The following is a 72,089-nucleotide window of genomic DNA, read 5'->3' on the forward strand; positions in this document are numbered from 1 at the left end:
TTTAACTAACGTATTGAGAAAATTGAGGATATGGGATGATTGCATAGGATTAATTAGACTAAGCTTATCCTGATTGTGTAAAGAGCATTAGTTCATGGCGCTCTCTCCTACATCTCGCTTTCAATCTCGCTCTCTCCTATAATCTCGCTTTCAATCTCGCTCTCTCCTACAATCTCGCTCTTCTCTTCACAATTCTACTTCACCCACTTATCTTCCTTGTCGAGGGTTGAAGTTTCGACTTATGTATATCAAGACTATACAAAATTAGTGAGATTCCCTTCTAGAGCGATATCCTCATCACAAAATTAGCGAGATTTCCATGTATGTCGAAACTTCAACCCTCCCTAAAATGTTTCTTTGTTTGTTGAAACTTCAACCCTCGACAATCCTAATTTACGTATTGTTTCCAAGTTTTTGTTTGTTTGTCGAGTTCTCAACGTTCAACCTCTACATTAATCGAATCCTCGACCCTCGACTTCTAGCCTCGAACTCCCAAAACAACAATATTTCTCTAATAAATTTCAAAACAACAATATTTCTCTAATAAGTTTGGAAAACAATAATATTAATATTAAAGATCCCTAAAAGTCATAATATTAATATTAAAGATCCCTAAAAGTCATCAAAGATATTTATGAAATATTGGATTTTAAACCCGAATTAAAAACGAAGAAGAAAGCAATAACTTGGATGGACTGGACTCTGTGGACGGGCCCAACTGATGAGAAGCCGATGTGAAGTCAGAAGAGGCCCGGCCGAATCTCAGTTGATTAGGTGGCCTTTAATGATGGTGAGAGAGAGAAAATGATGAAAAATAAGAAAAATAAAACACCATACCTCCCCTAAATATTTAAAATAAAAGTGCCTTTTTCTTTTAATTACAAAACATGCTAAGCTAATATCTCACTCACCCTTTTCTTTTTATGTAGTTATAAAAAGAGAAAAAAAAAATAAATAGATATAGCATGGATTGCATCTATCATCTATCTTTGTGTAGTTGAGACTGAATATCAATAAAATTTGTCGAATAGTTTTTTTTTTATTATTATATTAGAAAAATGAGATGCTTGACATTATGTATAGTCTATACAGACTGCACCTAATCATTACTCTTAAAAAAATATATTTGATTTAAAAATACTCATAATCATATATATAAAGTAATATTTGTAAGCATGTTAGACCTAAAATAATCTATATAAGAATTTTTTTTGTTGATGCCGAAATTTTTGTTAATAGGTAAATTTGAAATAATGTGATAGATTTATTTATTATATTTTAGTTTACAAGAAAATTTGATGTTGAACTTGATCGTAGATTAATCGATTCTTATTCTATTATTTTATTAAATTAGATTTTCAACTAAGACCAATGTTGTTGGCGTGCAAATCTCGTCATGTCACTCCTTACCACTTACCATTATCAATTTGCACCACTATAGTGTCAAGTCACATTTGGATGTCTAAATTAGTATACAAAATATTTTAGTTCAGTTACGTATACGAAATATTGCATGCTTCTTAAGGTGGTAGAATGAGACAATTTATTAAGTTCATGGTCTGACATCTGCTTGAAACATGTGCAATGCTAATAGTGTCAATAAAGGTTTGATTGTTGAGATTACGAGATTTTGATTAGTGAGTTTGGTTCAACTATTCCTTTTAGATCGATCCAAGATATAAGGTCACATCTTCCTATTTTGAAATTTTGAAATGAGTGGACTCATAGGATTTCCTTGTGCTTGGCATGCCTCAAACTTTAATTAACCAAGATTGTCGACTTTACTTTTTGATTGACCTTTTTATAGTATTGCTATTCAATTGCCAATCTCATGCGTTGTGTAAACTTTTTTTTTCTTTTAATTAATCAACTAAAATCAATGGGCTAATGTAGTGGAAATTGAATTTTTTTTTTTTTATAAAAAAAGAAGAAGTTACAACCCTTTAAATCTAAAATTTAATTAGACGAAACTAAAAGTTTAAAAGAAATTATTTATTTATATTCTAAAAATGGTTTATGCAATAAGGATGCTGCCTCAAACTTTGAGTTCAAGGGTTTCTATGTCAATGATTTTTGTTCTTGTTTCATCAAATATCAGGAACAAAGCTTTAAGAAAGCAAAATTAAAACAAAGAAGAAAGACAAAAACATTGAAATGGTGGTTTTGGGAGGAAGTTGCATACCTTATTTAGAATTAGGGGTAGATTTAGTATGGATAAGTCCCTCAATTTTATACTCTTTATATATATATATATATATAATTGGCATAATACAAAATCACTAGCTAATCCAATGATAAATCTATCATTCAGTTTCCTTTGACCAGGTGTTATGTTTACTAAATTATATAAAACTCTTCGTTAACAAAATTTCTAGATGCGTTACGGTTTAAAATAATGTATAATGATAAGCTATGAAACACAAATACATATACGATTATACGATCTGATACGATGATTCGTCAATTTCTAAAAAACTAAGATACGGATACGTTAAAGGATACGTCATTTTTTATATATATTTTTAATATATATATTTCTAAAAAAATGAGGATACTGATACGTTGAAGATACATTTTCTTTTTCTTAAAAAAATCTATGATATAGATAAATTTAACATACAAGTTAATAACAATAGCACAAAATAGAATACATACACTGAAAAACAATACAAAAAAAAACATCTAAGATATTAAAGTACAATAGTTAATAAAATGCAATAGAAAAGTGACTCATATTACAAAGAAAAAGAAGATTAGAGGGAGAAATATGAAGATAAACGAAGAACTTTTTCATTAAATTGTTGAAAATATCCAAATGGTATATATTTGGTAAACTTTGTAAGGACTCAAATGTGAAAATGAAGATTAGATGATTCTAGGATTTGATCTTTTATTTATTTTTTTCCTTTTAGTTTTGGACTCAATATTGAGCTTTTTTAAATAAGTTGTCTAGTTTTAGATTGAGAAAAATTAGATGAGTTACTTGTTTTTTTTCTTTAAAAAATGTATGCGTAGAAATAGATGCGTTAAATTACGTGTCAAATACATATATGAAAAATATATAAAAGTATCGGTATCCGATATGTGTATGATACAGATTTTTTACCTCACATGAAATATGTGTAATTCATAGATGGTAAGGAAAAAAAATGTGGAAGATGGGCTAATTAATCGATCGGTCTTGTCAAGAAAAACAAGTTTAAGTTATTGACAGTTGTGGTCCGGGTGAAACGGCCTATTTTTATTTTTTATTTTTTTAAAAAAAGCATATTGCACATTTTTTTAATTTAATTTTACGAAATTTGGTTATGGTGAAAGAGAAATATAGTGTGTAAATTAATTAATTAATTTTATTAGGTGGAGTTGTACGTTTACCCAGAAGAGAGTTGTAAATTTTATAGCCTCTGAACCTTAGCTTACATCACTCTCCAGAAATCTACTTCGGTACCTTGGGATTCTCTCTAGAATCTTGTCACTTTTTTTTTAAAAAAAAATATTTAATTTCCATAACTGAAATTTCTTGCTTTTACTCCTCTCAACCCCGAATCTTTTCTTTCCATTTCACAATCTATATCTCATACCATTCTATTTTGAATTATCAATTTTTTGTTTAACATTACACGTTAGATAAATTATTATAAAAAATATTACAAATACAGGGAAAAAAAATAATATGTTATATATTTTGAATTGCTAAATTATATTTTATTTCTTTTTAGCGTCACTACAATTAATGAAATTTTCATGATTTTTTTAGTAAGATAGTGGTGGAGAATTTCAACAGAGTTCACATTTTATTTTGAATTATACATATTTTAGTAAAATGATGCCCTTGTTATATCCAATAGTTCTTTTATTCATTTACTCCTCTCTTTTTTTTTCTCTTTGGAAAAGAATTTATTACTTCCTTTAATAGATATGCAATGTCAATGCTTTGTTAAAGTAATTAAAGTAATTAAATATATATTATTATCTTTATATATATAAAAAAGACAATTCAGTATGATATTCTGCCCTTTTTGTACTCTTAATAAGTACTAAAAAGTTATTTAATTCAGAGTTAATACAAAAAGATTTATGAAAAATCAAGGTTGACTTCTCCTTTTAGAAATTTCACTATTGTCTCTCTTTATTAAAATGTTGAATTTTTGAATTGACATTAAATTCATTACTAGAAAGAGATCACATTTATAATTAAATTGGGAAACAGGGGAGTAAGAAGTTGTCTAAATATGGTTTTTTTTTTTCCCCTTGTGTTGAAGAATATATATATATATATAAACAAATGTTAGAGAAAGGAGTAAATATTGATTTGACGGATGAAAAATATTTGAAATTGTTGGAAGAATGAATGAAGAAGGTACCATATCAAGTAATTGTAAATTTTCAATTCATCCAGTTTTAACCACAGTAAGAAGATATTATCACCGCTCCCCATATTGACATGATGTGACCATCAAACAATTAATATACCTATATCAACTCATAACCACTTTCATCTGCCAAATCAAATCATGTGTAATTATTCAATTTCTTTATATTTTTAATGCTATTATTTTAATGAAATGTTATATTTACTCTTTCCACCAAACCGACCTTTAGAAACTTAAATTTTGTATGGGAAGCAATTCATAAACATAAATTTAGATTCAATAAAAGTATGATTGTATTTTCATATTTTTAAATATTTGTTTGGTAGAAGATTTCGGAATTAAATTTCAATCTAAACAAATGTTCAAAATATATTTGATAATGTTATAGGTCATTTTCAAATCCAAATCACGAGCACAGAAAGACAGAAGAAGTATAAAAAACGGGCCAATGAACCAAGGGAGGAAGAAAAGGAGAGGCATTGAACCAAAAACCCCACCTTGTCCTTCTCGACCAAGGGCGAGGCAAGGTGGGCCATTTGGCCCAATTTGCCCAACTCGCATTAACCCAACTTGCCCCCAACCAAAGATAAGGAAAGTTGGTCATTTTTGCAATTTACCCGCTAGGGGTGTTCATGGGTTAGGTTGGGTTGGGTTGGGTTGGGTTAATCTGGTCATTTATTTAAAATTTTGTTCTAAAAAGAAGGAAAACATAAATATGTAAAAATCTAATTTAATTATTTCATAAATTGAATTAAAATTAACAACTCAATTTCAATTTATATAATGAAAATTTTCTTTTCTAAAGTGCGAATAAACTAATTTTGAGAGTTGTTGAAGAATAAAGTATTAAAAAAATATTAGAATTAAATAAAATTAAAATCAATATATGTATAAATAATTGTGTTATGGGTAATAAAAAAACATATTTTAAAGTTAATAATAAATTCGGACTGGTTCGGGTTAGTTTGGGTTATATTAGGTGAACCTATGAACCAACCCAACCCATAAAATTTTAATTTATTTGAATTGAACCCAACCTAACCCAAATGAGTTGATAATCCAACCCAAACCGCACGGGTTGAGTTGGGTTGGGTTGATCGTCTTTTTCGGGTCATCGGATTTTTGAACACCCCTATTACCCGCCTCGGCCTTGGATGTCAAGACCGAGGCGGACACTTTTCCATCCCAAAAAAGTTACCTCACGGAAGCCATGGTCCAAGTCACATTGACCGACCCGAATCAACGTTTCCTAATCCACCTTACCTTGCTTACTTTTGTTTCCTAATCCCCTTTTACCTTTCTTACTTTCTCTAGGATTAGGAATTCAAGGCCACCACACTATAAGATAGAGGGCTATAGGCACATCCAAAAGCAAGTTATTATCCCTCATCTTTAGCTTGCTCTAACCATGTGCAAAATAATGACTTAAGCATTAGAGGTTTTGTAGCAGGCACCACACTAGTATTTTCTTTTCTTGTCTTGTGGGTCGTCTTCCTTCTCTCAAATTATAAATTCATTGTCAAAGGCAAATGAAAGTCAAGAGAGTCGTCTTGCTTGAATTTTGCCATCAACATATAATATATTTATAAACCATAAAATTAATTATAGATATTCACTAAATATTTGGTTGAATATATATTATTAGTAGTTAATTTAAGAACTTGTTTATGTTAGAAATTTGGTACAATTATTATTTATTATTATATAATATCATGTAATTTATAATATACTAAATCATAAATATTTTAATTTAACAAAATGAATTGAGGTTAAAACATAAACTATTATATTTGTTAAACTTGTTAATTTTTAAAATATAATTCTGCATCTTAAAAATTCAAATTCAAAGATTGAATACATTGAAAATAAATAAAAGTGTTGTTTTCAAAATTTACCATCTTTAAATTAAGAATCTAAAACAAGTTTCGGAAAAAAATCTACATTGTTTATCAAATACATATTCACTGAACGAAATCGGTAAATAATAGCATCTAAATTGTCTATCGAATAATTTTTTTGTTAATACAATAGAAATGGGAGAATTTAAATTAGTATGGACTATGTTGATGATGTAATAAAAGTTTACGGCCTTCTACACATGAAGTTTAATAAGGAACCTATATTTTATTCATATTCAAGCTTTTTCTTATTTACAAGAATGTCTAACTTCCTTAAAAAAATTATGATAAAATTATGGTCAAATTATCATTTAGTCTTCAACAATAAATTAATTATACGTTTTATAAACTAGAAAAGAGAAATGAGTTTTAAATGAGATGCACTATTTTAGACAAAATATATTAAATCATAAATTTTTCAAATATTTACAACTTTCCCCACACGCGCGCGCGCGCACGCACAGTGCTATGTACTATTCAATATATACTATGATATATGTAATCACTCACACACACACACACACTTTTCTCTCTTTTTTTTTTTAATTTTTGTAAGAAATTTGATATATACTGCGATATATATATTAATTAATTTGATATAAATGAGAGTTTTTTTAGACTTCATGTTATTATGATATATACAAATTTTGATTTGTTGAGATTAAATGATATATATAATAAGATGTAAATGAAATTTATGATATATATTGTAATTTATGTCGAATATTAAGGCAATATGTGATTTATATACTATGATATATATCATATATATTTCACATATTGGTTTATACTTTAATTTATGGTATTTAGTCAAACTCTAATTTATATATTGTGGTATATTATATATATTGATTATGATATTTTCAAATACCTAACAAAATGTTGTAAGTATTTAAAATAACTATGAATCAATCAGATAAACTAATAAATTATACTTGAAACCAACGTAAATAGAAAATAAAATTTCATTAAATATGTTTTCTTTCATCACACTTAATAGTATTTTAGTTCAAATACTCTATTAAATCATAGAAAATATTTAAAAATTTAAATATTCACAAGAAATAAGTTTTGAAAAGAGATTGAGGATATAATAATCCCAAAAAATTAATTAAAGTGATCAAATCAAACTATTGTGTATATATCTGTAGAACGAGTACCTGGCTGAATTTAATAGTGGCCTTTAACGTTTATTAGTAATAATAATAGGTGAAAAACAAAAAAAGAGTTAGGTCAGATCAATATAATTAGCTTATTATGCACAATAATGAAACCCCTTGGGGGAAGGTAAATAGTGAATGGGATTTCACTGTACCAGGGGGTAAAAAGTAAAAGTAAAAAAAAAAAGCCATAAATTAGTGAGGCTGAAAAGTTAAATGTTGTTGGGTGATGTTTAATAATAAAAAAAATATAAAATTAAAGATGGTGAAACTTCTATTCACTTGCAAGTTGCCTTCTGCTTTCCCCCTTGCCGTTTCAGGTGATTCATTTTTATTCATAAAAATTATAAACTATTTTTTTTTTTTTTTTTAGAAAATATTCATAAAAAACCTTTTAATAAAAAGTCACCATCAATATTCTCTTATGTGTATTCATTTCAAATAAAATCCTAACAAAAAAAAAAAAAAAATGATAAGCCGAATTTATTAATCCAAACAATTGTTGCAACATGTCGGACTATATGTTTCACTTTCACTTTCATTTTCACTCTTTATCAACAACTAGATAAGCTCTCAATAAGGAGCTTCAATTTCTATTATGAGCTTTTTTTCATTGCTAAAACTTATGTATCACACTTGCCTCACATTTTTAAATGTAAATTTGTCCCTTCAAATATATATATATATATATTTAGATGTGGTGGGAAATTTGAAGAATTAGGGTAACTTCATTTTTCTATTAATAGATTAGTTACTACGATATTTCACTAATGTAATTATAGAAACTATATGACATATTAGCTAGTTATAATTATTTTTCTACTTTATATTGTCGATAGAAACGGACTATGTTTACACTTTTGATGTATAGTAAAAGAAATTAGATATCAGTTAAAAATATTATTTTGATCTCTATAATTTGAATTTTCTTCTATTTTAGTTCATAAATAAAATAAGTTGAAAAATATACAAACAACGTGGTATTTAATCATTTTTCATCTATTTCATATGATATGATCGTTTGGCAGGTGACATAAAAAAAAAGAAGACATACTGTGGTTTTATTTTTGTAGATATATCGTATATTTTTGTAACATACATCTTATCTTATTTAATTACGAGGACAACTCACTCCAAAAAAAAAAGTTACGAGGTGACAATATTATTAAAGAATAAAGGAAATGTCGGATATTATGCTCAAGTAATTTCACACCTCTAGTTGTTGATTTTTCTTTTTTTCTTTTTTTTTTTGTCGTGAAAAATGTTTTCATCTCATTTTAATAGGTCTAACCATTTATTGTTAGGGTTTCCTATTACTTTAATAGTAAGCCAAATTTTACATGTATTAAAATTCTTATTATATATATATATATTCCGAAAATGGCCCAATTGGCTTGTTATTCTTTCATTAATTATTGCACCATTACGTGGGGCTAGCATTTATTTCATTTTCATTTTTATTTTTTCAGAAAAATACACACAATGATATATCTTTTTTCTTATCATTATTTTTCTAAATGATGGATACAGAGATTTGAAGCTTTGATTTTAAAGAACGTAATAAATCTCAATTATCAATAAGTTATTGTACATTTCAATATCATACTTTTAACTTTGTGATTGAGAATATATGCATTAATTAATTAAACTATGCTCGAGATCTCATTTCGAGTCAAATTATTAAAAAAATTGTTAAATATCAATTATCTCAATACAAACATCTATACGAATTCTATGAAGTAATTTAAATAAACACAATTTTAATTACCTTATTTGTAATATGCGATCAACTTACAAGTCATCCAGATTAGTAAAGATGCTTACTTTAAAAGAAAAATATAATGAATATATGTTATTTCTATATAACGGTATTACAGGACACTTAATTTTTTTACATTTTTAATAGGAACTTAATATTATTAAGTCTTTTCATAATTATCAAAAGTATCCGATTCAATGATAATTGACATATTTCATTACTCTTCACTAAAAATAAAATCTTAAAGATAATTTATACGAGACCCTTTTTATTTATAACAGAAGAAAAACTATAAAACAATATTGTGAAGAGTATTGAAGATAAACATTTCAAAAGATAAATGAGTATTTTTTATATGAGTTTCTTTTAATTTTTCAATTCATGCATATTTGTTTCATATCAAACTTGAAACCAATTGAATTATATTTATAACAAGCTTAATTGGAGATTAAATTAGGTTCATGGATTAAATTTCAAAACATATCTGTGATAGGATAAAATCTAATATTAATAGGAAAAAGAATTAGGTTATGGCTTCGATCCGTGTGCACCAGGCCAAACTCATGGATCGCTTTCTTCCGGTTGTATTTGGGGTTTCGGACCACACAAGACAAACTGAACCACCAGTTTTCCGGTCTGAACCGAGACGAGAGAGACCGCTCATCTTCTTTCGCGCCGCCCATTTCGCCCAATATTATTATTTTTTAAAAAGGACATTTTTCTTAAAAGGTGATTTTAAAAATATAAAAATGAGGAAAATTATTTACACAAAATAACAAATTTTAATTTTATTTGATAGAGGTGGATAGAAATCTATCAATATTTATCAATGATAGAAACTAATAAAAGTTTATTATTGATACTATGTGATAAACAAAGTTTATATAGAAGTGCAAGAAAAAATCGAAATCTGGTTTTGTTTGATTTTTTAGTATAAAATTAGACATATTGGTTTGTATTTGGAGAAAACAAAAAAATAGTTGGATTTTGATTAGAAAAATTAATCAAAACCAAACCAAACCAAACCGAAGGTATATATACCCTTAAACATAAAATTTAACATTAGGTATCTATTAGTGTTTTATTTATTATGTTGCATGTATATATATGTATTTAGAAAAAAGAAAAATGATTATGAAGTGTATATGTTTTTTATTTAGAAAGTGCCTAAAAAAATGTCGAATCTCAATTTATAAAAAAATAAGTGGACCCAATTTTAATTTAAAATTATAAAAAATGACCAGAAACCCAAATTGGAAATAAAACTTTAAAATTTGAAAAAAAAAATAAAAAATCAAGAACCAAATCGATAATAAACCGAATAAAATAAAAACCAATCCATTAGTTTTGTTTTTTATTAGACATTAGTTTGGATCTCTTCTTTATAAAACCTATCGATTCGATTTGGTTCTTATCTCAAAACTGACAAAATCGAACCGATTATCCCTCCTAAATCTATCAATATTTTTTTTTTCTTATTTCTATAAATAGTTTGACATTTTCCCTTTTTTAATTTACCCCTTATTTCTATCATAAAACTCATTTTTTATTTGCATGCATACATGCATATTCTTCATTTTTATTTCTTTAAATAAATCGTATCCCCATTCTGCCCTTTATCCAAAAATAAACAAAATTTTCCACTCTGCATTATTTTTCGTATATATTCTCTAATGATTCATCATTAATTCGTACGTCCATTGTATTTAAACCACTAGTTTCATTACTTCACTCTTTTTTTTTTTTTTTTTTTTAAATTTTGTTTTTCTTTTAATTAAGCCCAACAAAATCATATAATCGAGAACGTATTAAAACATGGATGTTGGTTCAATTGCTCATTTATGCAATATCTTTACAAGTTGATAGCAAAAGAATACTATTGGAATGAACAAATCGTCTTCTTCTCCATTCTACCCTTTGGAATCTTTGGATTGAAGGAAACAAGCACATGCACCTTTCAAAACAACTCTAGTAGCATCATCCATATTTGGAAAGGCATTGCCTTAAACTAGATTATTCGTATGTATATAATTTTTTTTTTTTTGGTATGTTTCTCATATACGTAATAAAGTATCTCTTATCAACAATAATTATAATGGTTGACATTTGGGGTATGATTTCAAACAAATAATGAATAAATCATTTTCATTCTCGAGAAATTGTAATATTGTTACCATTGCTCTCAATTATTGTAATATTCACTCTATATGAGTTGTTTATGTTTCTCACCATATTATGTCTTGTAGTCTACACAATAGTTTAATTTTTCTACATACTAAATATATGGTCATGAGTCATCATCAACGATAGAATATACAGAGATTTTTTAAAATTGGAATAATAACTATACATATTAAAGATAAATAGGGGACCATTGCATTAACATTAAGGCTGATTTATTCAGAGAGAAAAAAGAAAAAAAGAAAATAATGGTGATGAATAAAACAATATAGTGTGGAGTATGTTGGAATTAGAGAAATGAATGGAATGAGGACCGTTTTTCAGGAGGTCGGGTCGTTGCGTGTCTTTACCTCTATATACTCTCAATATTCAATTTATACGTACTCTAATCATTTATGTATTCTAGTTTCAACCCTCACCATTATCAATTTTAATTTAAATTAAAAATACAAACATTTATGTATTCTGATTACAACTCTGTGGATTCGGACACATCTGTCTCCTTCCATGGGACCAAAATTAAATATTGTTCTAAAATTAAATAGTGTATCATCGATTGTTAAATATTTGAATCTCGCACTTTACTTATGGTTGGATTTTTATGCAAAATATTAGAAGATTTGGTTATTCCACATCTGAAAGTCTAAAAAAGTGATGAATTTCATGTACTATAAAATAATTTTATGCCTTTAGTTTTAATCAATACAACGAACCACTTTAATTGTGTGTGAGAGATATAATGCTTTGAGAGTGTAATTGTATTCGGTGTTGAGGAGAGAATTCTGGGTGATTGTGGAATTTTTTTTATTTGTGGTTTTTTTCTCCGGTTTAGAGTTTTTTTCATGATAATTTTTATGTTACCGGTTTTATTGTCTTATTTTAATTTATCTGCATAGTATAGGGTACGGGTGTACATAGGTTGGGTGTTCAGTTGAGAGTGTTTTTTGGACCAATTCAAAAATTCGAGTTGATTGGGTCGGCAACTCAAAAGACCCAAATAAAATCTCTAACATTATTCGAGTTTATTCTTTTCTTTTGAATTAAAAATATGTAAATTTATCTACAACATGTGACTAATAACTAAAATTTCATAAAATTCAAAGGTTAAACACCAAATATCTATGATATTTATTTGCTTTAAACAAAGACAAATATCATAACAATTTTAAAAGAAAAATATTAAAAATTCACAAATTAATCAATATAAAGTAATCAAACTTTAAACAAAGAGATATATATAGGGTTGGTTAGGTCAACCTAATTTTTTTTAAGTCAACCCACAACCCAACGAAAATGGAAAACATTCAATACAATCCAACCAAGAACCAAATAAATCAAACCTAACCCTTATATTTTGGATCGGATAGTCGGATTGTTCAAGTTATCGAATCATTTGATTACCCCCAGTACAGGGAGGGATAGTCTAGTTATTAGGAACCACTGAAAACCTCGATTATAAAAAGAAAAAAAAAACTATACTTTTTTTTTTTTTAAAGCAAAAATTGGATGATAACGTAAATTAAACTTTTAAAAAATATATCAGGAACAGGAGAGATTTTTTCTTCAGACAGATGCCAATTTTATCATGATGATTCTGGGGACTGTTAACTAGAGAAATTCCATAAAATTTTTTTGTAGTAATTAAAAAAAAAAAAAAAATAGATTTAGTGTCTGTTTAGTAAGGTTTCAATAGAGAGAATTTAATAAATAAAATTTGGATTAGGATCTAAATAGTTCATACTTCACAACCTCATTCCTCCGATTAGTTTGATTTAATGAACTATCTAGCATATGTTGATTAACCTTCGATGCCATTACAATTTTGCTAATCGGACAATTTAGTATATACAATAGCATTAATGCATTATTCATATTTTCATTTACTAAAATTAGTTTATAATATCATAATTATTGATTTATTCAAATCTCTGCTTTAGCTAAATTAGAATTAAAAGTACTTCCCAAAACTATTTTCTTTTCTTGCTTATCTTGGTTAAAACATAACCAGAACAATTCTTTAAAGACAGAGTATTTAATATGTATATAATAAAAGGACTTTAAAGAAATTAAATGTTTATGTCTCTAACATTATTGGAGTGCATTTCTCATTGTTTTTCAATACTTTATTATGGAATTTTATATTATTTTAATCAAGATATAGAAAACCATTCAAAATGAAAAAAAAAAAAAATTATGTGAATCTATTATGGAATTTATTTTAATTATGATATAGAATTTTCATTTAAAATGAATAAATATTACGTGGATTTGTTATATCACAATAAAATTAATAAATCCTGAACGTTAGATCTTAAATGATAAAATCCATACTTATACATTCTGGACTAAAATAACTAATTTCTAATGCGTAAGTTTTTTTTATTAATAATAATCATGATCAATAATCTATCTATTTATGATTAAAATATCGTCACAATAATATATAGTATGAGGTAATTGTATTAAATAACAAAACTGCTAAAAATATTTAAATAAGTAAAATGTCATTGTCTATCACTATTTATCATGGATAGAAAATGACATTTTGTTATATTTATAAATATGTTTGACTCATTTTCCTATATTTAAAAATAATTCTATATAATGATCTAAGTTCGAGAAGATTTAAAAATATTCTGTGTATACAAAAGAAAACATGTCAAAGTACTTTAAAGCTATGTATTGTTTATTGATACTGGTAATTTAAAATGACCTTGATTTCTTGATATTTACATATTTTTTAAAGGATCTTGATAATTAAAATAACTGTTTAAATCGTTTTTTTTTTTGGTTAAATAACAGAAAACATGAAATGATGTATAAGATATTGTTAAACTTCGAAAAAAATATGGGTTATTGAAATATCAAGTTAAGTTATATCGATTATATATATTAGTTAGGGTTAATATTTTAGTACTACTGGATTTAGCTATTCTTAAAACATAAACATAATTCATATAATGATTTTAACATATATATTTTTTAAGAAAATAATTATAGTTGCTGGACGTCAACTTAGTTTATAAGATATATAACTTTGAGTAAATGATTATAGGTTAGATCGAATCTAAGAAAAGTTGTAATTTTTTATAATAATAAATTGATTTAAAAGTTTTTGGTGATGTAAAGACTACAATAAATAAAATTAAATAATGTACTGTTGTAGTTTTAGAATTTTATTTAGGTTTATAAAGAGGGGGGAAAAGGAAAAAAAAGAAAAAGAAATAAATGGAGAAAAGTGAGTAGTAGTTAAAGCATATCCGAATTGAGAGGCCGTTTTCGTGGGGAAGAGAGGGAGATTGAGAAGGATTAATATAAATGAGCGGGGGGGATGCTTTTGCAATTAAGTATTTAATGTGGGTCTGGCAGCAAATTCACACTTGAATGGTGAGAGAAGTTGGGGGTAGTAAAGTAGGCAGTAATTCTTTTCACCATACTCAAATTTAAAACCCTCTCTCTTTCCTTATTCCATAAATCCTTTCTCCAGTGTCCATTAAATGCAATTTCCTCCTTTCTTAATACCCTCCCTGCAAATCTCACCAACCTTGCTTTATTCTGTCCTCACATTTCCAACCCACAATTTTTTTTTAAATCATAATAATAATAATAATATTTATTTATTTATTTATTTATTTTTCATTTCCTCTCCATTTCTCTTCTCATCTATATCCCCTCCTCTGCCCTTCTTTTCCTTATTTATTGCTATTTCATCCCTCCCTTTATTATGGCCCCAAACATCTCGTTCATTATCTCATTCCTTTTCATTTCATAAGCACATCCCCCCTATTTTCTTTTTTAAATAATTAAATTCAAGGCATTCAAAATGCATTTTTCTAAATAACCCCCACCCCCCTTTTTTATTGAATGAAAAATGTGAGAAAATCACAATTCGTACATTTCGAAGCCCCACTCACGTATAAATAATCTATGGAAATGAATAGTCACTTTATGCCCCTTTACTCTTCACGTATTGATTATTGCATCGCAACTTTTTCTTTGACGTATATAAAGGGAGAGAATTGAATATTCAATTTTAAAGTCGTAAATAAAATTACTTAATTCATTTGTAAGATCATGGAAAAAAAAAAAAGACCAACATTATTTGAAATTAGAATGAGGATATTATACATGTGTCAACTTAGTTGAGATGTACTTACATATTTTTTTTATAAATTTAAAATTATCCATACGTTTTTATAATTAAAATAATAATAAAAAAGCTTGTACATGCTTTTATACATAATAATTATTGTAGATTTGCATTCGTGGTAACTTCATTTTCATGATTTGACTTCAGTTTGCCAATATATGTTTTGATCTCATATAAGCATTGAAAATAAAAATATAAACAAAAAAAGTTGGAAGCGTATATACGTACGTATGTATATACGTACGTACGTAGGTGTAGTGGTATGTTTATATTAAAAAAATAAAAATATAGTTAAATGGTAGAATTAATGGATTGTTATGGATGCGTTTATGGGGTTGCTGGTTGCTGATAGGCATAAGCAATAGTATCAGCTTTTTGTCTGAGCATTGCACTCAGCACATACCGTACAGAAGGTTGTTTGTTTGATTACTTATAAGTTATACAACCTGGTCGAATTCCGGCTATGCTCTTTCCTATAACTAAAATTATCCAAACTTCTTTTCTTTTTCTTTTCTTTTTCTTCTTTCCCATATCTCTCTGATTCTCTCTTCCAAATTCTCAGTCTCAGAATCGTTCATTTCATTCCCCCTTGTGTATTTTTTTTTTACAATTTTATACCAACTTATAATCCCATTTCTCTTCCAAAAACAACCCTACTTTTCCCTCTTTGTTTCTTCTGTCTTCTCCCATTATGATTATCTCTTTCCCTTAACGTCCCTTCTTTGCTTCCTTTTCTGCGCCAATCCACCCAGGTATCCTCTTCTATGTCATCATATTTTAACTTCTTAACCATAAACTATTCAATGAATTCTCTCTATTAAAATATATGTGTTCCTTAAAAACTTGGTACTGTATTATTATTTTTTTTTTTTTTGTAATAATAAGGGAATTGGGTGCAGCTCGGATTGTATCAAATGTTCGTCACGTTCAAATACTTAATCACAAGTTATCATATGACAAATTTTTTCTTTAAAAAAATGTTTTTTTTTTTATTTGTTATTGAAATGATGTTTTAAGCTACACCCAAGTAAAAAATATATATTTTGATTTTTTTTTTCAATATGTAATTGCAAAAAGGTGAAAATTATTTTTGGTTGATTATGTATGGAATTTGAATATGATTTGTAATAAAGAGGCACCAGTTTCGGATACCGTTAATTAGATTATAATTTTAGTAATTTTGTTCAATGGCTTGTTTTTACTTTATTGTACACGAAAATGTTAAAATATAGGACTGTGTTCCTTAAAAACTAGGTACTGTATGAAGCACTGTTTCGTACAAAATGGGACACAAAACTTACAATGATTAATAATACATCATTAATAACAATCAAAATCAATGTTCTGTTTTCCTTTTTCTTTTCGAGTTTCTCACTGACGAAGAAGTGCGTGCATGTTTTGTTGTGTGTGTGTGTGTTTTTTTTTTCCCCTTCTTCTTCTTCTTGTTTTTAGGTGAAGCTTGGAAGAGTATTTACTGTATTATTTTCTAATAATAGAAAAGAAAATTGGCGAGTGAGTGAAGATGTTCGATCCAGATATGTTTGATACTCACCATCATATGCTCGAGGAGTTGGAAAATATGAGAGATGATGAATTTGAGACCAAATCAGGCGCAGAAATCTTAGAAGCTGCTTGTGGAACTGACCAACAACGCTCAAAAAAGAAACGTTACAATCGTCATACACAACATCAAATCCAAGAAATGGAGGCGTAAGCACCAATCATTTTCTTCTTTCCTTTAGTGTTGTCTGAACTTACCTATCTTTCTATAACTTTTCTTCATGATTGATATGACTTTAGTGTTGTCTGAACTTACCTATCTTTCCATAACTTTTCTTCATGATTGATATGAACTTTGATGTGTCAGATTTTTCAAGGAATGTCCTCACCCTGATGACAAGCAGAGAATGGAGCTGAGCCGCGAGCTGGGGTTGGAGCCATTGCAAGTGAAGTTTTGGTTTCAAAACAAACGCACCCAGATGAAGGTGAACAACAAAATCTATTTAATATTTTATTTCAAGGAATCACATCTTCTACGTTACTAAATTTTGGGTTTGGTTTCTAAATTTGAAAATATTATACATTTAGTCAAATTTTGAATTTTGTTTCAATTTGATAATAGTAGATGTGTAATATTTTAGAATAGGGATGGTTTTATATATTTGAAAAGTGATTTTAACGTTTGCTTTTGAATGGGGGAGAAGGCTCAACATGAGAGACATGAAAACGCAATTTTGAAGGCCGAAAACGAGAAGCTTCGTGCTGAGAATATTCGTTACAGAGAAGCATTTGCGCATTCAACTTGCCCTAACTGCGGTTCTTCCTCCACTGCACTCGGCGAAATGTCCTTTGACGACCAACATTTGCGCATTGAAAATTCCCGCTTGCGAGATGAGGTCACACTCTCATTTCTCTTTCTTTTTTAACATTCTTTATTTTATTTTGTTTTCCCTATTTTTTTTTATTTTTTTTTTTTATAACTTAAAATAGGTTATAGGCTATCCTGCAACAAGTAAGCTAAAAAGTAAGAATCTAAAAAACCCCCTTACCAGATTCAGATTTGGGTTAAATTTCTTTTTTTCTTTTTTTAAATTTTCTCAATGAATAACCATTTAATTTGTTCCACTTTTTTAAAAAATAAAAAATAAAAATGGATTACGTTGCGTGGGTATAGATTTCGTAGTTATTTTATGAGTGAGCCCAGACATTCATCTTTTTAATTGTGACAGCTACTTATAAGATTTTTTGGATAGATATAAGTAGCAAAAACTATACCATTACAAGCAAAACATTGATTGCAAATTTATTATTCACGAACACATACGGCCGGGTTTATTTTTTGGGCCATCCAAACTAAATTTTGTGAAGATACCAGTTCAATGCTATATTATTACGTATTTAATTCCATTCAACTTCAAATGCACCAAGGGTATTCTTGTAAATTTCCTTTCTTTCCGTACATTAATTCTTTTTTTCTTTTCTTTTTTTAAACATTGCAATATGTATATATAAGTGGGGGTGATGGGTGGCAGGTGGCAGGGATTCAATTGATTAAGACATCATATGTCCTCTACCTAGTTGTGATATTTGAACTCTCTTATCCCACCCTCACATAATACTATTACAAACTAGGAAGTATAGATACTTTTAATTGTGTCGAGAATCGTTATCCTAGATATGATATATGATTTGAAGTACCTGATTTTTTTTTTTTTTAAATTTTCAAATATGCGTATCTGCTACCAGATACGTGAATAGTATACACTGGTTTTTTTTTTTTTTTTTTTTTTTTTTTTTTTTTTTTTTTTAAATTTAAGTTCAACCACTTAAAAAACCCAACCCATTTTATAAAAGTGCATGTTTCGGAAGGATTTAAAAATAATCAAAAGTCACTTTTTTTTTTTAATTTTTAAAATCACTCGAAAACAACTACTCAAAATTAATTTAGTTTTCAAGATTACACTTTTAGATGCGATTTTCATATCATTAAAATTAGTTTTGAAGGATTAAATATGTTTCACGGTGATTTTGAAAATGACAAAAGTGATTTTAGCCATTTCAAAATCACTCCCAACCACAAAAGTCCACTTAAATCGAGCAAGCAAAAATAAAATAAATTAAAACTGATAAAAACATAAAATGTTAAAAGAAAAAGCCCGAAACGTTATTAGATCTTCATTATTCTCTTCTTTCTCATTATCAAAATCATGATTCACATCCCCTTTCATCCTCAATTTCATTCTTCAATTTTTATCATCTACTTTTTCCTACCATCTACTCTAGTCGCTCAACCACCACTCAACATTATTGGTTTTTTTTTTTCTTTTCAAATTTTCACTCCCTTCTTGAATCTATTTTAATCTAACTTAAAATATGTAATATAACAATATATAAATACCTATATACATATACAACATTTCTTCAACGTATCTATATCTTAGCTTTTTAAAAATTGACATATCGTCATATCGTATCGTATCCATATCCTATATTCTTATCTGTGTCTGTGCTTCTTAGATTACAAGGCTAGGCGATTTGACCTCCGATCTTGATAGAAGAAGTGTATACTAATTACAATTAAGCTAAACTTATTTTTGCGAAGTCCATTTCATAGATCTTTGAACAAAAAATTAAGGGAAAAAAAATACTTTTTTGATTTTGGAGTTTTGGATCTAGTTTTCTTTTGCTTTTAAGTTTCAAAATGTTATATTTTTACTTGATTTTTTATATTAATATTAATTTCTATTTGGTCTTCAGGTGTCAAAATGTTACATTTTTACTTTCGAGTTTCGAGTTTCGTTTCAATTTGATTCTTAAAGCTTCAAAATTTATACTTTTAACTTTGCTTTTTCATTAAATACTTACTTCAACTGTTGATTTTAATACCTAATAATTAATTTAAAGGAATTAAATTAAATTTCACTTATCTTTCATCACTGTTAAAATTAATTAAAAATTTCAGATTGTAATTATTTCAAATTAGTTCATTGAATTAGCAAAATGATCATTTGAAATTAGTTTATTGAATTAGCAAAATGATCATTATTTAATACTCAAAGATAAAAGCATAAAATATTAAAATACAAGGATTAATGAAAACAAAATTCAAAAGTCAAAAGATAAAAGATATAACACAAATAGAAATTAAACTGAAAACACAGTAGTAACATAAGAATCAAATAAAAAAAAAAAAAAAACAGATGGTGTGTATTTCTTCCCAAAAATTAAATAATATAATAGTTGGCTGTAACGAGTACTGTAATGGCTGTGGGTAGAGATCATAATTACAAAAATATGGGAAATAGAGATTTTTATGATTGTCTTGAATTTATAACACCATGTCTCTTTCCGTTCTTTGTCATAAATGTTTAATTAACAGTTTACTCTATTAAATATCTGTACTTAATTTTCTTTCTAAAAAAAATACATTAGATTTTTAATATTACCTGTGCACGATACTCTCAAATTTACCCTATATTTTTATTTCCATAAATGTTGATGGACCACACGTCACTAAAGAAAAAAGATGCCGATTTAACAAATAATAAATGAAGAGAGTACATATTTTAATTCAAATAATTGACAACTCAAATAAAATTGGATTATTTTTTTAAGATGTATAATAAGACAGTTAACACATGACATTTTCAAGAGATAGTTTTACTTTATTGATCACTAATGTATACATAACAAATACAACTCATGTACGAATATAACAAAATTATATTAAGATAGACATTTATTAGTATCACTAAAATCTAACTTTTTTCAAACAATTTAGATCAAAATTCTAATTAAATGGTTGGGATTTATACGCTGATTTTGAGCTGGGATTGATGATAATATATGAGACAGATCGAGCGAATGAGTGGATATGGATCGAAATGCACAAAGCCGTACTATCAACTGCCGACGAATGCTTCGACGCGATCCCTGGACTTGGGCATCACAAATTTCGGTCCACAGTCGTCGGGATTCGTGGGGGAAATGTACGGTGCAGCGGATTTTTTCCGGTCGATATCGAGACCATCAGAAGGGGAGAAGCCGGTGATCGTGGAGCTGGCGGTTTCGGGGATGGAGGAATTGAGGAGAATGGCTCAGGGCGGGGAGCCGTTGTGGGTTGCGGGTGATGGGAAGTCGTCGAGCGAAGTGGTTCTTAACGAAGCGGAGTATTTGAGCAGTTTCGGAGGTGGAATTGGGGGAAAGCCCATGGGCTTTAGAACTGAAGCTTCGAGAGTTTCGGCTATTGTTTTCATGAACCATATCAAGCTTGTCGATACTTTTATGGATGCTGTACGTTTAATTTTGTCTCTTAATAATTATTATTGTTTGTTTTCATATCGAGTACAAAGATTTTTATTAATTAATTTTTGTTTGTTTTGTAATTAGACGCAATGGTCCACGGTGTTTTGCGGCATTGTTTCGAGAGCATCCACTGTGGAAATTCTTTCGCCTGGCCTACCTGGAAACTTCAACGGGGCCTTGCACGTGGTACTCAAACTAAACCCTATTTCATTTTTTTTTTCTCAATTATTTCACTTTCCCCCCCATTTTTACTGGTTAATTTTAAAATTATTTATTCATAAATCTGATATAGAAATTAGAGTAACACGAGAATGTTTAATTTCTTTTACACAAAATTTTAGGAGATTATTGATACAAATTTCATTTTTTTTTTTCTATCGGTTAAAAGACTAACCACTAATGTTTTTTTTAATAACGTAATATCTCGTTCACATATATATATATAGGAACGATGACGCATAGTAACTATCAAAGTTTCACAATAGAAATTAATTCATTACTCATTAAATTTTAAATACTCAGGTTTTGTTCAGTAACAATTTAATTTTTTTAAAATTGTATTTCTTTTTCATAATTTCTTATTTATAATTTTCATATTTTTTATGTAGACATGTGAGATGCGCATATATATGTTTACTTTAAAAATAATCCTAAATTGTAGACAACAAAACATAAAAATCAATAAATAAAGAAAAATTGTTTTAAATGAAAAAACTGCGGTATTTACAAATAATAGCAAAATATTATAATATATATGTGATAGACTATTATTTGTGTCTATTATAACACAAATAGACATAGATAGCAATTTATTATAGATAGACGGTAAAATTTTGTTATATTTATAAGTATTTTAGTTCATTTTCTTATATTTGAAAACAACTCTAAATAAAAGGGGTATCTATATACTCAACTTAAAAAAAAAAAAAACTAAAAAACCAAAAAGATTACTTAATGAGGTGTAAAATGTTATAAAGTTTTAGAAATAAACTTAAAATGCAATAAAGATAGTGTGGCTTAGGTCCACCTCATTACTTTTTAAAAAAAGAAAAAAATTGCCCTAACTCCAAAATTAAACTTTAGGAGCTATGAAAATGAAAGATTCAAATACTATTTTGGTTCATTTTGATTTTGTAGTTTCAAAATTTTCATTTTTGTTAACCTATTTTCAACTTTGATTAATTTTTGTAGATTAAATTTTCGACCTTTTGAGAGATAGTACATGTCATTACCAATTAAACTAAACTCAGTTACAAAAATAAAAATGAACATTTTAGAAGGATACAAAATAAGCATTTTGAAATAATAGAAATCAAAATGAGTTTGCATTTAAAGAAAGGTAAAAATAAAATTGAAAGTGGTTAAAATGGATGGTTTTGTATACGAGCAGATGAGCGCTGAATTCCAAGTCCCATCGCCGCTAGTTCCGACTCGTGAAAACTACTTCGTAAGATACTGCAAACAACAAAGCGACGGGATATGGGCTGTTGCTGATGTTTCTTTAGACACCTTGCGCCCTTCTCTCATCCCTACCACCCGAAGAAAACCCTCTGGTTGCTTAATTCAAGAATTGCCCAACGGCTATTCCAAGGTATTCTTCCTTACTTCTTTAACTCCCCCTTTTTTCCCTTAACATTATCAGTTCTCTATTTAAATTCGTGGAATCATTTTTCAGATCACTTGGGTCGAACATGTTGAAGTCGACGAAACTGGCATCCCCACGATGTACAGGCCTCTCGTTAATTCCGGCCTCGCTTTCGGGGCTAAACGATGGGTCGCTACCTTAGATCGCCAATCTGAGCGTTTCGCCACTTCAATCGCCACCACCATTCCCACCGGCGATTTACGTGGTACCACTCTTTCATTCATTTCCTCTGTTTTTCTCCTTTTCCCCCCATCATTACCACTAATTTAATTTAATCCAATTTCATTCCAGTGATATCGAGTATTGAAGGCAGGAAGAGTATGCTGAAGTTAGCGGAGAGAATGGTGACCAGCTTCTGTGCCGGTGTTGGCGCGTCCAGTGTACACGCTTGGACGGCATTACCTGCTGCCGCCGGCGATGAGGTTCGTGTTGTGACGAGGAAAAGTACCGACGAACCAGGGCGACCACCCGGTGTTGTTCTGAGCGCTGCCACTTCTTTTTGGATCCCGGTTTCACCTAAGGTTGTCTTTGATTTCCTCCGGAAAGAGAAATCTCGAAGCGAGGTCCGTACATACAAACAAAAATATTCTTAAAATTATCAAGTCAACAGAGTATTGAAATATTTGCAATGTTTTTCAGTGGGATATTCTGTCGAATGGGGGATTGGTTCAGGAAATGGCGCACATAGCCAACGGCCGTCACTCCGGGAATTGTGTCTCCTTGCTTCGTGTCAATGTGAGTAAATTAATCGAAATAAGATTTGGGCAACAGAACAAATTAATGAAAATTTTAAAATTGGTTTTGCAGAGTGCGAATTCGAGCCAGAGCAATATGCTGATACTACAAGAAAGCTGCACCGACTCAACGGGATCGTACGTTATTTATGCTCCGGTAGACACCGTTGCAATGAACGTGGTGCTAAGCGGTTGCGATCCAGATTATGTGGCACTTCTACCGTCGGGATTCGCCATACTTCCAGACGGACCCGGCGGAGGATGCAACAACGGCGGCGAAATTCTGGAGCTGGGATCCGGTGGGTCGCTCATCACAGTTGCATTTCAAATCCTGGTAGATTCAGTTCCAACGGCTAGACTTTCAATCGGATCAGTGGCCACCGTCAACAGTCTGATCAAATGCACGGTGGAAAGGATCAGAGCCGCCGTGATGCGTGAAAACCCATGATTAAAAAACGCTCCCCCTTTTTCCAACTACGGTAACCATATATAATCTCAAAATTTTAAACTTAATTATTTCACATAAGTTCTCTCAATTAATAAATATTTGATCTTTGGGAAAAAAAAAAAAAACAGTAGCAGAGGAAGAGGAGAAGTCAAGAACGCACCTTGAAATATGGAAAATGAGAGAATCGAGGAGGTTCGGGCATTGACTTTACTCAAACCTTCAACTAAAATAAGAAATTTTTCTTCAACTTAAGTTCGTTGTTCGTGGTTTCTTAGATATAGGATTAAGATTAAGGAGGTTTTTCTGTAATTTTCTTTTGGTTTTCATGGTTAATACTGTTTTGAAATTGTCATTAGGTTGGTGAATAATAATATTAAGAGACACTGATTGTAAACCTTTTAGTTTTGTTAACCAACACTCCTATGTTATTATTACTATTTATATGTCGGGTCAAGCTGACTCAGTTAATTTTTGCATGTGAGAAATTTAAATTAATCTCTTGATTATTATTTAGTAGCTGACTTGTGTTTAAGGTGACTATTTTGATTCGTTAATAGAAGGAAAAAAAAAGGTACTTTACTAGTTTGAGCATTTGTGGGTCATTTAAGGCATCTTTAAAAATTAACACTAATTTATTGACATGAAGTCTAATTTAAAATATTAAATGTAGAAATTTAGCTTAAAATGTCGACTATAATTTAAGCATAGTTCAACAAAATAAGTATTTAGAAGCTCTAAGTTGTTTTTACTTAGATTTGTTGGTTGTCCATGATAAATGCTAGAAAATAAATTGACGAGAATAATAACATTAGATTTGTATGAGAATGTCATCTATCTTCATGAAAATAAATGGTTATATTTTTATTTTGTGTGATTATAACAGAAAAATGAATTTCATCTAATTATAGATATTGATTAATAACTGATCAAATATTGATTTTATATTAGTATTTACAAATTCTCATTTTATATGAACTATGTCATACTATTGAAGTATTTTTATTTGATTTAATTTAGTTAATTCTTACGTTTGTTGGTTAACAAAATAACTTACATTTTCTTTAGTTTTCGTTAATCGGTTAAAATTAATTTAAATCAATTAAGTTAATTAGTACTTGATTCAAAACGGTATCATTTAGTTAATTAGTTACGTTTGTACTTACCATTTATAGATCTAGAACTTTAAAAGGTTTTCTCAAAAGCTATTCTACGTTTTCTAAATACAACAATTGTGAGGAAGAAGAAAATCATGTCAAATATCATCAAGCTACTCATTTTTGGATTCCGGTGTTATTGTATCATGGTTGGAGTTTTTTGACTTTCACTTTTTATATTTTAAAATGTTATTTATTGATTATTTCCATTTTCTAAAAATTAATTTTTTGATTGGTCTCTTATTTAAATTTAAATGTAAATAAACTTTCTTACCTCAGTTTACTATTTTCATTATATTACTTTATTTATTGCGTTTCTTTAAATTTTTCATTTTATATTTTGCTATGTTTACCTTTAAATTTGGCATTTATAATTTAAAATTTAATACTTATTATAAATATTTGAACGTTAGATATTGATGTCCGTAGATTATATATCCCCACATATTATTTTCAAATATCTTCCTTATTGTCTTTTTTCATATATTTACCTTTTCATATCTTGTAAACTCTATAAAGAGTGATCATTAGAACCTTTGAGAGATACAATTGAATAGAGAAATTTTTACTCTCTATTTTCTTTTCTTCCTACTTTATTCTTTATTCTCTTGTTTTATAAACATTATCATGTGTTGTTGCGCTTGCAAATTGAGTTTTAAAGTATATTTGGTATTAGTTTTTTTTTTTTTTTTTAAAAAAGACTTTTAACTAGATTGATGGTAAAAAGTTTCTATTATGAGATTTTCTTTAAAAGGAAAACCTAAGCAGTAGATTGCAGGGTGATTTTGGTTTCCTAAACTTTGTTTATACTTGGATTTGATTGGAGTTATTTTAGAGTGATGAGATTTTTCAACCATTTGAACTAAAGTTTAGTCTCTATTTTTATAGTATTCACTACAAGAAATTTGAACTTTGATGTCAGTTAGAAAAAATTAAAAACAGATGTAAAATATCAATTTCTTAAAAAAATGGATCTTTATGTCCCCTGAATATATATATTTTTGAGTATGTGTAAGTGTTCAGATACAAAAATAGAGTACATTTTTTCCCTTAAAATATTGTGACTATACATTTTTGTGTGTTTCACTACACTTTTGCATATTAAATTCCTTCAATCTATGCGAACTGGCTGATGAATAATATGGTGTATTTGATATGTTCTCCATGTTTAAATATATATTAATGTGTAATATGCTATTGTTCCTGTTGTGTTGCCTTAGACCAGGAAAGATTAGTTTCCGGTAGAAAACAAAGCTATTGATCCAGTTGAGACAGCTCAACATGCTAATTCTAGCATCTTTTCATAGGTTTTTGCTGACTCTCTCCTCTGATAAAAGAGTTTACCATCTGGACCTGGAGCTTTCTAAATTCCTTTCCTAAAACTTTTGAAGAAAAAGCGAATCAGAGCCATACGAGGGAGGACAGTAAGCACTATAATATAAATGAGGTAATAGAAGTCAGACTTCTCTGTAGGCCTCATATTAATCTTAGAAAAGAGATGCTCCAGACGAATAATCACGTGTAGGCTGTATTTTCTATAGCCATATTTGATTTTGTAAATTCGTGAAAAAAAAAGTAAATCAAATCTCTTTTGATCCAACTAAATCATAGTAAATCTTTTTTGGCTTGAAATTTTCGGATTAACGAGCTTTAAATGTTAATGAGGGTATTTATTCAATCAAATATGTTCAAACATAATAAAACAGAACAGAGATTTCAATGGATTTGAGTTCAGGCTTCATGTCTTCAATTTTGGGCAGAGTTAGCGTCAAAACTCTGTCTTCATGCTCGAATACTTATCTTTCTGTACAACTCAGAGAATTACAAAATGTAAAAAGATTTTTATTTTAAAGGGTGGAAAGAAAGGAGTTGATTAGTCCCATAATGTAAAGTTGATCTGTTTGTTTGTTGCCTTAGCATAGAAAAATTGAAATTGCACTCTACATGAACATGCCCAACTATTGAATGTTTCCTCTGTTGCTGCTGCTCTCTCTCTATATTTATATATGCTAGAGATTATATTACATTGTTTCCTTTTATAGTTAATTGGTGAAATTGTAGGCAAAGTGATGGCAGTGGCATATATGCATCAAATTGAGTTTATTTCTTTTCGTAAGTTCAGTTGTTTGAAATTTCGAGAATGAATCATCCAATGAGAAGTTGGTGTTCTTGGAAGTTTTAATTTGAAGTTTTATGTGTTCTATTGCAGAGGATTTTGTTGAGAGTATTTGGACCCTGATTAGAAGCTAATATCAAATCTCTGTATTCTTGAAGGATTTTAGTTGGTTTACTGTTGACTTTATATCTTTTTGGGGGAATGGGCATTTCTTTGCTTTTAACAATCTTTTGAAATAGAGCAGTGAGTTTAATAAAGCTTGTTTTTGGTGTTTGGGGATTTCCCTTGGGTTTTTATCATTTTGGGCCTTTTTCTATTGTTGTTTTGAGTCAGGTTGAAGGTTGTGTATTAAGTTGGCATGGTAGGATTTGTTGCAATTGGTATGTGATTTTAAGGAGAAATTTGATAATGTAAGAGGTGGAATTTGGTTGAATTGTCAAAGCATTTATAAACTACATTTGAAGATTTGTTTATAAGATTATTTATAAACAATGAAATTTTTAAATGGAGCCATAAGCTTAGTTTTAGGAATTTAAAAAACCAACAATTTACATGTTCTTGCTTTAGTTTCTGATCTTTTATGTGCAAGGATGTAATGCTCTGCGGTGATGTAGCAATCATATTCATTGGATTTTTCTATTTATCATGTGAATAAAGTTTTAAGTTTTTTTTTTTGTCAGAGATATTCGAAGTAAATCTATTTTGTAACAAAGTATTTATGAAATATTATGTATTCTTTCCAAAGTTGGTTAACATGTGGTCTAATTGTTATGAAGTATTTATGTTCTTGTATTTGCAACACATTGATCCATTTGGAGTGGTTTGAGTGCTTGAATGTTGGGGAAATTTGTACGGATGACCTATTTTTTGAGTCCAAAATGTCAAATGATCCATTTTAAAAAAATAATGTCAAATGACCCTCTGTTGATATCATCGCCATACCAAATTACGTAAATTGCCCTTACCTCTTTGTCTTCTTACCTTTTTACTGAAAACCAACCAAAACTAAAAACTCCACTCAAATTTCCCAAGGCTAACGGCTTCGTATCGCTTATAAACTAAAAACTCTTTAGAATCCATCATTTCGACTTGCAAACGATTCCACTGCCACCGACAAATCGAATCTGATTTGTCAATCTTTCAATCTGTGCCTGAAAATGTCTTAAACTGATCGGTAATGGGGCTTTGTGGGTCGTTCTGGGTTTAGAAATACTGTGAACCTATGATTTTTTTTGTTTATTTTTTTGGTTTTCGATGTGTTCTGTGGTTGAAGACGAGTAGAAAGAGTTTGTGAGTGAGATAAGTGAGAGTGAAATCGACAGAGCAATACTAAATAGAGCGCCACTAGAAAGTGTGGGTCATTCTGGGGTTTAGAAATATTGTGAACCTATGATTTTTTGTTTGTTTTTTTGGTTTTCGATGTGTTCTGTGGTTGAAGACGAGTAAAAAGAGAGAATGTGAGTGAGATAAGTGAGAGTTACTAGAGAGAGCGACACCAGAGAGAGTGACACTAGAGAGAGCGATATCGGAGAGAGCGACAACAATACCGAAGAGAGCGATACCAGATAGAGCAATGCCAGCGAGATTTAAACATAACGTTTTTTACAATTTTTTTTTCTGAAGGAGTTTACTGATTGAATATTTATTTCATACAGGAGTGATTTAAGATGGCAACGCATTTCAGAATACCCGTAATCGACCGATTTCCTGGTCAAGTAACGAGCTTGGTCCACATTGCTAATGAAACAAGATTGTGAAGGAGAAGCTTACCCCAAGGTAGTTAGACATGTTCAAGAGAACAATTTTTGGGCGATTTGTAGACGTTGACATGATGTTTAACAGCCCAATTATCCATCATATGTTGCTGAGAGAAGTGAAGAGGACGAGATCTAACTTAATGTCATTCTCTGTTTGTGGAAAGGTCGTCGCTGTTTCGAAGGATGATTTTTTGTTGATGACTAGTTTATGGTGATCCCCAACACGAGTTGATCAGAATGAGCAGTCCTCGTATGAACTTACAATAAAGTTTTTTGGTAATCTAGTGACGAAAGACACCTTATATGTCCGTTTACTTGAAGAAAAATACAAGAAGTTGGAGTTTAAAAATGATGAGGATGTTGTGAAGATCACATTAGTCTACTATATTAAGGTTGCAATGATGGGAAAGAAAAAACAGAAAAATGCAGTAGACCTCAAACGTCTTAGGGACGTTCAAAACGTAGAGTACCATAACTTTCTTGATTGGGGTACCATTATTTAGGAGATGACACTGGATGCCCTAAAGACTGGATTTTGAGAGAGAGCGAGACTTTGAAAAAATAGAAAGTATGTTACAACATGAAGATTGTTATTATAGAAATACTCCAGCTTATTATTGTTTTTTGTTTACAAGATGAAAGTATGAAGTATAAAATGTTACAAGTATAAAAAAGTATGAAGTACGTTACAAGTATGACATATAGAAAACTGATCAATGGTATTTATAACAAATGAAATGTTACAAGTTAGTTATAAACTAAATTAGATGAGAGGTGTTTGTGTCACGGTTTTTGGTATTTTCAGCATGTCGCACGGTTGTGAGCGGTTCGTTACAATTTTGGCGGTTATGCCCATAACTCCCACACCGACCACATTTCATTTGTCTGCGAAATTCTCCTCTGGATGGTATTTTTCTCACTCTACGTTGCCCAACTTGTGCCACAAACTTCGGAGGAAGGATAGTCTTTTCTACATATCTAAGTGGTCTCTTTCATTCAGATATGTGGCCAAGTGGATTGTTAAGACTCTGGATGGGTATATTTCGTTCCTTAGCAGAAACAATTGCATGCGAACACGGGATACCAAGTGAGTCGATTTCCTTACACGTGCATTCCTTCGTGTGAAGATTGACAATACCGTTCAATCGATTATCTCGCACATGGACCCGATAACAATCAATAGGCTCAACCTGATATCATCTGCCCTTATCAGCCTCACTTGCCAATTGGGTTTCACAGTAGTCAGGGTGCAATGTCGTTCGAGATGCCCAATAATTCCTCCATTTGTAGAACCACGATTGGAGCATTCCTCTAATATGTTCAATCAAGCATACTATGGGCAATAGGCGATACTTTTTAGTTAACGAATTGAAATACTCTACATTGTTGGATGTCATGTTATCATATCTTCGTTCTATTTGGTAAACCCATGCCCACCTTTGAAGATTGATGTCTTCCAGATATTCCGTGACAACACCGTCTAAAAAACTATGGAGTTCGTCCCATTTTGTCTGGAACTCTGTCATGCGAAATGCCTTTGCTGAGTTCGTCCCATTTTGTTTGGAACTCTGTCATGCGAAATGCTCTTGCTACATCTCTAAATATCCCAACAACCGTGCTATCCTTAAAGTTTATAACAAGATTTTGTTCTATGTGCCATGTGCACAATCCATGAAATGTCGTGGGAAAAAATGTACGAATAGCATTGCTGATAGATACCATCCGATCAGACACAAACACCAGATTATCAGGTTCTCTGATACTACATTTCAAGTTTGTCATAAACCATTTCCATGATCGATCGCTTTCATTGTCCACTATTGCATATGCTAGTGGGTATAATTGATTGTTCCCGTCCAAAGAAACCGCAACGAACATGGTGCCTTTGTATTTTCCTTTCAAGTGTGACCCATCAACAATTATCACAGGCCGATAGTTTGCGAAACCTCTAATACAAGGCCCTAATGCCATAAACATATACTTGAAATGCACCTCATCTTCAAGTTCGATCTAAAAAACTGTACCTGAATTCTCTATTTTTAACACTTCTCCATAAGCATGTAGTATGGAGTATGAGTATTCTGGAGTATCTCTAGTAAGATCATATGCGGCTTCCCTTGCACGCCACACTTTATCATAACTTATGTTCACTCTATAATCTTTCATCATATCCTCAACAATATGACATGGTTTAGAAATACGTCCTATTCCCGTGAACTTATTTTTAATCAATTGACCAACAACCATAGCAGTTGCTTGTCTATGGTCGTGATTCAGAATTTCAATGGAACATATGTGCGAACTGTAGTACTTTGTGATCTTGAATATATCAGACCCTTCCATTTTCACTGAACGAAGGCTCCACTTATATATCTCCCCAATACATTTAACAGTGAACAGAGATTTAGTTGACTTTCTGACCCTAAATTCAAAATTTTTGTTGAAGGACAAAATAGATAATCTCATTTTCAAGTCCTTTTTGCTAAAAAATAGTTGACCAACTTCAACGTCCTCTGTCCCAGATGAAGAGGTACCAGGGACAATCAACTATGCCCTATGACTTGAAGACACATATGGTGGAACCACTAAAGCTGTTGTAGAACGACACACATCTCCATGATCGTGATCCATTTCATTCAATCCATTGGTTGCTCATTAACATCCACTGAAGGACCATAACTTTGCTTTGGATGACCACAATCCATATAATCGAATCTAAATGGTCACTCATTACCAACAACTGAAGTACCGCCCAATTCTGAATTCAATCTTGCTGCATTAGTGCGGTCATTGTTTAGTGATAATGTTAATGGTACAGTGTTGGTAGACAATGGAATATCATCCTCTTCCTGATGAAACTGATATGATTCCTCGTATTGTCTGTCCACAGTCGTATCATCATAACTCTCATTTCCAAACCCCATTCTAATATTTTCGTCCTCATTCGATTTCAGTATTACAGATAACTAAAGTCTACTAAGGTCTTCTCGAAAAAGAAGGAAGCAAACATCATCATCATTCCTTATGTAATGTGGAGAGGCTTCATATTCAAGCTTATATTTAACTTTCAGTATAAGATCGAACTCTGAAGAACTGACATTTGTAAACCTGTAAATGTGAGATTTAAGTTATTCGTACTTCAATGAAACAGGCACAATTATTCCTGTCAACTGTCTCCCAATATACGAACTTTCATTCTCATCCCAACCACCTCCATATCGAATAAGTAGACACTTTTCTATCATCCTACAAAGCAAGAGAACATTTGTCATTAAGTTGTACAAGCAATTGAAGTGTACTCTCGCTCTCTCTTAATCTCATAGTCTCTCTTAATCTCACGCTCTCTCTTAATTTCACTCTCTCTCGTAATCTCGGTCTCGCTCTTAATCTTGGTCTCTCTTAATCTTACTCTTGCTCTCTCTCTTACTCTTGCTCTTTCTCACTCTCGTTCTATCTCTCCCAATACAAAATTTCGTAATGCTACCTTTCCAGAAATAACACAGCAAAAATATTTAAACAGACTCAAAATAATGAAACACCTTTATGAAAAACCTATTCCGTTCTGAAAAAGTCTCGTCTTGGAAATCCCCATTTGAAAAATCTCTGTTCAACAAAACACCATCGAAAACCAGAGAAATAGTCACTGTTGAAATGGAGTTTAGAGTTTAAAGAAATCACCATTGTATTGTGCTTAGATGTTATTGATTTGAGGCTTCCATCGTGAAAATTGTCAAATCATTTGTACACTGACGAGCAATCACATCAAACTAGGGAATTTCAAACGAGAACGAGACTTACCTTGTGAGGCTGGTGTAAGGGCAATTTACATAATTTGGTATGGCGATGATGTCAACAGAGAGTCAATTGACATTATTTTTTAAAAATGGATCATTTGACATTTTGGACCCATAAAATGGTTCATACGTTCAAATTTCCCTTGAATGTTGTTAAGCTGAGTTATAATCTCATTGTATAAATTTGTGAAATGCTATAACTGATGATTTGTAACTATGGTTCTATTGATCCCTTGTTCTTTTAGCTCTTGCCCCTGGAAGTTCGTTAAAGAAATCTACTAAATCAAATGGTGAAGGTGACAGTGTGTATAGTTGCCGTTACAGGTTGCATCATTTGTGAGCAGCTTACCACATTATCTTCTTTTTCAATATTTCTGTTCAAACTCATCCTCACTTCCACCTTTACCAATTTTTACATAGAAAGCTGCAATAATGAAGATGGCCATGCAAGCTTCAAGGGAGTTCCTTGTGGAAATTAAGGTATTCAAGTTAATTAGGAAACTAATGAATATAGCCATACTACCATGTTATAAAGCTTTATGTCATAAGCTTTTTTTAGTCTTTTTCTTTTTCTTTTTTTTTTTTTAAACAACTTTTGGCTTATTTGTTTGATTTTATATATCTGTGAATAACTTTTGGCTCAATTACTTCGTGTAAATACACAAGCCAAGTAAATATATTTGTTTTTCTGTTAATTAAGTCTTTGCGGTAATTGTTGGCTATATTCCTGTTGTCTTATGTATGTTAGTTCCTAATGCACCAAGCACACAACAATTGAGAAGAAATAAATTCAGAAACATATTACAACTATAAGAACTTCTTACAATTGACGTGTTATGTTTTAAAGACTTACACCTTAGCTACGTTGATTGGAAAAATTTAAACTATTCTCCTCCTTTTCTATATAGAACGGGTAAATTAAAATTTGTTGAGGCTGTAGAACATTTCATGATTTAAAAAAATCTAAATGTACACTATAAAAGGCAATTATTTCTTTTCTTGTTTTAATTTATAATTACAATTTGTTTAATAGACATTGATGCTCCATCAACATTTTAAATATTGTGAACTATTTTATTTTAGGTTGGTATTGCTGTTTTAAAGTTGCAATTTAAAAGACCGGAGGGCCCATGGTGCTTGGAGAAAGTTTTGGTCACTTATTTTTTAAGGATTCCCTTAAATGTGTTTTTTTGTTGAGTTGAGGGCTCTCCATTGCGGTGAATCCTGAAGAAAGAAGAAGGTTCAACCAAGAAATAGTTGAAATTGTATGTTGTTTATGCATGATTTTTTATGGATGATTTCGTCCATCATATCAACTTATTCATAGGTTACTCAGTTAAACAACTTGTCACTTTCTTTGTTGTATATTAATTAATTTTTTGTGTTTGTTGAAAGTTGAGTTGTAAATATAAAAGATTTAGGATTTTGTTTTTTGTAAGTATAGGTAAAAAAGAAATACTATTGATTTACACTTGTGCAAGTAATATATATATATATTATTTTTTATTTTTAAGTACCAAAATGATGACAGACCTTGCCTGTCACAAAAAGAGACATTTAATGTCCGACAATCGACATTAAAGACATTGATATTAAAGAACATGTTGTTTAAGGTGTTTAATGTCGGTTGTCTTTATTGTCTTTGATGCGTCTTTAATGTCAGTTTAGAATTAAAGACAGCTGACATTAAAGATCTTTTATAACATGATCTTCGATGTCGATTTTCAAACGATATTGTACCCTTAGTTTTAAACCGACGTTAAAAGCCTAATTTTATAGTAGTGATTTGTGTTAAGCCTGCAGTTGTGTAAGTGGAGTCTTGAGTTTAGCTTGGTATATATAGAGTAGTTAAACATTATTATTAATTTATTGAAAATCCGTATAAATCATTGAACACTCAACTTCTTATTATATATATATATATATATATATATATATACTTTTTGAGTGCATATGCTGTATATTAATATATCTAATGTACGTTGGATAAGTATATATCGTCTTAAATTTTATTTGAAATATATACAAATATGCTTATGCATATTTGGTATTGTTGGCCATAAATAATTTTGAAACAAATATATATATTGAATTTAAATTTTTAGTTAAATTTGATGGATATGTCAAATATGCTAATGTATGTCTTAAATGTTTCCAATATCGTTTAGATTAAGGAATAAATCATGCTATCTTATTTTTAAATAAAATTTTTATATTTGAAAGATTTGATTGAGATATTTTCTTAATGAATTTATATTTTCTATATCTTTGAATATAATTATTGTATATGAAAACTTAAATTAAGATATTTATTTCCTTAATTGGATTGCATACTTCTTGATAAGATTTGAGTTTCTTTTAAATAAATGTAAGATTCTCTTATAATAATATTATTTTTTATTTTTTCTTTTGATAATATTATCTTTTATCTTTCAAAATGAGAATAAATATCTAAAATTATCTTTAACTTTATTTGGAAAGGTTTAAGATTTAAAATATTAAAGGTTACTTCTTAAGGTGGATTTGTTTTAAAAAAAATTGATAATTCACTTAGATTCATTAATCTATTAATTAACTTTTAACTCTATACAAGGATTGTTTTGGCTAGACTAAACTATTTAAGCTGACTGTAAGGAAACGATACCTCTACCTGTAAATTAACCTGAGAGTTGAATTAGTTAAATTTTATTTTTATGCTAATATTGAAACTTATTTGATTATTAAAATATTTAAATTATTCTCATATAAATTTTGTGAGCTTTAAAAATTTTATATATAGTGATTATATATATTTGATTAATCTCATGACAAAAATTGGAAATTATGTATAATAGTTAATCACTCTTCCTAAAGCTAATTTTGATTTACTGCACCTGTTAGTGCTCACTGTTTTTGCCTTACACTTATAGTTGTGCATATTTTAAATTAATAAACACTTATAAATTAATAAGCATATATGACTTTCATATATCAAACATGCTATGCTCTTGCATTAGCAATAGAATATATATATAATAACTACTTTATTATATATATACACTATATGTTATATCAAATATAACATATGGCCTATAAGTGTATATTGCATCAAATACAACAAAAACTATAGATTTTATTCTCTCTCAACTATACATGACATTTAATATAAATCACATTTATATTAAATCCACTTATATGAATCTCATCTATATAAATGATATTTGGATCATATTCAAATATTTAACTCCTCTCAATATAAATCATATTTATATTTAATTATATGAATCTCATTCATATAATTGGTATTTGAATCATATTCAAATTCCTCTCATATATAATGTATCAAATACATTATAATTAATTATATCATATATAGTTAATTTCCTCAATTAATTTGAACACTTCAAATTAATCCAAAGATTAAATCCCGGTTGAGCTGCAGTGGGGACCTTATGGACATGTAGATTGAAGCTTCAACAATACTCAGATAATTAATTAAACTCTTTAACTAAATTACCCAATATTCGTTAACTACCGGTCACTCCACTAAAGGCTGACAACTGCACTCTTTGCACTACAAATAAATTTCTATGTCCATTGGATATAACCAATCAATAGTACGATGACCCTTCACAAATTGTTCGTAAGTACAGCTGAGCCAAAATACTGTTTTGCCCCTATAGTTACATCTAACTCTTTAAGTACCACTGATCCCTCTAATGAACAATAAATCATAGTCCCACTATGACCAAGTCCTTCTCGGGCCAGGAGAGGGTGTGACCACTATGTTCAAGATTTGGAATCAACCCTTAAGGGAGCAATTTATCTACTTGCCCTTGCATCGAGGAAGGAGTGAATTCCATCTTGTGTAGCTGTGTTTCTAGCTCCCCAGTAAGACAAATCCCCAAAATGGTAGGCTTGTTGAGTTGGCAGTCTGACCACTCTCACCCATACAAATCAAAGGACCGTCTTCATGAGAAGGAGTTCACAACTTACTCAGGATTCAGGTCATGTCACCTATGGTCAACCAAGTGAAATGTAAGTCTTTATTATTAACGGCGTTATATAAAGAGATTAATCATTTTGTGGTTTGGTCTTATACAAACTCCTTGTATAGGATACCCCTGCTCGCATGTCTCTACATGAATGATCAGGATCAGATCATTTATAGCACTTTACAATATTTGTAACACCTATAAAGCGAGCCGTATCTGTAGTGTCAATAGGATAAGGTACCCAACCTTATCCATCTACTACAGACCGTTTAGGTTATTATTTAAACAAGATCTACTTGTATGTCTCTACATACTTGTTTAAATTACATGAAATAACCTTGGATCTTAGTTTACTAGATTGAGTATATGCTAATAAAATAACACTTATTTTATTAACAATAATATGTTTATACAAAGTTTACAAACTACGAGATTACAAGGAGATTTAGGACACCATTCTCAATAGTTTATTAGTTGGACTATAAACAATTGTTCAATAGAGGATCAATGGTGACTTAAAGAGTAAGATGTATTTACAGGGGTAAAATGGTAATTTTGACCTAGCTGTAAATACGAACGACCTTTGTAGGATCGACTTACTAATCATGGTTAAATCAAGTGGACAAAAATATATCTACAATGAGGAGAGTGCAACTATCGAGCTAAAGTGGTATGTCTTAGTAGTTAATGAATATTGGTTAATTCGGATTAAAGAATTTAACCAATTAATCTCAAATCGTTGTAACTCATGATCTGTAGGTTCATAAGATCCCTCTACTAGCTCGTAAAACATTAAACCTTGGATTAAGATATTGAGTGAATTTGAACATTCAAATTCAATTTTAGGGTTTGGATTTGAAATGTTCAAATTCAAATTTTGGGTTTTCATAATTATATTCGATATAATTAACGTTTAAATTTAATGAAATTAAATGTATTTAGAGAGTTAAATATATTTAAATAATGATTTAAATATTGATTACATGAATGAGATTCTTGTTTGAATTAGATGTTGTATTAATTTAATATTTCATATTAAATTATTATTATTCAATTAATTAAATTTGTTTAATTAATTAACTTATTTAATTAATTTCAATTCTGAGAGAAATTTAATGTTAAGAAATTGAATTTAAATTATATTTAATTTAGTTTTAATGTAAATATAATTGAAGATTGGAAATTAATTTGAAAGTAGATTTATCCAATTTCATCTTGTGATAGTGGATTTATCCAAACTTCAATACCTAGCTCACTTTACTAATGCATTTTGAAGTGTTAAAATATTGCATGATGAAGTGCTTGCACGTTTGAATTGAATAAATATTTCAATTTTCTTAATTTTGGGGGATGCATTCATAATTTTAAGAAAACTCTACAGAATTTTTTAGTTTTTGTCAAACCCTCTCCAAATCACTCTTGGTGGTCTACTGAAGATTTGAAGGTCAAATTCGTGGAGATTAGCAAGGATTTGAAGGAAATCTACAAAGGTTGTACTTCTAAAATCTTCTTTGTATAAATTTGTTTTTATAGCATGCTTATCATTCAAATTAAGTGTAATTAGAGTGCTTAATGATTCTGTTAGCTTCCGTGATTTGCATGTTTACTCTATCACTTCGTAAATGGATCAGCAACGTTGTACGCTGAAGCTACTTGCATGACGATCATGTCCCCTCGATGCATAATCTCTCGAATAAGATGATACTTTCACTCTATATGCTTCCCGCGTTGTGACTCCTAGGCTCTTGAGAATTAGTCACAACACCACTATTATCACATTAAAGTGTGATGGATTTTGACATGTCTAGAACCACTTTTAGACCAGTCAAGAATTTTCTGAGCCATACAACTTCCTTGGCAGCTTCACAAGCTGCTATATACTCAGCCTCTTTAATGGAGTCAACAATGTACCCCTGCTTGGTGCTCCTCTAAACTACAGTTCCTCCGTTAAGAGTGAACACTGATCCTGAATGGATTTCCTAGAATCTTTATTAGTCTAAAAATTAGAATTCGTGTATCCTATAAGGATCAAATCCTTAGAACCATACACGAGCATGTAGTCCCTCATTCTCTAAGATACTTGAGGATGTTCTTAATGGAAATCCAATGATCAAATCTTGAATTAGGTTAACATCTACTGACTATCCCTACTGCATAACAGAGGTCACATCGAGTACATAACATCGTATTCATCAGGCTACCAATAGCCAATGAATAGGGGATCTATCTCATTTCCTCAACCTCTTGAGGTGTGTTAGGACATTATTCCTTAGACAAAGTAACTCCATGACTGAAAGAGAGCAAACCTCTCTTGGAGTTCTGCATCGAAAACCAAGCATCTTATCAATGTTTGATGCTTGAGACAAGGCCATCGTTTTATTCTTTCAATCTCTAAAGATCTGAATGCCCAGGACAAACTGCATCTCTCCAAAATCTTTCATTTGGATTGATCTCTAGCCAATTTTTAATTTCAGTTAGTAGACCTACATTATTCCTAATGTGTAGGATATCGTCTACATACAACACAAGAAAAGCTACTGAACTGCTGATGATTCTCTTATAAACACAAGGTAGCTACTGAACTGCTGATGATTCTCTTATAAACACAAGGCTCATTAACATTCTAATCAAAGCCTTAAGATTTGATTGCAGTATCAAATCTTATATTCCAAGATCGAGAAGCTTGTTTCAATCCATAAATGGACCGATTAAACTTGCAAACTTTTTGCTCTTGATCTTGGGTTATGAATCTCTCAGGCTGCTCCATATATATGGTCTCCTCAATATTGCCATTCAGAAAAGTAGTCTTAATGTCCATTTGCCAAATCTCATAGTCATAATATGAGGTAATGGACAAGCACATTCGGATAGACTTTAACATGGCAACATGTGAGATGAAATTGAAAAAGTGTGGAAATTTTGGACCTTTAGTTATGCGTTGGGATAATTGAATAAGTGTGGAAATTGGCTAAGTGCTAGGTGAAAAGAGGTTTGATTAATTAAAAAAAAAGATAATAATAAATAAATTAATTAATAAATTTTAGGGATAAAATTAATTAAAATTTGGTTTAAATTAATTAAATATGATAAATAGGAGGAAAATGGAGGAATTACCACATTTTAGGCTTGAAGTAGGTGGCTAGATGGTTTTGATTGGTGGGAAAAAGGAGCAGCTCCAGCCAGAAATTTGGGGTCTGAAGATGATGATGGTTCTCTCAAACTACTCGTGCAAGATCTACAACTTTTAGACGAAATTGAAGCTTAATGAGTTGAGTTTAACTTAGGATTGCCGGAGAGATGTGAAGTCGGAAAATTGGAGAAATAGTGAAGATAATGAAGGTTATTCGTAAAATTGGAAAATCTGAGCAAGGCATAGTTCTAGAGAGATTTTGATATGTAGAAGAGAGGTTAAGGGTTGGAATTTTGTTAAAGGTTCCCTAGCAAATTTCTTCAAGGAAGTATTTACTAATTTTTGCTTTAAGTAGGGTTAAAATTAGCTTAAAGTGAAATAACGGTTTTCTCGAATAGGGTAGCAGACTTATTGAGCCGGCGCTGTTGAGCCAACCTTCACCTATGAAAATCTAAGGATAATCCCAAATAAATAGAAGTTCATAGCTAGCTCAGGATTAAGATCGAGTTACCTAGGTCATCTAGGTGAAATAGTCAGTCTTATACACAACGTTATAAAGTAAGTGTGACTTATTTCTTAGTCCGATCTTACGCAATCTCATTGCATAGGATGCCCCTACTCCTCATGTCATAACATGTACGAATTAGGATCACATCTTATGTAGCACTTTACAACTCTTTGTAACAACTATAGAGTAGGTCGCATCCAATAGTGTTACCAGAATAAGGTTTGGGATTGCAAAGAGTACATCAATACATTGGTTTGGGAGTTGACTAGTGGGTTCCCCTATAGTACATTCTATGCAATTTATAATATTTCTAGCTAGCATATAAAAAATGGCGAGCAGTCAATTGCATGAAAAACAACATGAAATAAAAAATAACTTGCTAGCTAATTACAAGACTTAAAGGTAGGATGGTTGAGGATGGTTTTGACATGTGGCCATGGGCTAACATTACCCTGGACGAGCATGCCCAAGACGTTCTCCCCCACTGAAACAGTTGACGTCCCTGTTGAAGGAACTTTTATTCAAGAGTACCTACGAGTGGAAGCGAATCTTTCCAATTCATTGGGAACGAATTATCACATATACATTCAAACATACTAATATGCATTCATAATGCTAAAGAGATCAAGAGATCATACCAGTTGAAGATTTCTTCTTCACAACGAGTCTAAAACCTAATCGTCTAGCTCGAACAATCACCACTCGAACAGAAGGAAACAAAGATGACACCAACACTCAGAGCCCTCAGTATTTATGGAGTGAGAATCCAAAGTATGGGCTTTGTTCGCATTTGGTAGAGGGAAGAAGGAAGAGAGACTGTAATTACATCTTCCTCTTTAAGTATCACTGATCCCTCTAATGAACAATACAACATAGTCCTACTATGTGTGAACATCTCTCGAGCCATGAAAAGGTACGTGGTGCCACATCGTTCAAGCCCCGGGATCAGCCGTTAAGAGAGCAATCTATCTACTTATCTCTGCTTTGGGGAAGGAGTGAACTCCATCTTATGAAGCTGAGTTCCCAGTTCCCAAATCAGACGAATCCCCAAACTGGTAGGTTTGAGTCGGCGTTCTGGCCACTCACACCCATGCAAATCAAAGAACCACCCTCAATGGTAGGATTTCCAACTCACTTAAGATTGAGGTCATGTACCTATGGTCATCATAGTGAATTGAAGTCTTAGTCATGAGCGGAGTTATATGACAAGACATTAAACACTTTGAGTTAGGTCTTATACAAAACTCAATGTATGGACGCCCCCGCTCACATGTTCACTACACGAATGAATTAGGATCAGACCATCTGTGACAAGTCACAAAACATTTGTAACAATTTCATAAAGCAGGCTGCGTCCGTAGTGTTACCAGGATAAGGTTTCCCTCCTATATCCATATACTACAGACTATTTTTTGGTTGTCATTTAAGACATGATCCACTTGTATGTCACTACATACATGCTTAAGTTACATAAAGACAACCAGAGATACTAAGTTTTATTGGTTTGTGGTAAAATAAAAACCAATCTAAATGTGAAAGTCAAGAAGTGAAGTAAATATCATATATTATTATACATCATAAATGTTCGAAATAAAGTTGTTTACAAAACTACAGGACAGAGGACTTTAGGATACAAACCCCAACAATCTCCCACTTATCCTAAAGCGAAGTGGGAGTAACAAGTAAACAGGTGCAAAAAAAAACTAGGGCAATAAAAAACCTAGTGCAACAAAAATCTCCCACTTGCCCTAGTCTAGCCGTGGTTAGTCCCGTAGACCCATGCTCCTGAAGGTGAAGTCTCAAACACTATAGCCGTGAGAGCCTTCGTAAATGGATCAACAACGTTTTGCTCCGAGGTGATCTTCGTGATGATCACGTTTTATCGATGCACTATCTCGCGGATCAGATGATACTTCCGCTCTATGTGTTTACCGCGGCTATGACTCATGAGATCCTTGGAGTTCGCCACAACACCACTATTGTCACAATAAAAGGCGAAGGGCCTAGACATATTTGGAACAGCTTCCAACTCTGTCAAGAACTTTATGAGCCAAACGGCCTCTTTAGCAGCTTCACAAGCCGTTACGTACTCGGCCTCCATTGTGGAGTTGGCGATGAACCCCTACTTAGTGCTCCGCCACACTACAGCTCCTCCATTAGGAGTAAATATTGACCTTGAAGTGAACTTTCGATAGTTTTTATCAGTCTGAAAGTCAGAATCCATGTATCCAGTAAGGATCAATTCTTTAGATCCATACACGAGCATGTAGTCCCCCGTTCTTTGAAGATACTTGAGGATGTTCTTAATTGCGGTCTAGTGACCCTGACCTGGATTGGATTGATACCTTTTGACTATTCCCACAACATAGTAGATGTCTGGCCTAGTGTAGAGCATCACATACATTAAACTACCAACGACATATACATATGGGACCCATTTCATGTCCTCAACCTCTTGAGGCGTCTTAGGACACATGTCCTTAGACAAAGTGACTCTAAGCTTGAATGGTAATAGACCCTTTTTGGAATTCTGCATCGAGTACTTGAGCAAGATTTTGTCAATATACAATGCCTGAGACAGCGCTAGCGCTTTGTTCTTACGATCCCAAAAGATCTGTATACCAGAACAAACTGAGGCTCTCCCAAATCTTTCATTTGGAATTGAGTCGCTAGCCAGTTCTTAAATGCAGTCAGTAGACCTATATCATTCCCAATGAGTAGTATATCGTCTACATACAATACTAAGAAAGCTACTAAACTATTGACTATTTTCTTGTAAACATAAGGTTCATCATCGTTTTGGTCAAAGCCATACGATTTGATCGCAACATCAAACCAAATATTCCAAGATCGAGATGCCTGCTTCAGCCGATATATGGATCGATTCAGTTTGCAAACTTTTTGCTCTTGATCTTGGGCAATGAATCCTTTGGGTTGCACCATGTAAATGGTCTCCTCAAAATTTCCATTCAGAAAAGTCGTCTTGACATCCATTTGCCAAATCTCATAATTATAATAAGCTGCAATAGACAGGAGGATGCAGATCGACTTTAACATGGCAACAGGCGAGAAAGTCTCCTCATAGTCGACTCCTTCCACCTGGGTATAACCCTATGCCACAAGTCGAGCCTTGAAGGTTTGCACCTTCCGATCAGTACCCCATTTGCGCTTGTAGATCCATTTATAACCTATAGGTCTTACCCCATGAGGCTAATCTACAAGATCCCATACGAAGTTGAAGTATATTGACTCCATCTGAGATTCATAGCTTTAATCCATTCATCCCTGTTAACATCCTCCATTTCCTTTTTATAGGACAACGGATCTCAACGTCGCCATCTGTCACTATAGCTAGGATTTTCGTGAAACCCAGATAGTGATCAGGCGAGTTCGTAACCCTTCCACTACGTTGAGGTTCCCTTAACTCTTGAGGTGGAACCGACCTATCAGATGAATTATCATCGACAACTCTAATTGATGAAGCAGGTCATTCAACAACTCTTGTTGAAGTTTCAGTAGTTTCTTTGGAAAGCTCACTTAACATGACTTTACTACGTGGACTGTGCTCTCTGATATGATCCTCCTCTAGGAATGTAGTGTTCGTGGTTTTCGGACTGATCATAAAAGTAACCTCCTCGTGTATATTTGTGGTAGCCTACAAAAAGGCACAAGCTCGATCGTGATTCCAACTTTTTGGGATTTACTTCAAGCACATATGCTGGGAAACCCTATAAGCAGAAGTGACGTAAACTAGCTTTATGCTCTTTACTTCAAGCACATATGCTGGGAAACCCCATAAGCGGAAGTGACGTAAACTAGCTTTACGCTCTTTCCACAACTCCAGAGGCGTTCTTCCAACACTCTCAGAAGGAACACAGTTGAGAATGTATATCACAGTCTCCACTGCGAAAGCCCAAAACGAGTCCGATAAGGAAGCGTAACTCATCATCGAACGAACCATGTCCAACAAGGTTATGTTTTTCCTTTCTACTACACCATTTTACTGAGGTGTACTTGGTGCCGAGAGTTGGGAAACGATTCCGTGTTCTAATAAATAGTTCTAGAACTCAGAATCCAAAAACTCTCCATCTCAATCTGATCGAAGTTTTTTTTATTCGTCTGTCCAAAGCATTCTCAACTTCGGCCTTAAATAATTTGAACTTTCAAAAGATTAAGACTTTTGGTTCATCAGATAGACATACCCATATCTTGAGTAATCATCAGTAAAACTGATAAAGTACTCATAGCCTCCTCGAGCTTGCATATTCATAGGACCACCAAGGTCAGAATGTACTAATTCAAGAGGCTCTTTGGCTCAATAACCTTTTTCAGTAAAAGGTCTTTTAGTCATCTTATCTTCAAGGCAAGATTTGCACATTGGTAAAGAATTTTCCTTTAACTCACTTAGAAGGCCATTCTTCACCAATGTCTCAATCCTATTGAGATCGATGTGCCCTAATCGAAGGTGCCAAATTTGGGCATTTTCTTTTGAAGAAACTCGTTGGCATTTAGATTGAGTTACAATAGATTTAAACATCTCTATATTATGGAGGAAACTTAAGACTAACGGTCTTAGCACATACAAGTTATTTTCCAGTTTAGCTGTACAAATTTCAATACCATCCTTATGAATAAACGCTTTATTTAATTTAAAAGAAAAAGTGTAATTGTATTGTAACAAACACTTTATAGAAATAAGGTTCCTTTTTAGTTCAAGAACTACAAAGACATATTTTAATATAAGAAACCTATTTTGTAAAGTTAACTGGATGCCCCTCACTGCCACAGTTGAGACGATGTTTCCGATGCCTACTCGCAACGTCATCTCACTAGCCTCCAGCTGTCGTTAGGATCTAATCCCTTGAAAAGAAGAGCATACATGATTAGTAGCACCTGAATCTACTATCCAAGCAGAATCATCATTCTCCACTAAACAAGTTTCTAATAAAAGTAAATCATATTTACCTTTATTTGCCTTGGCTGCCTTCTTTTTCTTCAGATAACGAGGACAATTCCTCTTCCAATGTTCGTCCTGGTTATAATGGAAATATTTTCCTTTTTCAACCGACGGTGGATGCTTCTTCTGGGCGACAGGTGGCGGGTGAGCAGGCGCATTACCTTTTCCTTTACCACTCATCTTCTTCTTCCCCTTTCCAGAGTGAGAAGTTCAAGGTGAAGACTATGTTCCTAAGGTCGAACCTCGATAGAACCTTTTAGAGGACGAGACAATATTTGTTTCGCCTCCCTTGTTCTCCTTACTTTTCAGCAAGGATTGGTAAGTCTGCAACTCGTTGAGGAGAGTGGTAAGGGAGTAGTCCACTTTGTTAAGGATTGCATTTCTAACAAAGTGGAGGAAGCTCTCTGGCAATGAATGCATGATAATGCTAACCTGACTGCCCTCATCGATTTTAGACCCATTCATCTCCGCCACATTAAAGTGGACCATCATATTCAACACTTGTTTACGAACTGAGGTGCCTTCCTCCATTTTGGAGCTGAAGATAAATTTCAGAGCCTCATGCTTGAGCTGTCCAGACGGCTGTCTGAACATTCCCCGCAGGGATTCCATGATCTTTGGCCAGGATATAGGCTCGGGCCTTCTCCGTTTGCCCGTCCCAACACTCGTAGTCGCCGAACATTTGAGTAGCGTCCTAAGGTGGAATTCCTCCGTAAGGAAAAACTTCAGATCTTCGATGATGAGTATCGTCGTGAGCATATGTTTCCAACTTGAATAGTTTTGGCAATTCAGTTTTTCAGCGCTAAGTAAAATGATAGTGGCTGTAGCCATTAAAAACTGTTGCTGAAAAAATGAATAACCTTTTATAAGACTTTGTAAAAACCACATTTTTTAACCAATTAGTTTTAGCAAAATAGATTCCAAGTACGCTAGGTGAAAATACTTCTATTTGCAATGATGCCCCAGCGAGGCAGGATAAACATCACCAATGGGTTGATCAGATATCCCTTCACTAGGATAAGAAATTCTCAACCATTAGGCAGAACTAATTTTTGGATCTAAACCTAATAGCCACTATTTGTTCGGCCAGAACAGTTAACCCTTAATAATCCAACGTAAGTGTAACCCCTCGTTTTCGACCCAGAGTCTCGCCCTAATGCGCCCACCGTAGGGATAAAAGCAGATTAAGACAAGAGACTAAGTAACCTTATCCTCTTACAGCAGGTCAAATAAAGAAATGCGCAAAACATCCATCCTATAGGGGGACACACCTACGGTTCCACGAGGTGATGCGTACAAACTTCATTCAATCCAACGAGAGAGACCGAGGGATATGTTGTCGCACTTCCCACTTCCAGTTACTATGAACACTCTCTAATCCACTTTGATATTAACCTAACCAAACACCATTTGTTAGGAGGACACATCAAAGGTGCCTCGAGGCCGAGGGGAGATCTCACGGTGTGGACTATGAGGGAGAAACGCGAGAGGTGAATTTATTAAGTTTGTTAAAAAACAACTTTTGTCTTTGAAATAAAAGAAACAAATCCAAGTAGTCATATTAAACTTTTTTAATGGGCTGGCCTTAACTCGCATGCATGCATCAAATTTATCCATATCACCTTTTCAGGTAGGTTCCTAGGTAGGGGTGTTCCGTTCCCATCACCTCAAATATTCCAGCCTAGACAGAACCCGCCTTAGACAAAAGGTCTATTATTGATAGATTTACTACATATTAATCTTTTACTAATTATTTTAGTTCTAATTTCATTTTATAACCATTTATAAAATAAACAATTAAAACACTCATGCCACATAACGAAGTATTTATAACGCCTATAAATATTACAATAAATAAATAAAGCATACATAAATATAACCCTTATATTACATAATGTATGAGCATGCACTTATGTAAATTAAATCATGCTTAACTAAATCATAACACTTATAAAAAAGAGAATATGCATGACCTAAGGTGGGATTTATCTATATGTGCATATCATATGACATGAAAAAATATACATCACATGTATAAAACCATGGATTAATGGATCAAGATGAACGAAAACAAAACTGGAATGAGAAAACAATCTATTTACGTAATTCAGCTGAGCAAACCGGTTCACAAACGAACTGGGTCTTGAACCATCGGGCAAAGCTCCCATTGTTTAGTAAACACCTCCTGGTAAATGATCATGTAGTGCACATTAGATGATAGCATAAATAGTCACATAGACAACAATGAGGCCGTGAAGCCGATCGTCTAGACGATCGCTTAGCACATGTAAGGTAAACGATTTACCATCCAATTACTCCGCGATCGTATAGTCAGTAACTAAGCGATAAGGCTTACTAAGCTATACGATCGTCTTGTGTGCATGTGCGTTAAACGACAACCTCATCGTCTACACAGTGATCGTCTACCTCATCGTCTACACAATACAACCAACACTTGATCGTCTTCTTCCACGAAGAACAACAACCTTTGCTCCGAAAATCATCACGAATGACTCAAGACTCAAACTAACTTTGAATTTACAAACTCGAAAGCAATTAATTATGGCAAAAAACGCAGGGGCCTTTACAATTAACTAAAGAATTCTACAAACCGAGGTTACAACCTAGGAATTTCCATTAATCCACACATCCAAAAATGAATTAACAATTAAAACAGAGAGTAGACATGTTGCACCCACCATGAATGTAAATGCAATCCTTTTGCAGGAATGAAATTGTAATATCAGAATTCGAGTGCTCTGATACCAATTGAAGGAACTCTTATTCAAGAGTACCTACGAGCGGAAGTGGATCTTTCCAATTTATTGTGACAGATTTACCACATATACATTCAAACATACTAATATGCATTCATAATGCTAAAAAGATCAAGAGATCATACCAGTTGAAGATTTCTTCTTCACAGCGAGTCTAAAACCCAACTGTCTACCTCGAACAATCACCATTTGAACAGAAGGAAACAGAGATGACACCACCACTTAGAGCCCTCAGTATTCTTGGAGTGAGAATCCAGAGTGTGAGCTTTGTTCGAATTTGGTAGAGGGAAGGAGGAAAAGAGACCGTACACAATGATCAAGCAAGTGGGAGATGAGGTAGTCTATCACATAGACAAGATGGTTGATCGTTTAGGTGAAGTATACGATCGTGTAGGAAAAAATAAGCGATCGTGTAGGAAAAAGGTGAGTGATGACAGGCATAAATGCATGTCATTATAGGGCTTTTATTTAGAATTATGAGGGCTGTTAAGTAGAAGATACGACGATTATGTTAAGAATTCATGAGTAAACGAGTTTGCATTGATTGGTATTAAGAATCTCGACTAACCCACTTTTATACGTTATTATGCATTCAATTGTTTATTTTTGTAGCAAACGCAGGAATCGATTGCATGCGGTGAATCTCGCCATTGCAGAGGTGCTGCATACGCGATCGCATACGCTCGACTCATGGATGTTGCAACCATTAACCGCAAGCTCCTATCGCATAGAGGTTGCGGCTGCAGAGTATAACCATAATAAAGGGATGACCGCAAGGGTGGTAGAATACGATGATACTTCGGAAACCAAGCATGAACGTATATCTCGGAAGTATCAAAAGGTGATGTTGACATTTCACCTACCACGCCGTTAGCAGCAGAGATTCAGAGCAGGTCCATCACACCATTAGCAGCAGAATTTCAGAGAAAGACCATTAATGCTGTCGTCCATCAAGCTCTATAAATAGAAGCCTTAGGGCCGAAATTCAAATTATCCAAGGTCACCTGCCTGAAGGGTTTCCGAGCTTTTGCCTTAGAGCAGATCCTTGGGATCCAGATGAAAGCGTGAGAAGATAGTCTTGAGAGTTCTTCATCCCTTCTACCATTCTGAGTGATGATCGGAGCCTTCGCCAGAGTTAGAGCTCGAGAGAGTCTACTCCACCGCCCATCCATGGCACCACCGGCAGCCTTGACACACATCTGATGGAAGCAAGACATTGCTTCCATCTGGCCCTCCATTTCTCTTCTATCTTTGTATTATATTACATTGTGGCTTAAGAGATCAATACATTTTATGATCAATGCATTTCTGTATTTTCCTTCGATTCCATCTCCATCTTCATTTACTTAGCATCCTCTACTTTCATTGCATCCCTAAGTAAGACTGCTAGAGTATCACATACTTAATCATGTGACATAGATATATGAAGCATGTAGCAAACCACCGAGAGGTGTGCGTTACGCGAGTGTTGTGAGAAAATCCTATTTGCTTAGTGTGAAGCTGTAGCAACACTTGTCTATAAGGGATCGCAATGCTTGTCTATGAGTAGAATCAGCAGCAACCAACTGCCCGGGAGGGTAAGTAGTTGATCGCATTAAGCAATGTAAGCGAGTGTTCACTAGAGATAGGAATAATCTTACGTCAACCATGTTTTCTGTGGTTACCTTGTCTTATGAGCGCTTCATTCATCATTTAGGCATTCTTGGGAGAATAGTCTAAAAACCAAATCTAGATTCGGGAGAGCAGATTGGATCGCATAAGTAAGAATGGGGACTTAGGAATAAGCTTCGTTTGCTACTACGGAATAAGCTCCATTTGCTACTATATAATGTATGCACCCTTTAAGTAGGATATGGTGGTATGCGGTCATCTTGCTTATGTGTGAGAGCACGTGAGCGGGAATTAATGATGGAAAATTAAGAAGTTACTCGACAACAAAAATCTCGTGGACGTGGTATGCAATGCATGTTCTTAAGATATGCGTTGATAGTCATGCGTTGGACTGGTAATGCATTAATGAATGTATGCGATAACCATGCATCCTACCACAAGTTTTCTTGCGTTCACGCCAAGTATAACGCGAACACAAGTTTCTCGGGTAATCTGAGGTCAAACATAGGGACTTGTAGCTATATGTATGCGGTGATGTGCATGCGGCAGTTTAAATACAAAAATGGAGGGGATATTGCTAAGTTAATCTTACTCCTACTCCTATCTAACAGACAACGCAATAAGAATATGCATGAAAGGTAGAGATATGACAAACCTTGACATGAAATAAATGTGTGGGAAAATAGATAAAAAGCGGAGATGATTTCATTGCAACCCTTAAGAGTGACCGCAAGGACAACCTTAGTCAACGCAAACCCTGCAATCATGCTACACACACGTGAACCTAACTTTAGGACGTATGCGGTGTATCTGCGATCTTGCCGAGAAGCCTATGCCTGCCTAGACGTCCATAACCAGCTCACTAGCTCTCACCGCATGAGCGTGGTTGCCGCATAACCCCTTATTCTACTTCCTGAATGCATGCAAATCCAATATGTAGGGTGCATACGCTGTGTGAAGCAAACAGAGTTTATCTCTTAGATCCCCATTCTTGCCTATGCATTCCAATCTGTTCTCTCGAGTCTTAGATTTGGGTTTTAGACTACTCTCCCGAGTATGCCTAAATGATGAATGATGCACTCATAGGATAAGGTAACCGCATGAGCTTGGTTGACGCAAGATTATTCCTATCTCTAGTGAACAATGCATGCATTGCTTAGTGCGTCCAACCACTTACCCTCCCGGGCAGTTGATTATTGCTGACTTTACTCATAAACAAGCAATGCGTTAGCCTATAGAATGGCATTGCAGCAGCTTCACACTAAGCAAATAAGATTACTCACACACTCACACAATGCACACCTCTTGGTGGGTTGCTACATGCTTCATATCCCTAATCCACATGACTAAGTATGCGATACCCAAGCAATCCCACTATGTGTTGCGATGAAAGTAAATATGCTAAGTAAAGAAGATGGAGATGTAGTTGAAGGAACAGAGAAATGCATTGGAAACAAATTGTATTAATTCCTTAATCACAAAATATCATACAATACAATATAAGAAAGAAAGGAAAAGGAAATGACCGACTGGAAGCAAAGACTTGCTCCCAGCGGATATGCGTCAAGGCTACCGGTGGTGCCATGGATGGGTGGAGGAACTGACTCTCTCGAGATCTAGCTCTGGTCATCACTCGGAATGAAGGAAGGAGGTGAAGAACTCTCAAACTTCTTCTCACGCGTTTGTCTTGATCGCAAGGATCCGCCCTAGGCGAACCTCAGGCGAAAAACCTTGGATCCCTTGAATTTTTGCTCATCGACTTCTATTTATAGAGTTTGGGTCGCCGACAACATTAATTGGATTGCTTTAAGTCTGACGTTCGGCGCGTTAGCCCTTTTTGAACCTCTGCTACTAACGGCGTGGTAGGTAAAATGTCAGTATCAACTTTGGATTTTCTCGAGGTAGATGCGTTGATGCGTTCATTCCACCTACATTGCGTTGATCCCATTAGAATGCGTTGTCGCGTAGCCGCAATCATTCAATGAGCGCATTCGCTTAATAACGCAACTCTACATGATGACCGCAATCATTTGACGAGCGAAACTCCCATGCGATGGATGCATACGGCTGATTACCGTAACATCCATGCATTGATTGATGCGTTTCCTTTGCGATGGAGAGTTTCTCTACATGCGGTCGTCTATGTGGTGGTCTGTTTTTTGCGTTTTCATCCATTTCCTGCATTAGCTACAAAAATAGAACATTGAGCGCATAATTAATGCAAACTAACGGGTTAGCTGAGATTCAACATGCTGATCGACGCAAGCTCACTTTTTCGTGAATTCCTAACATGATTGCTTCATATTCTGCCTAACAACCTTCATAATTCTAAGTAAAAGGCCTAAGATGACATGCATTTCTGCATGTCATCACACCCCTAAACTTAAAATCATGCTTGTCCTCACGCATGCATTATACTCAAGAAATTCTAACTCAGCTTCATGCTTTCCTATGCGATGACCAGCTTCTCAGAATATAATTTACTCACACCTCTGACCATCACCACAATGCTCTCTTCCACTTTGGCTGCTTCTTCAAAAAGATCTTTTCTAAGTTTAGATCCGACAACCTTTTGCTCAAAAGCTTTTATTCATTCACCACAATTTTGTGTTTAGCTTTTGAGAATGCGTTCGTAAAAAATACTTCAAAACTTTGCGATGACTTATTCAAATGCGGCGTTGAACCTGGTTATGCCCTTCATTTTGGCTTACCCCCACATATGTCATGCGGGATCCAATAATTCGGTTGCTTCCATATTCAACTCAACTCTTGTCTCGTTTGTTTTGGCTTGCGTCGGATAGAAGAGTTGCGCTTATGTGCTGATTCCTGGCGACTTGCCTTCGTTTTGCTTGCTACCATGTGGTTCATGAGGACATTCAACTTCGAGTAAGTGCCTTTCACAGCTTAATTCTTATCAACATGGGTTTCCCCATTGCGTTGACGGCGGAGTTATTATTCTCAAAATCTCACTTCAACTTTTTTTTTTCAAATGATCGCAATATAATGAACGTAATTCTCTGAGACCGCTGCCACCCATAAACTTAGAGGTTTGGCAGCGTTCTCACTACAAAGCTAAAAACAAAATTACAAAATGCGATAATAAATGTTTGAACAAAGGTTTGCACAAAAATAAAACTTAAGACTTTCAAAATTTGAAGAAACTAAAAAGTAAAGAATGCCTTGCATTGATTAGTTAGAAGATACGGTGAACTATACGTACCATCATAGAAACATCGCAAAACAACGCAATTTAGAAAAAGAGAATTTAAAAAAGATAAGGCATACAAGATAATAGGAAAAGACCTCAGGCGGAACAACGCTTACGATCATGTATCGGAATCTACGCGATTGAAGCCATGCATTGAACGGTGAAAGGAATTTTTCCGTTGAACTACGAACCGAGGAGACTTATTGTTGCACCTACAGGAGCAAACGCACTACAACCAAGGAAGCAGCCATATATCCAAAATAACAATAAAAATAAAATAAATAACCTATACTAAGAAAGCAAAGTAAAGATAGAATGGAAGACATCCCTGGAAAAATAAGAGTGTTGTCACCACAAGGAGTCTTCCATGCAGGAGATGGTTCTTAACTGCTTGGGTCAAGTTGCCCTGATCATTGGAACTTCGCCGCAAACACATTACTTCATGACATTTAGCTACAAGTCCCTGAGTTCGATCTCGGATCACCTGAGAAACTAGCAATCTCATTATACTTGGCGAGGGAGCAAGAAAACTTGTGATAGGAACACATGGTCATTGCATACGAGATTAACTCATAATTTCCATTCCAATATATGACCATCGATGCATGAGAACAAACGCATAACCTAAGACATGCATCATAATATGCGTTCCCAAATTTTTATCATCAGTGAGCGATTGTCTAAACGATCGTGTAGGAAAACTAAGCGATCGTCTATACGATCGTTTAGTAAATACCGAGAGCTAAATGGGAAAAAGGTAAACGATCGTTTAGTAAATAGCGCACGAAGTTGTAATCGATAAGCGACTATTTAGCAATATCGTATATGTAAGCGATCGTGCAAGAACTATCGTATAGGCATTGATTTTCTAAGTGATGATATACTTTTTAACACAATGTCCGTACATCTCATACTTAACACACCGTCAGCTATTTATATATCTCAAAATGATCTTTCAATACACTCATCCGTTATTAGAAAAGAAGAGATGTCGTCCCATTTCTTTTATAACCATCCATTGAATGTGATCTCATCATATTCATAACATATAAATTAATATTATATATTAATTATAATATTTTCCTCCACTAAATATAAATCATATTTATATCCAATTTCCTCCAAATTAATGTATCTCATATATAAAGTTATTTATATCATATTTAATTAACTCGTTCAATTATATCATATATAATCGAATCCCCTCTTGTCAATTTGAACATTTCAAACTGACCCAAAAACTGACTTTCAACTTGTATCCAAGCTACCAAGGGGACCTTATGAACCTATGGCTCGAAGCTTCAACGGTTCGTGAATAATTGACTAAAATCTTTAGTCACGATATCCACCATCTGTTAACTGCCAGACATTCCACTAAAGACCGACAGATAAGATAGGTCTTGGTATTCTGCATGACATCGTTTCTCATATTGGGCCAAACATAGCCCTTCTTCAACAATGCATAAGTTCTCTGCCAACTTGGGTGACTGACCCACAAGGTACCGTGGCACTCGTGTAACGAGTTTTTTTTTTAAATCTTCCACTCTAGGACATACAATTGATTCCCTTTTGTCAACAAAAAAATCTTCTTCAACCCAGAACTGCCTGGTCTTACCAACTTTAGCTAGAGCAATGACAACTTGGGCAGAGGAATCTTTCCAGAAGAACTCTTTGATGATGTCACGCATTGATCTGTCAACCTTGCTTGCATGAATGTGGGCTAACATACACAGGCCTGCATGCTCACCCTTCCGACTCAGAGCCTCGGCTGCTTGATTACTTGTCCCTTTCTTGTATTTGAACTTAAAATCGAATTCAGTTAGGAATTCTTACCATCGTGCTTTCTTAGAAGTCAATTTTGGCTGTTTTAAGAAGTGAAAAATGTCATTGTTATCGATCTTCAATAGAAAGGAAGACCACAATAGATAATGCCTTGAGGCCCTAAAAAATTGGACCACGACCAACATTTTGTTCTTAGAGACAATATATTTTCTCTCGGTGCTGTTCATTTTCCGACTTTCATAGGCCACAAGATGGCATTCTTGCATGAGGACACCCTCGAGGGCGTACTTTGATGCATCTGTCTCTACCTCAAATGGCTTTGTAGATAGTACATCGTTATAAAGTAAGAGTGACTTATTTCTTGGTCCTGGTCATATAGAAACTCATTGCATAGGACGCTCCTACTCACATGTCTCTACATAAACATTTTAGGATCACATCATTTGTACTATTTATAAAGTGGGCTGCATCCAATAGTGTTACCAGAATAAGGTACCAAACCTTATGTTGGATTATATGTCCTAAAACTTGCAGTTTGTAGAGTGAGAAATTTTCTATTATCAATAAAGATGTTATTCAACATTTCTTCAATAAAGTTGTTATTGAATTTGTAAATTGCACTTGTTAAGACTAAATCCAATAAACTAAGATCCATGACTATTATAAGAATACTTGAACTTTATGTGGAGACATAAAAGTGGATCAGGGTAGAGTAAATAATCAAAATCATCTATAGTATACAAAGAATGTTGTGTGCCTTATTCCGGTAACACTATTGGATGCAACTCACTATGTAGTTGTTATATTTTTTTTTTAAAGTGCTACAAATGAAGTGATGCTAATTTGTTCATGTATTGACATGAGGAGTGGGGGATTTCTATGTAATGAGTTTGTGTAAGATCGGATCAAGAAATGAGTCACTCTTACTTTATAACGTTGTTTATTGTTTAAGACTGACTATTTCGCTTAAATGACCTAGGTAACTAGATCTTAATCTTCAGCTAATTATGAACACTTGTTTATTCATGGTATCCTTAGATTTGCATAGGTGAGGGTTGACTCAACAGTGCCAACTCAATAAGCCTCCCATTTCAGGGATAAGACCGGGTAGATAGCTAGGGACATAGAGTGCAAGATGGAATTCACGCCTACTCGATTTTAAGGATATGAGGAAGGTTGTTCTCTTAAGTGCTGAATCCAAGTCTTAAATATTGAGAGAAGACAATAAACTAGGGCATTCATATACCCTTAACATTCCCCCATTTGCCCTAGATTTATAAAGCTCGTAGTCTCAGTCCTAATAGGTGATCCTCAAAGACTTTAGCCAGGAGGGCCTTCGTAAATGGACCAACATGATTATCTTCAAAGGCTATTTTCGTGACTATCACGTCTCCTCTGTGTATTATCTCTCTGATTAGATGGTATTTTTGCTCAATATGCTTTCCTCATTTGTGGCTCCTAGGTTCCTTTGAGTTAGCAATTGCTCAACTATTATCACAATATAGGGTGATCGGCAGGTGCATATTTGGAACAACTTCCAAATCAGTCAGAAACTTTTTAAGCAATACTACTTCATTGGCTGATTCACATGTAGCTATATACTCAGCTTCCATGGTGAAGTCAGTAATACAAATTTGCTTTATACTCCTCCACACTATAGCTCATCCATTCAGAGTGAATACTGACCCTGAAATTGATTTCCTTGAATTGATATCAGTTTGGAAGTCAGAATCAGTGTATCTAGTAAGGATCAGATCCTTTACACCATATACAAGCATATAGTCCCTCGTCCTTCAAAGATACTTGAGGATGTTTTTAACGGCAGTCCAATGATCATATCTAGGATTTGATTGATATCTACTGACAATTCCAACTAAATAGCATAGGTAGGGACGTGTAAACAACATGGCGTACATCAAGCTCCCGACTGTTGATGCATAAGGAATTCTTTTCATTTCCTCAACTTTTTGAGGTGTCAAGGACACTGCTCCGTAGACAAATGAATTCCATTCCTGAAAGGTAGCATATCTTTCTTGGAATTTTGCATTTTATATCTAGGCAAAATTTTGTCAATATAAGATGCCTAAGACAATGCCAACATACTTTTCTTACGATTCCAAATTATTTGGATCCCAAGAACATACTATGCTTCTTCCAAATCCTTCATTTGGAATTCGTAGCCAACCATTTCTTAATGTCAGCCAGAAATTCTACTTGATTTCCTATGAGTAGAATATCATTAACATATAGGACCAAAGAAGCTACAGTATTGTTGACAATCTTCTTGTAAACATAAGGCTCATCAATATTCAGTTAGTCATAAGATTTGATAATAGCGTCAAATCTCATATTCAAGATCAATATGCTTGTTTTAATCCATAAATGGATCTATTAAGCTTGCAAATATTTTGCTCTTGACCATGTTTAATAAATCCCTCTGGTTGAGACATATAAATACTCTCATCAAGATAGCCATTGATAAAATCTGTCTTGACATCTATCTACCAGGTTTCATAATCATAGAAAGTGACAATGGACAAGAGTATTCTAATAGACTTAATCATGAAAAATGGAGAGAAGGTTTCTTCATAGTCTACCTCCTCTCTTTGGGTAAACCCTTTTGCCACGAGTCTAGCTTTATAGGTCTGTACCTTACCAGCTTGGTCTAGTTTTCTCTTGTAGATCCATTTGCAACCAATAGGTTTTACCTTCTCTAGTTGATCTACAAATTCCTAAACAAAATTGAAGTACATTGACTCCATTTCGAGGTCTATGGATTTTATCCATTGGTTTCTATCTATATCTTCTATTGCTTATTTAAAAGTCAATGGATCCTCAAACCATCATCAGGTATGATGAATTGAGTTTCTATTAAAACCATGTAACAGTCAGGTTGATAAACAACCCTCCCACTTAGGTTAGGCATTCTCAACTCTTGTTAAATGACCAACTTGATCAACAACTTTTGTTGATTTATCTGTAGCTTCTCTGGACATCTCACTTAATACTAGCTTACTACGAGGTTGATGATTTTAAATGTGGTCTTCCTCTAGGAATGTTGCATCATTTGATACAAATACTTTATCTTACTGAGGATCATATAAACAACCACCTTTTATCTCTTTAGAATAGCCTATAAATAGACATACTTTTGAACGGTGTTCAAATTTCTTTAGATTCTGCACCAATACATGTGCTGGACATCCCCAAATATTGAAGTGACGTTAACTACCTTTATGTCCTCTCCACAACTCGTAAGGTATTTCTGAAACACTTTTCGAGGGAACCATGTTCAAAATATACAATGTAGTTTCTACTGCATGACCCTAAAAAGAACTAGTCAACTAAGCATAACTCATCATAGAACGAATCATGTCCAATTGGGTTCTATTTCTCCTTTCTGCTATACCATTTTTTTGTGGCGTTCCAGGTGCTGTGAGGTTGGACTGAATTCCATGCTCTATAAAATAGTTTTGTAATTTTAAGTCCATGAACTCCTGATTTGATCGAAGTGTTTTTAACATTTTTATCTAATTGGTTCTCAACCTCTGTCTTATACTCCTTGAGCTTTTCAAGTGTTTCAGACTATAATATATTAGGTAAATATAGCCATATCTCGAATAATCATCTATAAAGCTGATGAAATATTCATACCCTCCTCTAGCTTTAACATTCATCGGATCACAAAGGTCTGAATGTACTCGCTCTAAGAATTCTTTGGCTCTAAGACCTTTTCCTGTAAAATTTCTATTAGTCATTTTACCCTTAAGACAAGACTCACATTGAGGTAAAGAGTTATTTTCTAACTGACTTAGAAGTCCACTCTTGACGAATCTCCCAATCCTATTGAGATTAATGTACCCTAACCTTAAGTGCCAAAGATAGGCATTCGGAGAAATTTTTCGTTTCTTCTTTTGAGTTTTAGCTGTTCTAAATATCTCTATATTTAAAACAACTTTTACTTCATTTGGTTTTAACACGTATAAGTTATTTTCTAGCAGAACATATTTTAATACCTTTCGAAATAATGAACACTTCATTATTTTTAAAGGAGACTTTGTAATTTTGTTCAAGCAAACATGAGATAGATATTAAATTCCTTATCATAGAAGGAATATAATAGACATTTTTTTTTAGTAAAATGTGTTTATCTCCAACAAATAACTTCATATCTTGCACTACTTTAGCTGGAACAATTTCCTCGGTCTCTACCATAAAAGTTGCTTCGCTTTCTGTAAGCTACCTCCAGGAACTAGTTTCTTGAGTGAAAGCACAGATATGATTAGCGGCACCTGAATCTATGATCAGGTCTTTTCAACAAGTAGGCATAACATAGGAATCTTAGGGTCCAAACTGACGGAAGAGATCGTAGGACATGTTGACACATATCCTTCACCTACTTACTATGAACTACTTCCCCTATTCACCTTGCTATTGACCCATGCAAACACTTTCTAAATGGAGGTCACTCCTAGGGTGACACGAACCCGAGTATAAATCTCATAGTGTGAACTCTTAGGGACGCGAGAGCTGAAAATAACATATCGTATATGTTATTAAGCTCCCACTGAAGTGTTCTAAATGTTTGGGTATATTCTTTTTCTTAGGCATAATTCGGCTTATAAAAACCCTAAGTCTATGTTGTTTTATCCAAGTATAACGTTTATATTTGGATTTAACCGATGTTATCTAGGTGATAAACCAGTTTTAAAACCTCAGATCGCTCACGCATATTCATAAAACCGATTAACAATGTTCAATATATCGGCTAAAATCCTCAGGTAGGAGGTATTACGTAAACCGTCAACTTAAGTACCTCCAGCCTTAGAGAGAGTATTATAGACTGATTGAGTTTGTAACCGTGTTTTATAAGATAACGACCTATTTCAACTATTAAAATAAGTTGTTACTAAACCTAAATGAGCATGCATCTTATCTTTGTTATAGTTTTAAACGACTAACTCATATTATAACATTTATAGAACCGTAGACATGCTATAACAAATGCTTAAAAATTTCATACATTAATATAATAATTATATTAATCTTATAAGACTCTAATTATGCATAGTATATACATCATAACCAATTTATAACATATTTTAATGCATGGAACATGCTTTCCTATGGTGGGATTTAAATCTACATGACACACAACATGCACATACATGTTTAATTTAAATATAACATACATCATATGCATAAAATATTTAGACAACACTGATATGGATAAACTTTGGTATCCTAAGCATGCACAAACTAATTTATTACAAAATTAATTTAAAAAATAGCTCTAAGTTGCCTCTAGATTGTTTGAAACGACCCGAACCACCCGAATCGGCCCTCCAAAGCTCCAAAAAAGGCTGAACCAATCTAAATTTTGTCGAACCAGACCCTATGCCACCGAACTGGTCAAACCAGACGCTCTCGCGAACCAATTTAAGGACACGCGCATTTCTGGGCTGGGATGAGCAGCATCGTAATGCTCTATTATAATAAGTCGACCCTTCACAGGTTGTTTGTAATAACGGCTGAGTCGAAAGCTGTTTTGCCCCTGAAATTACATCTTGCTCCTTGAGTCTCACTGATCTGCTAATGAACAATTAATTTGTAATCCAATCACTAAACCGAGCCTCTCTCAAGCCAATGAGAGGTGGGGCTGTAAAATCTGAACCCTAATTACTTTAAGTAATATGATGTCTTCTAATGAGCTAAATAATGCCATGTCTTAGGAAGGATAGAAGATGGAATGCATAATAAGCACATGAATGAGATCATGCCATCTAATGAGGAGTAATGCTGAAGTAATATTGTGAGTGAAGTTACAAAATGAAATTTGCTAAATCCTAGCCCTTCATCACCAATAGTGGGCCAGGTGGCACAAGGAGGGTTCCTACTTAATTTTGGGCGGTATTATAAGCAAAATGGTTGAATTCAATGGGTCGGTTTGGATAGACTACTTAGGCTATTTGTGTAATTTTAGTGGCATTCGAAAGCTCTATGTGTCTATTTTCCGTGACTGGGTTGCTGGAAGAAAACTCATCGGAATAAGGCCGGGGAGGCAAAATAAAGACGAAGGGTTTGTTTCTTGGGTGAATCTAGGCCATCAGTGAAAAATTAAAGCTTTAGGAGGAATTACGAATATTTTTGAGCTAAAACTTTGAGGTAATATTGCTAACTCAGTTATAAATAACTTTGTAGAATGAAATTTTTTAAGATGAGGCCTCGAAATCAAGTTATATAATTTTGAAGGTTGAACTGGGAATTGTTGAACGAGTAGGCAGCTGCTTGAATTGGGGCCAATGATGAAGTTTTGAATCTCCAAATTAAACGACGAGGCATTTTGAGCTGAAATTTTAAGGTAATGTTGCTACTTAATTCTAAACATGTTTGTAAAAGGAAATTTCTTCAAAAGAGGGCTGGATTGTGAGTTATGAATTTTTGAATTTGTAACAGAGGATTTGAGCATAAGCAGATAGCTGCTTAGGAAGATTAAGCAGGCAGCTCAAAAGCGAGAGTGGGCAAGAGCGAGAGAGAGCAAGAGGTAGCGAGAGCGAAAGCGAGAGTGAGCGAGAGCGAGAGAGAGTAAGAGGAAGTGAGAGCAAGAGCGATAAAGAGCGAGAGGTTGATTTCACTAGGGATGGAAATCTTGCTAGTTTTGTACTGAATCTCGCTGGTTTGTGCCAAATCTCACTGGAAAGTGCCAAATCTCGCTCATAAGGATGGTCTCGCTCATGATGATTTTCTCGCTAGAAATACTGTTTTTGTTGATAAAAGTTCCATTAGTAAATGAACTATTTGAGGTATTTTGCTAAGAATTCTAAGTAGTTTAACTGGGGATTATGTTCTTTCAGGCAAAGAAAAGCTAGAAGAGGCGTATAACATATTAAGAGGCCAACGAACTGTGAGTGACTAAGTAAACTTTAAGTTTTTTTTAATATTCACGTATATATGATCAAGTAAAGCACAGTGACATTAACAATATATTTACACTTCTTCAAGCAACAAATTGTTGAAGAATAATTTAGTGCATATCTCCCGGATTGTATGTGTGTAGCACAGGCCAAGGTATGTTGTGTAATCGTTACGAAAGCTATGTTCTGATTTGATATATGCTTTCTAAAGGAAGGTTACGGGAGAACGAATTCTTGTGTAAATGAGTAACCATGGAATAGCTCTTGTGTAATACTAGGCTATGGAACTTAATTTGTTGTTACAAAATACACATTTTATACCGAAGGACGTTGAGAAGGTATCTAACCAATTTGGTACCGAAGGACACTTGAGAAGGTACCTGGCCAATTTGATACCGAAGGACTTTTGAGAAGGTATTCAGCCAAATTGATACCGAAGAACATATGAGAAGGTTTCTAACCAATTAGTTACCGAAGGACACTTGAGAAGGTACCTAGCCAATTTGATATCGAAGGACTTTTGGGAAAGTATCCGGCCAAATTGATACCGAAGGACATATGAGTAGGTATCTTAGCAGCTCGATACTGAAGGACGTTTGAGAAGGTATCTGAGCAAAAGTACCTGAGGATACTGAAGAATAATGAGAAGGTATCCTAGTCAGGTACATAAGGTACGACGGTACTCAGTTATAACCACGTGCACGTAGGTAATACAACGTCGAGGGATTGAGCAAAAGAGTTCTCCCCGATTAAGGTTAATTTGAGGGTTAGAACTATTAGTTCACTCTCAACTAAGGATAAAGACAGTCATATATTCCTCTAGGCTAGAAGGATAGTTTGAAATTTCTAATGCTTGTGAATGTTTATCAACGCTTGATGTTTACTAATATATTAGTTTTCCAAGTATGTTTTTCATGTCTAATGTATGCTAGTGGTTTTACAAGCTAGTTTAATATGTTTTAGTCCAACTTATTTCACAAAATATGAAGCATGCGTTAAGGTTAAAGCTAAGGTTGAATGAAGCTTGACGTACTATGTTTTAAATACCTAAAGTTGCCAAAGTACATGCATTGGTATTTCTAAACATAATGAGTAGGGATATTGGTAGGGAAGGTATCTGAATAGATGTGCCTAAGATGTTGACGATATGTAACAAACTTCGTGTATATGTAGACAGGTCTGAATGAGAGGCCGAGGTATAGGTCTTTTGGCCAGTAATAGACGGTGGGAGCTAGAGCGGTGTATGCTCGTTCTCAACGAGGATGTAATGATGATTGTTGATGTATAAAAGTTGTTATCGACGTTTATGTCTTAGGGATGTTGCTTGAGATTCCATCGGTATATTTAAAGAGATCGACGTAGGGATCTCTTCTAGGCCATAGTTTAATGTGAACAAGTTGAAGTAGAGGTCTCATTTGGCCATGGTTTGACGTTGGGAATTAGAGCAGTGAATGTTCATTCTCAACTAAGATTTAAGTTTCAGATACATTGGTTTAAAAGGTTTTAAGTAAACGTCTGCTTGGTATACTTTAAGTTCCAACATTATGTTTTCAAGCTTTCAGTTTAAGTATGGGATTGACATTTTATTAAGTCACTCATTGGACTTCTAGCTCACGTTTTCAAATGTTTTCTTTTCCAGATAGTGGTCAGTTCCCAGAAGACTTTTCTGCTGTTACTCTGCCACTCAAAGAAACAAGTTGAGGGAAGCGTAATTTAAGACCTGTCTTAGCTAGTACACATGTATCTGTCTAGTGACTAGTATTCTTCATGAGGCTCACTAGGTGGTATTTCCATGTATAATCAATGTTGCGGAACCCTGTAGTGTAAATGTATTAAGTTATGAGTTAATATGTATGTATTCAGGGTTTGAGTATTAGTTAACAAGTAAAATAGGCAGTAAGTGCCAGCAAAAGGGTTGGTAACTGCTGCAGTCACTATTCCGTCCAGGTTAGGAAGGTAATCTGGTGCAGGGTGTGACAGGAGTCCCTTGTTTTAGACCTAGAATCAGTACTTAAGATAACTTCTCTACTATCCCTAAATTAGGTAGAAGTGAATTCTATCTTGCATCTTATGTCTTCAGCTATCTACCTGGTCTTACCCCTAAAAGAGAAGGCTTATTGAGCTGGCAATGTTGAGCCAACCCTCATAAATGAAAATATAAGGATAATCCCGAATAAATAGGAGTTCATAGTTAGCTTAGAATTCAGGTCGAGTTACCTAGGTCATTGATTTGAAAAAGTCAGTCTTAAATAGTAAACAACATTATAAAGTAAAAGTAACTTGTTTCTTGGTCCTGGTCTTATACAAACTCATTTCATAGGACACCCTCACTCATATGTCTCTATAAAAATGTTTCAAGATCATATCGTTTGTACTATCTACAAAGTAGGTCGCGTTCGATAGTGTTAGCAGAATAAGGTACCCAACCTTATTCATATACTATAGATCATTTTGGCTATTTACTCGATCTTGATCCATCTTTATGACTCCACATAAAGTCTAGGTATTCATGTAATAGCCATAGAACATAGTTTATTGGATTTAGTCTATACAAGTACAATTTACCTATTCAACAATAGTTTTATTGAATAAATGTCAATAACATCATTATTGATAATAGAAAATTTTAAAATTACAAACTGCGAGGTTTAGGACATATAACCCAACATAGTTCACATTAAATTAGAACAAATTGAATATATGTACTACTAACAAAAATGGAAAAAGAAATGTTCTATATTCCTCAAGCATAATGGTATGTTCTTAAGAACAATATAATAATCACACTAATAGTAAAAAAGAAAATTCTACATCATTCTAAAAATGTTGGACATATACATGTTCATATCTATAACAATGAAATCAATAGTAAATGCTACATTATTGTAAAAATGGTGGATACATACACGTTTACACTTTCTATAGTCGTGACCAGCACCACGACAATGACTGTACTTTGTATGACTTTTTTGCTCATTACTTAATAATATTCTTTGTTTTCGAGGTTGGCCTGCTAGACGCTTAACAACTGGAGGCAATATATTCATGTAAATCCATGTAGGGCATTCAATTAGCATGGTATCCAACTGGACGAACAGAACCAACATAACACAAATTGAAGGTGCTTGACAAAAAATAGTTAAAAACAAAAGTGTATGTATTCATATTGCATCCATGAAGAACACCAAGTGTGTGGGCACATGAAATTTCATTAAACTTTTAAGCACGACAGGTACATGATTTGGAATCTAAATGTATCATAAATTTATTACTTCCATCAATCACTTGAAATTCAACATCATTAATTGCATTAACTTGAGACAAAGGACATATTGTAAACCCCTAAGACATATTGTAAACCCCTAAACTTCTTTTTACTAATTAATTAAGTTTAAGTCCTCTTAATTATGAGTTAAAGATGTTTATTAATGTAAATGGGAAGAGTAAGTTAATTATAGTGAATGATGCGTCAAAAATGTAAGAGAAGAAAAATTTTCTAAGTGTTATGACCGTATGCGTTCAGGTTGTAGCTTGGTCAACGCGTAGAGAGAGGAGAGTAACGATGGTAAGCCGGAGAAGGAAAGATGGAATGCTGTGTTATCGAGTGAAGTAGAAACAAGTTAACACTTAGTAAAGATGGAAGGTTCCATGCGTTGGAACTATGAGGTATTATGCGACTAAGTTTATATGCCATTGATGAACGCTAAGCTGGCAAGTGTTGTGGCAGAAGGTCTTGCATTAAAGGGAGAAGGCTTGGGTGATTGCAAGGTCATGCGATCAAGTTTAAGCTGAGTAATTCAGCTTAATTAATGAGTAAATAAGTCAGGTGGCAATCGTGCAAACGTCAATAAAGTGATAAGATTTTTAGGTGGTAAGTAATGAAGCAAACTTTTCATGCAAACCCAAGTATAAAAAGGCTTCACCAAGAAGGAGACTATTTTGCCAAAGTTTTGTTTAACACCTAAGTGAAGGAGTGTTGTTCCATCTGAAAAAATTGAAAGGTGAAGAACTCTCGGCTAACTGAAGGAGAATTTTAGGGATTTTCGATTGATTCTGGAGGAAATGATGCTCAAATTCTAAGGTGAGAAAAAGATAAGATGTTTAAAAAGATTTTCTTTGAAAAGAGTTTAGTTAAACGAATGTAGGAATTAAAGTAACGAAATCTGGAAGTTTGAATTTGGAATGATGTTGTAGATGAATAAGCAAACAACTGCATACGAAGAACAAGTAAGCAACTGACTCAATGATGTTATGCGTTAACACGTACAACATAGCCAATTCATAATGAAGGAGAAGTGTTTTAGCACTTAACCGAAAATCTTAAGAAAATATTCGTAATTATCCGCCATGTTATCATGTAAGATGGCCAAGGATAGTCGATGCATTAAGGATAGTTTTAATGTGTCAATTTTAACTATGATGCAATGACTGTTTGTATGAGATAAAGATAAGCTATGCGTTAAGTTCAAAAGGGAGCTAAGTATATTGACCAAGAGAGCTTTCCTTTTCAGGGAAAATGTAAATAGGAGAGGGATACAACCTCTTGGATAAGTAGCTTAAGATAGTGAGTGATAAGTTTTTAATAAGTGTTTTCTAACGCAAGTTTTATGAATGATTCCTAACGCATAGGCCTTTTATGTGAAGTTATTATATCATGATTTACTTTAACGCATGCCTTAAAATGAATGTAAATCACATGATCCATGTTTTTAAATGATGAAGTTATTTAAGAGTTTAGCATACGTTTTTCATTAAGCCTATGCCATGTTTTATTGCATGATGAAATTGATTAAGTATATTCCATGTTTTAGAAGGCACTATGCGTTGACATGAAACTATGAGGTATGATTATTTCAAATATGCAAATTCTATATATGTTTTTAAATGTTCAAATGTTTGTACCTTGTATAAACCCTACTCCAATGTTGGTACGGAAGGTATTGTAAGGTGGTTTGGACCTAATCAAACTCTACGTGCATGTATGACTATGTTATCGATGTTGATGAGTTAGAGCAAAAGGGCTCTCTCAACTAAGGTTAGTAGGGATTGAACAAAAGGGTTCTCCCACATGTTCAGGCAGTGGAGTAGTGGAGTTTTAGAAAGATGCTAATAAATTATTCAGGGTTTCTTTTTTTTTTTTACATAATCTACTCTTATGATTTTAGTTCCATTTAAAAACCCTTAATATGTTTTAATAAATGCTTATTGATAAGCATGTTTATGTTAACTATGATTTAAAGTATGTTTTATTTAAGATAGTCACTCACTGGGCTTTCCAGCTCACTCTTTTAAAATATTTTCCTCCCCAGGTACCGGTCGACGTCCCGAGGCCTAGTAGTTCTGCCAATCAGTCACTTCTCTGACCTCAGGAAGATTGCAGTTTTGGTGGCTCATAATATTCTATTATTAGTTTTTTGTTCATGTCAAAAGAGAGGAAAAAGTGTAGTTTGTGTTATTTATAAGTGTGGTTTCTGACTCTATTATGTATGTTGATGTTGATATTTTTTGGTTACCGGTAAATTATATGTTTAAAGTTGTTACTGGTATTATATGTTAAAATTTTTAGAGAATTCTAAACTGCTAAACAGATTTAACAAGTGCTAAGAATATAGGTTTTAGGAGTATCTTGGACAGTGGTTGTCTTAAGAGGGTTGAGCAATGACAGTGGATGATCTGAAAAGCAGAGTAATTATTAACGAAAGCACATACATGTAAGGTAACATTATAAACTTGGCACATCAACTGAGAGGGAAGATTAGGATAATTTGGAATCTGTAAGGTTATTGTTCTATTGGAAGAAACGACCATTTGTTAACAAAAAACTAAAAAGAAAAACAATTGTATTTATTGTTTTTGTTGGAATGCCTTGAATTTGTTTGTTGGCGCTTCGAACAACCAAGTACGAGGATCTTGCTATTTGTTGAAACCTATTCAGAATTCGTATTTAGCATATTTATTTATTTGTAGTTATTTACAATTATGATCCTAGGGTTTAAAATAGCGTGCTATACATACTCTCTAACCCTAGAGGTGTCATTTGTGAATTCAGAAAATATTCTCTCTAATTATACTTTTCTCCTTCTACCCCATGGATGAAGCTAACACATTGTTAGTGAACCACGTATATCTATGTGTCGATTCTTTTACATTCTTTAATATTCTTTAATTGTCATTTTTGGAACACTTTTAGAGTTGAAAAGTAACTCACATAAGATTCGGGAACTTCAATCAGCAAATGTCAACATGATTCAAAAACCTAACACGAATCCATTCACATACCTAACACGAATCCACAGGTAAATTTGAATGTGAAAAGAGAAGCTAATGTAAACAGTATACAAATTCAACGTATAAGAACAAAACTAAATAAACATATATCCTTAAAGATTCACCGGTTGAAAACTCATTTGAGCATAGATTTCATCTGAATCTTTATCGACCTAAAGTATTAATGAATGGAAAAGCAATAGATTGTTTAGAGCAAATATATTCTGATGGATGATCCGAAAAACAAAGTAATTATCAACAAAAGCACATACATGTAAGGTAACATTTTAAACTTAGCACATCAACTGAAAGGAAAGATTAGGATAATTTGGAAGCTGTGAGGTTATTGTTCTCTAGGTAGAAACTGCCACCTGTTAACAAAAAACTAAAAAGAGAAACAATTGTGTATTTATTATTTTTGTCGGAATGCCTTGAATTTGTTTGTTGGCGCTTCAAACAACCAAGTACGGAATTCTTGTTATTTGTTGAAACCTATTCAGAATTCGTATTTATCATATTTATTTATTTGTGGACATTTACGATTATGACCCTAGGGTTTAAAATCGCGTGCTATACAAACTCTTTAACCCTAGAGGTGTCGTTTGTACATTCAAAAAACATTCTCTTTAATTATACTTTTCTCCCTTTACCCCATGGATGTAGATAACATACTGTTAGTGAACCATGTATATCTGTGTGTCGATTCTTTTACATTCTTTTATATTCTTTAATTATCGTTTTCGGAACACTTGGAAAATTGAAAAGTAATTCACATAAGATTCGGGAACTTCAATCATAGAAGAAATGGAAGGTAAAAAAAACCATAAACTTATAACAACAATAACATCAATGCTATAGGAATATTACAGGGATGTGTTTGGAACTTCATTTAAGAATTAAATGTAGTCTAGTTCAATCCAAGAAAAGAATTCGTACCTGTTCACTATGTCCTTGAGGAAAGTAAAAAACAAGACTACCCAAATGGGCAAGGTAACAATTGGAGTTGCACAAACGTGCCATGACTCAGAGTTTATAGCCTTATTGGCGCTTGAAATCCAAACAAACAAACATTGAAGCTGTTGGAATTTGTGTCCTAATTCTCCTAGAGTCTCGTAGTTTGTAAACTTTGTACACATTTTTATGAATAAAAAGAGTTATTTTATTTTACATTTACTCATATCCAATAAACAAAGATCTGTGGTTATTTTACGTAAACTTAAGCATATATATGAGATATACAACTGGATCATGCCTTAAGTAATAACCTAAAAGGTCTGTAGTATACGGATTAAGGAGGGATACCTTATCCTGGTGACAATACGGATACGGCCCGCTTTGTAGAGGTTTACAACTGTTGTGAACTATTATAGATGGTCTGATCCTGACCATTCATGTGAAGACATGCGAGCAGGGTATCCTATACAAAGAGTTTGTATAAGACTGGACCACAAGATTATTCTACTCTTTATATAATGCTGTTGATACTTGAGACTTCCATCTCACCTTAAACGACCATAGGTGACACTGAGTGTTGTGGGAACTCCTGCCTTTGAGGCGGTCCTTTGATTAGTATGGGTGATAGTGGCAAGATTGCCAACTCAACAAGCCTACCTTTTTGGAGAATTGTCTGATTCGGGAGTTGGAAACTAAGTTACACAAGATGGAATTCACTCCTTCCCCGAAGCAGGGGTAAGTAGATAGATTGCTACCTTAAAGGTTGATTACGGGTCTTGAACATAGTGGCTACAACCTCTCTTTGGAAGAGAGGACTCAGTCATAGTAGGACTATGTATGTTGATTAGAGGGATCAGTGGTACTTAAGATATAATTGGTGTGATGTATGAGATACATCAAGTGGAGGATTAATGTAAATATGATTTAAATTAAGTACCATAAAATAGAAAAAGAACTATGGTTTGTATGTTTCATGAGATGAAATATTAAAACTATAGGTTATAAATATAATATGGAAAGTTGATTATCATATTTATTTATAATAATATTAATTATTTGATAATTAATTTTTTTTTTCTCTAATAATCAATTGAGTGGGAGGTTATTGGTGGTTTTATGGTAACCATGAGATAAAAGAAACATGGTTTTCCTAAAATTAGACGTTACTTCATTCGGAAATAATTCACGGTTAAGCTATTAAGTGAAAGTTTTTTTTTCACTAAGCGATAGCTAGTGGAGCATTGTATATGCGATAGTTCATCAGCTGATCGTAGCTAAACGACCGCGTGGCTTTGTCTATACGATAGGCTGGCATTTACTAAACGATTGAGCACATCGTCTATATGATAGACAACTCTTATCTCCGACTTGCTCAATCATCTACACGATCGTTGTCGTCGAATCTCTTCCTCAAGGCAAGTTCATACAGAGCCCACAAATTCTGAATTCTCACACCGAGAATACCAAGGTAATCATTGTGGTGGTATCCTCACTCAACTCGATTGGTTTCGAGGAGCCGTTGGCCATTTTTTGTGTTTGTGCTGTGCACCGATCGTTGCGTTCATGTTTCTGTGCTGTGAACACTTGTAGATTGATCGAGGAAGTTTGAAGAATGGTTCTTCAAAGGTACGCATACTCTATCCCTTGATTCCTCCTAAAGCATACTGTAATTTCTTGTTGTGCATGACCAGTTAGTTTCCGTTCTTATACTGTAATTGTTTATGTTCAATTACAAATGGAATTTGGAACGATCATTCCACTGCTCATGGAAATTCTCGTGCATGATTTCCTTCAATTGGTATCAGAGCCAGGTTGTTCTGATATTCCAAATTTAACTTCTATTCTGAACATCTTTTACAGTCGTGGTGAGTTTTAGGTTTTTGCATTGTGTTTAAGTTTACGGGTTAATTGCCTCTATTTAAAGCTTTCTTTAAAAATTATATAATGTTAATTTGTAAGGGCCCTTTCGATTTTGGACATAATTAATAAGTAGTCGAGTCTATAATTCAAAGAATTTGAGTTTGTTGAGTCATTCGTGATGAAGTTTCGAAGTATGGAGAAGCGGTTCTCATTGAGAAAGAAGACCAAAGGTTGGTCATATCATGTAGCCTAAGGTAAACGATATTTGAGTTTTTACTAAACGATCGTGTAGAAAAGTTCTGCCCGATCGTGTAGTATTTACTAAACGATCGTTTAGCTAATGCTAAACGATGGGGGTAAAACATTTACTCTATCGTGTAGCATTGGTTGCTTGATCGCATGGACGCTGGAGGTAAGCGATCGCATAGAGCATTTGATGCTCATCGGTTAATAAAAGGCACACACACTAAACGATTGTGTAGTTAGCATGCTTCATCGCATAGTCACTGACTACACAATCACACAGTATTCGATACCTTGGTGCTTGCTCAGCGATCATTGAGACGATTGTGCTTTACCATATCGTTATCGTTTAGATAATCGTTTAAGACTTGCGTTGCACGTTGCGCACTGCACGATCGCATGTCTTCATGCTTCAATGCATAGTAAAATTTACACGATCATTAGTAAATGATCATTTAAACTCAGGAAGCATTTGTAAACGATTGAGTAAAGCGTGTACCCTTTCGTGTAGGCGATCGCAAGGAATTTGGTACACAATCAAGGAGACGTATTTCTTTGCCTGAACGGTTCAAGACCCGGTTCGCTTGATTGAACCGGTGACTCTTTGCTATTTGTAATGGTTAGCTTTGGTTTTGAGGATTTGAGGCTAATTATCCTGGTTCAACAACTGTTATTTAATGTACATGGGATGTATGTTGTTTATATGCCATAGTGTATGACCTATAGATTTAAAACCTACCTTAAGTTGTGCAATTATTTATGCATCATATATTATAAGTTTTATAATATAGCTTTTGGCATGATGAAATTACAAGAAAGCATGCGCATGCATCATGAAATATAAGAGTTATATTTATGCATACAGTAAGCATATTCATGCATCATTTTTATATTATAAGCACTATAGTATAAGGGTGTATGGAAGCATAT

General features: G+C 33.2%; 1 protein-coding gene across 2 annotated transcripts; it reads left to right on the forward strand.

Moving 5' to 3' along the window:
- Positions 1 to 16,006: 16,006 nt before the first annotated feature.
- Positions 16,007 to 24,613, forward strand: LOC120072978 (homeobox-leucine zipper protein MERISTEM L1-like). Of its 2 annotated transcripts, none has more exons than XM_039025527.1 (12): positions 16,007 to 16,273; positions 16,974 to 17,231; positions 17,389 to 17,506; positions 17,726 to 17,917; positions 20,877 to 21,314; positions 21,411 to 21,512; positions 22,717 to 22,917; positions 23,002 to 23,176; positions 23,263 to 23,534; positions 23,611 to 23,706; positions 23,779 to 24,184; positions 24,282 to 24,613. In XM_039025527.1, exons 2-11 carry the CDS (start codon positions 17,044 to 17,046, stop codon positions 24,151 to 24,153), a joined length of 2,157 nt encoding a protein of 718 aa, XP_038881455.1. In that variant the 5' UTR covers positions 16,007 to 16,273; positions 16,974 to 17,043; the 3' UTR covers positions 24,154 to 24,184; positions 24,282 to 24,613. The 2 variants fall into 2 exon arrangements, with proteins under 2 accessions (XP_038881455.1, XP_038881456.1); XM_039025528.1 differs by having other exon boundaries at positions 17,018 to 17,231.
- The last annotated feature ends 47,476 nt before the right edge of the window (positions 24,614 to 72,089 follow it).

The sequence above is a fragment of the Benincasa hispida genome, chromosome 3 (assembly GCF_009727055.1).
Source record: "Benincasa hispida cultivar B227 chromosome 3, ASM972705v1, whole genome shotgun sequence".
Taxonomy (NCBI): Eukaryota; Viridiplantae; Streptophyta; class Magnoliopsida; order Cucurbitales; family Cucurbitaceae; genus Benincasa; species Benincasa hispida.

Bases quoted from the DNA above. Each gene is read 5' to 3' on its own strand.
- LOC120072978 (XM_039025527.1), top strand. From the start codon at position 17,044: ATGTTCGATCCAGATATGTTTGATACTCACCATCATATGCTCGAGGAG. The intron at 17,918-20,876 runs GTCACACTCTCA...TATATGAGACAG, and splicing joins ATTCCCGCTTGCGAGATGAG to ATCGAGCGAATGAGTGGATA. The intron at 21,315-21,410 runs GTACGTTTAATT...TTTTGTAATTAG, and splicing joins TCGATACTTTTATGGATGCT to ACGCAATGGTCCACGGTGTT.